At 50.5% G+C, this 71,370-nt stretch overlaps 1 protein-coding gene across 1 annotated transcript; it reads right to left on the bottom strand.

Moving 5' to 3' along the window:
- Nucleotides 1–17,993: 17,993 nt before the first annotated feature.
- Nucleotides 17,994–50,500, bottom strand: LOC123381365 (vegetative cell wall protein gp1-like). Its single transcript, XM_045042060.1, is given in 6 exon segments — nucleotides 17,994–18,084; nucleotides 18,845–19,080; nucleotides 21,327–21,393; nucleotides 47,687–48,443; nucleotides 48,446–48,661; nucleotides 50,491–50,500. Coding segments are annotated over 6 exon segments (1,377 nt in total).
- Nucleotides 50,501–71,370: the final 20,870 nt, after the last annotated feature.

Genomic DNA, 71,370 nt, shown 5'->3' with positions numbered 1-71,370 from the left:
AACACATCCGGAGAAAAGTAAACCTGGGTGATTAATACAAAACGCATCTACGGGGGCTCGGAGTTAGAGCTCAACAAATAGTAATTGGTCGGCTGCCCGATAATGGAAATAAAAAAATAATAATAAATGGACTGTAACTTGAAAGGAGTTAATGGGAACTCACACACCTCTGCTGGAAACCCTCCGAGGGAGCACTTAGGAACTCCCCAAAATAGCACACTTAATCCTTTACGCCTGACTCAGGCAAGGGAAGGCAATAGCCTGCGTGATTCAGCCTTTTGCTCCCGTTCAAACCATTCGTTTTGTCATGCAACCACTTGGATGGCGCGGAAGTCTGGCCTTTGCTCGGCTCTTCGGCACCCGGGTCAAAAGAGCTCAGATTAGCTCTGTGACTCACGAGTTTACCCCGCCACTGACATGCGTTATTCCAGAACAGAACCCAGGCTGGCTGCACCACGTGTGAAATTCCTCAGCGCTCCCCAGCCCCAGCCCTCGGGCCCAAAGTAACCTCCCCATATGGATCCTGAAGCTTGCAGCTCAGTTCCCGTGTGGACGCTGGCTGGCCTGAGTCACGGTGATGCAACCCCACTCCCTCCCCGCGTGCCCTCCTTCCTTGTGAGTCCCACTAGGCAGGTTCCTCAATCCGGAGTTAGTTGACAGGGGACCGGAGTCAACCCGGAGAACCGTAGGCAGCACCTTGCTCCCAAGCCCGGCGACGTGCAGGGCCTCTCGCGGAAAGAAGGAGGCGGAACGCGGCCTCTGGCAACTTCGAAATCTCTCCAAGGTTGTACCGCAGCGAGATGATTTTATGGGGCACATGCATCAGGCTGAAAGTTGCAGACCAGACATGTTTAACTTTTCTTTCCAGTTCACGAATCCATTTATTCCCGCCGGAACACAGACTCCGACCGGCGTATGGAAGGAAACCTTTACCGGTTTGCTCACCAGGATATTCCCCAGGGTTTATGCCAAGGTCTGGCACAGAGTAGGTGCTCAACAAATATTAGTCGAATGAATTCAACTCACGAGTTGGTAGACTGAGGAGGTGCACACACTGCTGGGCCCTCCTCCCAGGAGGGGGTCACGTCTTTGCTCCTCCCCCTGGATCCGAGCTCAGCAACCGATCAAGAGAATGTGATAGCTGGACCGCGTACATGGTGGCAGAGGGGTCCGAGAAACCCAGAAAAAAGGCAGCAAGGAGTCTTCTGCTCTGGCCCTGGAAATCCTAGGACATCATCCCCACCGTTTAGTTGATCAGCAAGTCACTGGGGTGGTTCCAGATTCAAGGGGTGGGGAAAGCGATACCACCCGTCAATGATGCAAATAGGATGAATCCGTCCCCTGGGGATTAGACTAGCTCCTTGCTGGCAGGAGAAACAAAGGACTTGTTACTGTCTTTAATCTACCTTTCAGAGTTGTTAAGAGGATTAAATACGATGACTTATACAAAGTGCCTAGTGTAGTTTTGCACATCACGAAAGAGCTCCCTTCCTGTGGGTAGATGCGGCCACTTGGCTAGCAGAGATGAGGCTGGGACTTAGCAGCCCTGCGTTGTCTCAGCCAAATGGCCTTGAGCAGGGCACGGACCGCACAACTGTACGCAGCAGCCCTGTAACACGTGGAAAGACCCAGCAGCAAATGTTATCTACTGTGGAGAGACAGCTGATACCGTCACTGCAGGGGGCATCAGCTGTTTGGGACCAATCTGGGGTCTCTTTCCTTCCCTTCTCATCTCAGGCCCCTGGTCTTCCCTTCTGGAAACCAACCCCGCCCACCCCCATTGCATGCGGTCTCCAAGGCCATCAATCCATCCCTGCCTTCTGCCAAGAGGCCACGTGACCCAAGCCGAGCTAATCAGACATTTCCTCCCCAGGATCTGAATCTTCAGCAGAGTTATTCACGGGCCGGATCCTAATGGTGCTCGTTTACTTTCAAAGCCGCTCCCGGGAGGGCCCGGCCATCGCTTCCCGCTACTCAGATCCTGCCCTTGACAAGTTCCCTGTCCCTTCCGACATCTGGTTCTGTTCCTTTGGGCAAGACTTGCTTCTCTGGGGGCACCTGGGTGGCGCAGTCGGTTAAGCGTCCGACTTCAGCCAGGTCACGATCTCGCGGTCCGTGAGTTCGAGCCCCGCGTCGGGCTCTGGGCTGATGGCTCAGAGCCTGGAGCCTGTTTCCGATTCTGTGTCTCCCTCTCTCTCTTCCCCTCCCCCGTTCATGCTCTGTCTCTCTCTGTCCCAAAAATAAATAAACGTTGAAAAAAAAAAAAAATTAAAAAAAAAAAAAAAAAAAAAAAAAAAAAAAAAAAGACTTGCTTCTCTGAACAATAAAACCTTGTGTGTGCACAGGGCAGCCAGAATGGGTTTCTGTTGCTTTGCAATCTCACATAACCCGATGAAGATTTTTATCACTGGTGTCTTTGTCCCCATCAGAGGGGTCAAAGCATCAGCAGGTGTGTCCGTGTAAAAGAACAATCAGGGGAGGTGGTGGGGTCCGTCAGTTCAAATCAGTTCTAAATTCAAGCCGTGTGCCCTCGTTAAGCTCACCAGTCATTCAAGTCTCCATAGTTTATCTTCAAAATGAGAATAATACCGGATTCCCAGTACCTGCTGGTTTCCTTCCATCCACCGTGAGGGTCTCCTGTCTGCCGAGCCCTGAGCTTGGCATTGAGGGCGTTATGGAAGTGTGGAAGGCAAATGGGGGACCTAGGCAGCTCAGGTAACCGTCTGACTCTTGATTTCGGCTCAAGTCGTGATCTCGTGGTCCGTGAGAGCGAGCCCCGCATCGGGCTCCACGCCGACAGCGCGGAGCCTGCTCGGGATTCTCTTTCTCCCTCTCTCTCTCTGCCCCCCACCCCACCCTGCTCACGCTCTCTCTCCCTCTCTCAAAATAAATAAATACACGTTAAAAAAAAAAAAGAGAAGTAGGTAAGACAGAAACCCCAGCCTCGTGGAGCTTTGAATTGGAAAGACGGCCAAAGACGCACGAGGATGTCTACAAGCATGACGTGGCAGGTGGCACTGGGAGCGGAGCGGCGATCCCGTGCATCTCATGACGAGTGTCTCCACCTGCCCGCTCAGTGCTGAATGTGTTACACACGCACTTTGTCCTCCCCGTAGCCCTGCCACAGAGACACATTTATCCACACCACGCAGATGTGGCAACCGCACCCTAGGATTTGTCTGACTCCAGACCCGAGCTCCTCGCGGGCATCCCACACCGTTCTGTGCCGCCTTCGTTCTCTCCCTCTTGCCCCGAGGGGATGCCTTGGTTCCCCTAGGGTATTTCAGCGTGAGAACGGGCCCGGGAGTCCTTGTGACGGCAAGTGACCCTCCTCTCGTGGCTCACCTCTACATAATCGACAGGTATGGACCACGGGTGGGAATCGTGGTGGGGAGGAGAAGGCACCCCAAGTGGGGTGATTTGAGCAGAGGTAAGTAAAGGGTTAATGACAGGGGGGGTAAGAAACGCTGAGGGGCTCACAAGGGAAGGCGCAGTCCCACAAGGCTAGCGAAGCGGGGCGCTGTTGCCACCCCGGGGCCAGAGAGAGGTGGTCAGAAGGCAGAAAGAGTGCGGCTCTGGGAAGGGACAGTGAATAGCAGCCCTGATCCCCACCCCACCGCAATCCTGCCACGGGAGGGTCAGCGGAACAAACACCCTAACGTTGTACTCCCTTTCTGATTTCCCACCAATGTTCTCCTTTGGTTGAGCCCACCCGGAACCCACAGGGCACGGGAGCCATCGGGACAGGCAATGCAGGTCAATGTCCCCGAGCGCAGAGCACAGTGGAGACACGTGGGACCCAGTAATCGCCCAGCACACCATGCGGCCACCGCTTCTGCTGTCGGAGAAGGAAAGCCATGGCGGAGTGAGAGTCCGGTCAAGTGGAGTCTGCCCCCCTCCAGACAGCTGCAGAGGGGGAGGGCACCCTCCAGGTCATGGAGCCAACAAGTGGCAAGTTGTCGTTCCAGAACGTTCCGAGGCCCAGGCGTTCTGACCCCGAACTCCCTGCATTTGCCACTGCACCCCAGCGTCATTCTTTACCCAGACAGGAGGTGGGCTGAGACCAGGGGTGAAGGATTTGTGTCCCGGCTGGGAAAGAGGAAAGCCCACCAAAAGGGCCTTTCACGCAGAATGACGCGTTTCAACCCATCGATTTAGTCAACACTTACTGAGTACCTGCCAAGTCTGGGTGCCCACAGCACCAGTCCCATCCCCTAGGATTTGACTCTGGTGGGTGTGGGGAGAGCTCAACGCTGCCAGAACGGAAGGTTCTAGGTGGAGAGAACGCCAGCGAAAGAAGGGAGGCTGGAAACTTCAGACAGGGTCAGATCCTGAAGAGGCTTCGAGTCACGTTAAGGAGTTTGGGCTTTATCCTAAAAGTGACGAGGGGGCTGGCAGGTGCGGGTCATGACCCACCCCACACCCCCGGGATCCTGCCTCTGCACCCCACATCCACCTTGCGTCGCCTTGCCTGTGCTGTGCATCCTCCAAAGCTGCGAAAGACTTGCTCAGCCAGACACAGGCACAACCCAGAAGGGCAGAGGAGGGAACACCCTCGGAGGCGACTCGAAACAAATCAAGGATGGGAAAATTCTGTGGCCAGAGGCGTGTCCTACACAGAAGGCCTGAGCTTCCCCGGGGGACTGAGCCCCAGGGGCCGACAGTATTAACCAGCTCTAACTCTCCTCCCTCCTCTGCCTCACCGTCCCGACCCTCCCTCCGCTCTCCTGCTCGAATCTCTCAGATAAAGTACCTGCATCCAAATCCCTGTCCCTAGATCTGCTTAGGAGGGACTCAGAGACGGAAGGACACTAGGAGGTGTGAAGGCAGGAACTGGAAATAGTGATTAGCATTGTACCACGGTCAGACCAGAGGCTCAGAAAAGTCATTCCAGGGCCGGCTGGTGTGGAAGAGAGATCAGAGGGAACAGGGCTGTACAGATCCTACTAGCATTATCTTGAAGAACAGCCCAGGCCAGAGCCGGGGCAGTGGGGATGGGTATAGAACGGAGGATGTTAAGGATGTCACAGTGTCTGTCCCCAACGCAAAACCATAGAACATGCCTCCGGCCCTGAACTGAGCCGGTGCATCTCTGGGGTCCCTGGAGCCACAGTAAATCTCCAGCCTACAATGCTTTTCCAAGCCCCTGACTCCAGAGGCTTTAAATCCCTCTAAGAGAGTGTTTAGAATTGGTGGGTGGAACAGAAGCTTTTACAAGGCTTAAAAAAATAAAAAAATAAATAAGCAAAGCACACACACGCTCATACATATACCCTCAGCTCTGCCCACGGGGGAAAAACACAGCAATTACTATTTACTCCAAAAATCTGGAGTGATTTGTGGGTTGGGGAGGGATCAAGGTTATTTATGGTGGGGGGAGGAACCTTCAGCCCCCGAGTCTCCCCAGTAAGTGACGACACCACCCCCACCCCCGCAACCCCAGCTCCGGGAGGGAGTTTTCTCTCCCAGCTTCCACCGAAGCAGGGTGCGTGGTGAAAGCAAACGCCACGGGCCCGAGAGAAAGGGGAAAAAAATAAATAAATAACTAGAAAGAAGAGGCTCCGGGAAGCGGCCGCTGATGGTTCTGTGCTGTGTGTTTTCAAGTCAGAACTGGAAGGTCATAAATTTTCTGGTGGGAGAGATGGAGATAATAAATGCGCTCTTAACCGTGGGGTGTTTCTGCTCACGTGGCATCCATTAACACCCAGGAAGCTCCCTCCTGGCCCCCCGGCCCCCCCCCCGCCCCGCCCCGCCAACTCCAACCTCCGCCTATGTCCAGAGCGAGATATTCCTTGCCATACTTGGCCGGTGGCCCAGGAATAGGTTTGCCCTCCTCTCTTTGCCCTGTGATGTTCTTACCGTCGCTGTGGCCACACACGTCCAGGGACGTTTGGAGGGGGTGCACTGGGTGGGAGTCATCTGAGCTCTGTGACTCAGGGCTGCAACTCAACGTCTCTGAGTCTCGATGGCCTCATCCGGGCAACAGAAATGACGGTAATGCCCAGACATTGTAGAGATTAAGTCAGTTCAGTGGCAGGTGGGAAAGGGGCTGGTACGCAGTAAGTGCCTAATACATGCTGTTAGCCTTCTTACTCGCTCAAAGGAAGTTCAAGGCGGCCCGATGTTTCCCTGCTTGCCGGTCCAAACACTGCACCTGCCTTCTAAAGCCGTGATTCCTCACTTTCTCTGTGAATCAGAATCGACTGGGGAAACTTGCAAGGATGCCGATGCCCGGGCCCCACCCACCTCCCCTGGGGAAACGGGTTTGCTTGATCCGGATGCGGGTCTGGCCACTGGGATTTCTCTAGAGCATCCCAGGTAGTTCTAAGGTGCAGCCAGGGCTGAGAAAGACTATCTTAGGAGGCCAGCTGGCCTAGAGGTTGCCAAACCTGACTGTCCGCTCCCCTGGGGACGGTTCCCTTCTCCCCACCCTCCACGTACTGAATCAGAGTCCCTAAAGAAAGTACCTCTGAGCCTGCGTTTTAAGATGATCTTTGAGCCCTTCTCATTTCTAATCGAGGGGCCCTTCTGGGAAAGCTGGGCTGGGGTTCTGAGCCGGGGAGCCTTTCCTCTGCTCCCACATCCCGCCCCATGTGGCCTCCCATCAGTTCATCCCTCACTCTGTGTCGTGACTGTTTGTACCTCCCTCTGCACGTCGGCGACGTTCAGCGTTGTTTCCTTGGCCCTTAGCCCAGGGCCCCACATACAGTAAGGCCTCCGTCTGCACTGTCGGAATGAGTCGGTGCTTACGACGCCTTTATGATCTGACTGCTGCTTCCTACGTTGACCACGCGCACCTCCTTCGAATTGACTTGCAAACTTCCGCAAACACAGCACCCTCTGTGTGAGGTCTCCCCGGGTTGGCTGACGGTGCTCATCTCGGGGTGACAGATGATGTAAGGAGGCCTCGAGTCACCCACAGTTCGCGCAGACCCTGGGAGCCTTCGTGCCTTTCATCCGAGAGCCGTGTGCTTCCCCGACCCCGAGGTGAATAATTGTGAAGTGTGCTCTCAGGGAGGGAGCATGGGTTTGGGACGCAGAGGGCCCAGAGTTCAAACTTTGTCACTTGCTGGCTGTGTGATCTTGGGGAAGTCGCTTAACGTCTCTGGGCCTCTGTCTCTACCTCCTCAGCGTGGGGATGACCACGTTCTAAGGGCCGGGCTGCTGTTAGGACCGACTGGGGTAATAAAATACATTCTACAGGTTTCACGGGAGTAAACGGAAGTTCCCAAAGGTCACTTGTCTGAGGTCATCTGGCAGTTAGAAAAAAATTTTTTTTAAGTTTATTTATTTCGAGAGAGAGAGCAAGTGTGCCAGTGGGGTGGGGAGGGGAAGAGAGAGAGAGAGAGAGAGAGAGGGAGGGAGAGAGAATCCCAAGCAGGCTCCGTGCACAGAGCCCGACACAGGCTCGAACGCACCAAACCGTGAGATCACGACCTGAGCCAAAATCAAGAGATAGACGCTTAACCAACTGAGCCACATCGGTGCCCCAGCCATCTGGCAGTTATTGGTGGTGCTAACCTTACACTGCCTCCTGAGTGTTTGCAAAGAGTCTGGCGCTGACACCTGGGACATAGAGCGAGTGCTCAGTAAATGCTCATTTCACTCCCTCCTCTCCAAGGCTTCTTCACTCATAACTCCCGCCACAGCGGGGGAAAGAGGTTTCTAAGGGAAAATGACATTTCCCGGGCGCTGCTGACTAAGGCATCTCCCCTCTCAGGATGCGGACCTTCTCCTCTGCTTCCCCTGACCACCACCGCCTCTGCGTTTGCATCCCTAAGCCCAGCCGGGAAAGACCCAGAAGAGTTTTGCTGGTCGAGTGGGGAGCAGCTAATGGAGAAGGGGTTGTCTCTCCCCCTCCCTCATCGCCCCGGTCGATTTGCATTGATCCCGGTTCGGCGGAGCGAGAGCCGTCTTTCAAAGTTTATTCTGGTGTCAATTTTTATAGTTTCCCCCCGCAGATCGATACCATGCAAAAACATTAAGGCCAACTTTGTGAAAGCCGATCGTTCAATAGGAGTTTTATGAATGGCTCCGGCCCCAGCTCTAAGCATTTGGAAGTAAGTGGTACCTTTAATCAGATGAGTGATAGAAGCCAGTCAATAAGAGATTCTTTTTTCTCGGCCCTTGGAGGAAGAAGGTTGCTGCCTCTGACTCCCTTTATCAAACGCATTTGTTTTTCTCCATTGGAGAAGCCGGCCGGTGGAGCGGCCAAGAGCTCGGACCTAATGATACATGAAGTCAGCTGCTTTTTAAATACGGAACGAGGGTAAGAACAAGCATTTCCCAGCAAAAGGAAATCCAAAAAGCCAATAAAAATCAGCGAAGGTGTCCACTCTCACTAACAACCAAGCAGGTGTTAATTATAGACAAAAGAAGAGAATTACTTCCCTCCAGGTCTTCCCCCGCCCCCGCCCCAGATCCACCTGCTTGACAGAAATTGAAAGACAAGTGTGGTTGAGGGACAGATAGTCTGCTACTGGGAGAGTAGGTTGGTTTCCACCCAAGGTGAAGGGCAATCTAGATTAAGCCTGCAAAGCTAAAGTGTGGATTGAATGACTCAGCAATCATACTCCTAAGCATACGGGCAGGTATTGGTGGACACATAGGAAGATGTCCACGGTGGCACTGGTTGCATTAGAAACGGGCGAGCAAGGTGGGTGTCCCTCAGGAAGAGAACGAACCGTTACACCCACAGTTACGGCGTCCTATAATTAAATACTCTACCCAGTGGAACCAAAAAGCTACATGCATTGGCCTGGATGATTGCAGAACAAAATAGTGAGCGAAACCTACAAAGCAACGCTACAAGGCATTAATGAATAAATGCGAGAGAAGCCTGTGGGTTCATCATTGCAACCGTTGGGGTCGTTTTTATGTCCCAGCTGGGTGGGAGGGAAACAGGAGAAGGAAGGGCTAACGGGGAGCTTTGTGTTATGTTAGTAATGACGTCGTTCTCGGGGGTGGGGGGGTGGGGGGAGAAAAATCCAAAGCAAATATGGAAGTTCCACGAAGCCAGCGCTATTTGGCCCATCTACTGCCCTGTGGGTCTACACAGAGCAAGTGCTTAATAAATATTTGTTGATTGAATGCATAATGAACTGGAAAACTCTGAATGTTGGAAACATAGTGCCCTTTACATGTTTCTCTATGATTTTATTTGCTTGTAATACTTGGTTGGGGAAGGAAGGGAAGAGAAGGGGAGGGGATGGGAGGGGATGGGAGGGAAGGGGAGAGGGGGGAGAGAGCCAGACAGGCCTGGGTTTCAGATCCCAGCTCTAATTAACATGTTCTTGTGCTGAATCTGTCCTTCACTAACGTGTCTTGGGTGCAGGAATTTGGGGGGTGGCGGAGGAGGAGCGAAATGCTGGTGAAACAAATAATAACGACATCGTGTATTTTTCCTAAGCATTTTGCACGTATTGGCTATTGCTCCATGATCCTAAATGCCGATGCACCACAGAACCACCTGGGCCTTTAAAAAAATGCACTTGACAGGCACCTGAGTGGCTCAGTCGGTTAAGCATCTGGTCACAGCTCAGGTCAGGATCTCGCCGTTCATGGGATGGAGCCCTGAGTCGGGCTCTATGCTGGCAGCACAGAACTTGGGATTCTCTCTCTTTCTGCTCCTCCCCTGTTTTCTCTCTCTCTCTCTCTCTCTCTCAAAATAAATAAACATTTTTAAAAAATGCCCCTGAGAGTATCCTGGTGTCTGTTGGCCAATTACTTCAGACTTTTGGTGGGGGAGGGGGGTTGTGGGGGGGATTATCAGCATTTTACCTCATCTCTCAGGGTGATTCTGATGCCCACTGAGGCTTAGGACACACGGCCCTGATTGCTGTATTCTCTACAGGGAGACGACACATCTTTTTGTTCAGCCTTGTGTCCCTTGTGCCCGGATCACAGCAAGTGGTGCAGCAAACGTTTGCCGACTAAAAGAAAGGAAAGAAAACTCCTAGGTGAGTCTCAAGGCATTCCTGTGAAGCGAATGTGTCTACACCCCTCCAGCAGACAAGGAGACTGAGATGCTGTAACTTGTCGCCGTCCAGCCACAAACTGGGGCAGAACTCAGAGGGGAAACCAGGCAGGGCCGGAGTGTTAGACCACTCTGCCCGAATACCTCCTGGTTTCCTCTCCACCTGCTTTCCTGAGGCAGGTGTCATCCAGAAGAGTCTGAGAGGATGCCAGTTCCCTTCTTGTGGTCATCGCAGCCTCGTGATGAAAGAAGGTGCCCGCTGGCCCAGGGAGCCACTCAGGTAGGCGGGAGGACCCAGAGATGCCTTACCCCTCCCTTAGTTTGTCCTGGGCACGTTCTTTATTTTGATTACCCATGATGAGCCAAAGACAGCAAATAAAACAGTCCCTGTTCTGTCTGCCGGGGTAGCCCTGCTGGAAAACAGACGATTCCCATCCAGTGTGCGTGTCCTGGTTATGTCTGAGAACCTCGCGGGGCACCTTCTGGTAAGATCAAGAGAGTACTAGCATCCAAACTTGCAAATGAGTGGCAGCACCTTGAAAGAAAATTCCAGAACTAACAGAGAAGCGCGTCTCTCTTTCTCCCTCTCAAAGATAAACATTGAACAGAGACAAGAAAATAAAAAATTAAAAAAAATTAAAAAGCGATCTGAAAATCTTGGACTCCGTTAGAAACGTGTAAGGAAATCCACAATCGATCTGTTTTGCTTAGGTGTCTCTTTTGAAGCATGCACCAGCGTGGTAGGCGATGAAAATACATATCTACATAAATCTCAAAGGGCTCTTTCAATGCATATAAACGAAAAATGCCAAGTGACGAAGGAAACGCATTTTTAAACTGAACGACAGCGTTGCCGCCCGTTCCCGGGTGAGATACAAAATAGTGGCAGATCCGTCTGCAGGGGAAAGTTCGAGTCCAGGAAATAGGGTAGTTTGCCATCCACCGGAAGGTGCTGGTTGGCCGGCTTGCTTGATGAAGGCTTGATGAACGTCTTGAGACCGATCATACATGCTCGTCCACTGAAGCATCAAAACAGCAGTGGTTTGGATTTGCTTTTATCAAGCGCCCGCAGGTACCGGGGATCGGACAGCCCAGCCCCAGGGAAAAGGAAACAATTTAAACATGTCTTCTGCCCTCTGGGAGCCCAGTCTCCAGAAGACTCTGACACAGGGCAAAGGTGTTGGCCTTTATTTATTTATTTATTTATTTATTGATGTTTATTTATTTTCGAGAGAGAACGAGAGGGACAGAGACCAAGTGGGGGAGGGGCAGAGAGAGAGAAGGAGACACAGAATCCGAAGCAGGCTCCAGGCTCCGAGCTGTCAGCACTGAGCCCAAGGCGGGGCTCGAACCCACGGACTGTGAGATCGTGACCTGAGCCGAAGTCGGACGCTTGACGGACTGAGCCACCCGGGCGCCCCGAAAAGTGTTGGCACAGATATAAATAATGGGCAGTGTAAGGACAGAGAGGGAGAGAGAATTTCTGGGTAGGAGATGAAAAGCCCTGGGAGGAGGCGTGATAATGCCTGCAAAGAAATAAAGCATTTATCAGTCTCACTGAGGCCGCCGAATGGATGCCGGCAACATCCAGAGCTCACCCAGCCTTGGCCCCATGGGACCTCCAGTGGATACGCCAGGGCACCCTGCATGCCTCCAAAGAGCATCCAGTGTCTTCCCAAAATGAAGTGCGTCGTGATAGGACATTTCGCTAGGATATTCCAAGCAGCAAATGAGAGTTTCCGCAGACGCTGTGATGTGCAGAGAGGATCAGGTCCAGAAAGATCTTGAGTTATGTGGGGGAAGGGGGGGGTATGTGTGTACATATGGCATATGGGTACACACAGGTGTGCAAGTGTCTGTATGTTGGGGTTCGTGTTGGCAGAAATGCGTACCTTTTACCCTTGACTCAGTACGTGGGGGCTGTGCCCATGTGGATTCCTGTATATGACGTATGCGTGTCTGCACGCACGGGACCAATGGGCACGTGTCTAAGGATAGATGTCTGCGAATGTGCGTGTATGTGGATACACGTGTGCGTGTCTGCCTATTTGGGGCATATGGAGGTTTCCAGATGCGTATTGTACAAGTGTAGACGTATGGGGGTATTTCTACACGTGTGGACATATGTCTGTGTGGAGAGTGTGCGTGTGACTTTGCACAAGTGTGGGACTGCCCTGTTACCTGTGCAAGCGTGTTTGCGCGGGAGCGTGCGTTCGGTAGGAACATGCACCTGCTGCGTGGGTGTGCAGGCCCACCTTAAGCTGTGTCGTGTGGGAGGGCGTAGGTGGGCAGATGTCCACGCAGGTGTATTACGCGGGGCTATGGGGGAAGTATGTAAATCTCCAGGTCTGTTTGTGTATCGCATTCATGTCATGGGGTGGCGGAGAGAATAATTTTGCACAAGCACGCACGTACGTGTGTGTGTGTGTGTGTGTGTGTGTGTGTGTGTGTCTGTGGGCGATTTTCCACAGCCTGTTTATTCAGAGACAGAAGGTCTGGCCTCGAGACGCCTGGAGGGGCCTGACCTCAGGACCCGGAGGGACCCGTGAACTGGAAACAAGTTACCAGTCGGCCCTCCCAGGGCTTTGGCCCAGCTGAGAGCTGACCTTCCATTTGGCGAGTGGACGTTCCCCTGCAAGAGATACACCGCTCACCCGCGGGGGGCAGAGCCCGGGGCTGGGTGGCCAACCTTTCAGATAGGCCTGATGGGACTTCAGTTGTCATCTGCCTGGATGCAGGTGGCCCATGTCCTCTGGATATGGACCCCGAGGGTGCTGACTCGGGCTCTTTCTGAGGGGCGGAGAGGCCTGGAGGGTGATGCCCAGAGCACCGGGCAGGGTAGGAGCCATCCATTAGTTGGAAACATATGGGGCACACTAGAAAGTGGGGAGGCCGGGAGGAATGGAGAGTCAAACCAGGGTCCAGATTCTGACTCTGCCACTCACAGGCTATGTGGCCTTGGGGAGGATGCTCCATCCCTCCTGCACCTGCAGACCTCACCCCCAACATGGGGACAGTAGGTGTATCTCTTGGGCCACTGGGAGGGTAGCCAGCAGAACACCTTCGCCAACACAATGCCAGCCGCTCAAATGATGGCAGCGATAAAAGTCTACTCTCTCACTTCACCCCCCGCCCCCCGAATAATCTCCGCCCACTGGAGACCATGAATTCCCTAAAGATATCACAGTCAGGCCTCGGTTTTAGACACCGCTGGGTGCAAAGTTCAGCTCTCTCACTGGTGAGCTGTGGATTTGGAGCAGGTGTCTTCCCCTGTCTGTGCCTCCGTTTCCTCGTTGGTAAAACGGGTCAACAGTGGGACTTCTTCCATGGCGTCTGGAGGGGGAAGACATGGAAGAAAGTACGTAAAGTAAAAGCCAGTCACTGATGTCTGTGTGATTCCTTCTCTTATCGGCACATGTAAATACCTAAAGCAGTCAATGATTGAACTTCAACTGGTTGCTGTTGTTAACATCAATTTTTCTCCCTTTCCAGACCCTCTCAGCGCTGGACAGGGTTTGGGGGGAAGGGAGCCGTTTAGGCAAAGGTCCTGAGATGCAGAGGAAAAGAAAACCAATACACATTCTAACACGGGTGGATTCCACGAGGGGAAGGGAGGACGGCTGCGAGACACAACAGGACAAGGGTGAAGATCGAGGTCGTAAAACCCTAGCGGCAGGTTCAGGAGTCTGGGCTGCGAGGTGGAAGAGATGGGAGTCCGAGGAAGGTTTTCAGCTGGGGTGAGCGCCCTTTGTATCCTGGATTTGGAGACTCGGGAGCGCTGGGTGAAAGGGCCACGGCCTGGGGCAAGAGATGTCTCCTCCTCCCGGGAGAATGTGTTGGAAAAGTCTAGGAGAGACACCTCGTCTTCTGGAGCTGAGGATAATCCCACAGGCGCTGAGGAACGCCAGCCCGGAGGGGCCCATCTTGTCACCCTACAAAATTAGCAGGTGCCTGTTGTGCACCAAGCAGAATGTGCAGACACAGCGACGAGCCAGGAGGACATGTCCCTGCTCTCCGGGGGGGGGGGGGGGGGCTCGGAATCCAGTGGGGAGAAGCAGACATATGCACACATACCCAGAGAAAAGTACATCGGAGTCAGTGCTTTGCAGAGAGCCAAACACGGGGCGGTGTCAGCGTTGACGCGGATGTGGAGTGACGGAGACCGTCGGCAGAACTGAGGTTCACGCTCAGGCTCAGGTTGGCATCCCCTTCTCTGGCCCGGAGTCCGGGGGGGGGGTTTCCTTGGCTCCAAACAGGCTTTTCTTCCTCAGGCAAGATGCTTCACATCCTGAATCTCTAACCCACCGGTCACTTGCCCGCTTCCCCCTGGCCAGGGACCTTCTAGTCCTGCTCTCTCTAATAAATGTTTCAGTGCCCACGGAGATCAATGGTGCATCACCAATGGGAAATTGAATGTAAATCATCTCGGCTTTGCTGTCACCCCAGAAATCAATGTTCACACATTAGGGCTATCATCTCATTAGGAGGCCGTTGATGGATGGTAAGGGCTGGGACTTCGCACCTGGAGTCCCCCTTCCTCTTCTCCCTTCCCTGACGGAGCCAGCCCAGGGGCAGATGCCGGGAAAGGGATCACGTTCCCGGAGACCTACTCTGTCCCCGACGTCAGCAGCAAGGGGTCCTCCGTGGGGTGTTCCTCTCCTGGTCTCTTTTCCTATCCCCACGAGTTCATCTGGGATTTTGAGAGCCAGAGGAGATGGGCTCTGAGTGAGGCCGTCTGTCTCTCTAGAGCTGGGCTAATGCGATTGCCAGTTGGTTCATTCAAAAATGATTCATTGTGGGTACCTGCAGGTTCAGTCACTTAAGCATCTGACCTTGGCTCGGATTATGAACTCGCAGGTCGCAGGTTCGAGCCCCGCGTCGGGCTCTGTGCGGACAGCTCGGAGCCCGGAGCCGGCTTCGGATGCTGTGTCTCCCCCTCTCTCTCTGCCCTTCCCCTGCTCATGCTCTGTCTCTCTCTCTCTCTCTCTCAAAAATAAATAAACATTAAAATTTTTGTTTTAAAGATAAAAAATAGAGTATAGAACTGTTTGCTAATCGTGGCTCTACTTGGATAAATTATATACTGTGAACATTTATAAAACCACTCTGGTAAATTTACTTTGGGTACATTCTGAAATATATTCAAACATGCGTTCACGTGCGATACATATTGATGTAAACTTTTCATCATAGTCAATCATGATAAAATATCAGCATATATTATATATACAAGTGATTTCTACATACGTATTTGTGTGTATGTGTGTGTATTTGCAAGTATATATAGAGTGTGTATATATACCTATGTATGTATCTATATAGTATTTGCTGCACTGTATATAAAGTATACAGTGGTGACTAATACTAACACCATTCTTGCTGTCACGGAGCTTACACTTTAGGACATCTCTGTGAACAGGAAGAGACAAAGAAATATATATACAATGCATGAACGCATCGGGTGAATTACAAATTTACAGATAAGGAGAGTGCGGGGCTCAGTCCCTGAAGCCTCTGTCTTCAGCTCAGGTCACGATCTCACCAGTGTGGGTTCCAGCCCCCGCGTCGGGCTCTGTGCTGACAGCTCGGGGCGGGGAGCCCGCTTGGGATTCTGCGTCTCCCTCCCTCTCTGCCGCTCTCGCAGAGAGCTGTCTCGCAGAGACAGAATGCTGTCTCTCGCAAATAGGTAAAACGTATCAAAATGTACAGACGAGGGCCTCTGGAATGTCATGCCGACAGACGCCCCAGCACCAGGGACGCACGCGTACAGATCAACAGATTCAGGCTCACGGCTTGGAAGATGCACACACGCGCCAGGCCCGCCCACGCCAACGCACGGCCTTGGGTCCCTGCAAGGACAGATCTTCAAATACACGGACACACGGACGCGTGCAACCCTAAGGCCTCGGCCCCGGGGCTCCTCTGAGTCAGACAGAGCGGGGCTCTCCTGCTGCCACCTGTCACTTGTCTCCGTGTGGAAAGGGAGAGGGGATGTGGTGGGGATTCGGTGTCAGTTTGCACATAAACGAGCTCCGTGTCTGCAGGCTTCTCTGAGCGCTGGTTGCTGATTGCGTCGGAGGCCGTGGCCCCCAGCGGCGGGGCTTTGCTGGGAAAGGGCCATCCTGCCCTCCCGTCCGCACATGTCGGGGCCCCGGGGCGGCCCCTCCGAACCTCTCCCTGCCCTCGGAGCCGGCTGGGAGGCCCAGGGGAACAGGCTCGCCGAGATTTCGAGAGCTTCCTATTTGCCGAAACCCGCCTGTTCCCACAAATCCCAAAATAGAGTCCCTGGCAGAGATGTGAACTCTGAAATGCAGAGACAGCTGCAAAGAAAAATAGTGGCGAGGAACGGGCAGGAGAGCGGGCTGCTTTCTCCGCGAGTCTCGCAAGGATCCCCGGCGCAGGCAAGGGCACGGAGGGGTCACCGATCTCGGTCCCGCCCCCGAGTCTCTAAATAGACTGAAAATTATGCCTGGTTGAGAGCGTCCAGAGCTGCTCAGAGAGCTCCAGGCGGGACACGTCCTTCGCAAGAAGCCAAAGCAGACCAAGACCACAGCAACACCAAAAAAGCCCATGGCTTCTCTCCCCTCCCGGGAAGTTCTTATCGGAGTCTAACTTAAAGCCCTCACACGAAGCTGTGTCTCATCGTTCTCCCCCATGTGCTCTTGGCCACCTCCTCTTCTGAGGGCACTAAGTTCATGCTTCATTTTCCAGCGAAAGGAGTTAAAATAGCTTTTTAGGGGGCGCCTGGGTGGCGCAGTCGGTTAAGCGTCCGACTTCGGCCAGGTCACGATCTCGCGGTCCGTGAGTTCGAGCCCGCATCGGGCTCTGGGCTGATGGCCCAGAGCCTGGAGCCTGTTTCCGATTCTGTGTCTCCCTCTCTCTCTGCCCCTCCCCCGTTCATGCTCTGTCTCTCTCTGTCCCAAAAATAAAAAAAAAATAAAAATAAAATAAAATAAAATAAAATAAAATAAAATAGCTTTTTAGTATGTATTTGTGGAAGCCGACAGTCTGGGCAAGGCACCGTGGTGGGGGGACCCAGAGTAGTTAGACCTGGACGCAGGGTTTCAAGGAGACTACACCTCCATGGGAGATGACAGGTCTAAAAATATCAGCTTCTCAGACCTCAAGAAAAGGGAACAGGAAGAGAAACAGAACGTCTAACGTTTTTGCTGGGCATCAACCATGAGTTCAGCTCAGTCTCATCTCAGCAGGTTGTAGTGCTCTCGGTATGGCAACTCCATAACCATGATAACTGTCATCACGTTTGCTTCATAGATTAGGAGACTGAGGCACAAAAAGTAAAAGAAACTTGCCCTGAGTCACATCACCAGAAAGGGAAGCCAGGATCAGACTCCCCGGATAGGTATGGAGCCACTTTCTAGGGCCACTGGCTTGGAGAAGGGGCAAGCTCCCTAAGCCTCAGTGTCCTCATCTTGAAAATGGGACTCGTGCCCAGTTCAGGTGAGGACCAATCACGTAACGTTTATAGAGTATTCCCTAGGGTTTTCTGACACACAGGAAGTGCTTAGTGGTGATGATTGTATCCGTTAGCTATTGCTGCGTAACAAAGCATCCCAAGATTTAATCACTTATGATTACTCGTGAGTCTTGGGGTCAGCTGGATATTTCTTCTGGTCTTGACTGGGCACGCTCTGTGCTTCTTCCGACCTCAGCCGGGGCTCACCCACATGTCTTGTAGTTGGCTCACTGTTGGCGGATAGGGGATGGCCTTGGCTGGAATAACACGCTCCTCTCCTTAGAAAGGAGACAAAGAACTGCTTATCCTCTAGCCAGGCTAGCCCAAGTGATCGCAGGGGTCCTGGAGAGTCCGTGGAAAGAAATGCTTGCGTGCGTTTTCGGGCTCCTGCTCATATCGAATTTGCTACTATTCTGTCAGTCAAAGTCAGTCACATGACTGAGTCTAGAATCGGAGGGGAGGACAGAGCGGCAGGGCAAAGAACATGGCGCCGGGGAGTCCGTTGGCACAACTAAGCGGTGCCTTAATCATGACGAACACTTAAGGGCGCTCATCACGCAGCAGGCACGTGCCCCTGCTCTTCCTGCTGTCCTCGCCGTCTTGATTATTCTTCTTCGGTACTTTGAAGGGGCTAGGAAGACCACAGAGGGGACAGAACCAAAGGAAGCTCCTCAAAAGAAAAACCATTTCATCGGGGCCTTGAAGGCTAGGCAAAGATTTTGCATTCCGGTCATCAGGCAGCAATTAGGACAGGGAAGCATTCCGGGGGAACCACCGCCAGGGAAGGGGAGGATTGAGAGTGGCAGGTGGAGGCCAAACAAAGGAGCATAGGATTCTCTTCAGAGACACTTAGCCGCGAACAGAACGCCCCCAGCATGCCCATTTCACAGGTGCCGAGACTGAGGCTTGGGGGCACTAAGCCCCCCACGGAGCAAAGCGGCCGAGCTGCAGTTCAACCCTTACCCCCTCCGTATCGTCTCACACTCACCGATCGCCTCTCTTTTGAAAGGGACTTGGGAGCATGAAGTCAGAGCATCTCACCTGGGAAGGAGTAGAGGGAGGCACACGTGGAAGGGGGAGGGGAGGAGAGAACCGCCGGGGATGTCACGGTCGTACCTGCAGACCCTGACAGAGCCATAGGCTGTCCGGGGCTTGGAGCCACTGACCTTGGCTCAGCAGGCCCAAAGGCAGGGCTCTCCCCACACTCAGAGGTTTCTTGGCAGAATCTTCTCTGGGAACATCCCTCCCCCTCCCCGCCACACACACACACACACACACACACACACACACACACACACAGTCTGAGCCTCAGTCCCCCGCCCACAGCCTCCTTCTTGGCTCCACATCTATCGGATTTCTTCTAAGACAGTATGTAAGCCCAGAAGCCTCGCCTGGGTGGGGTCTGCCCTTTTAGCTGAAGACCCCCGGAAGTCTGGCAGGTGTCCGGGAACAAGGAGGGTCTCAGCACCGCCTCCTTCAAGCCGCGGCTGATCCAGACTGCCATTACTGTGGCCGAAAACCCAGCTCTCAGCGGGGCCGTGGTTTGCTGATGGGGTCCTGAATGCTGGGGGATATCTGCGGGCAGTTTGGTCCGCTTGGGGTTCTGGTCCAAGAAGGGCTTGGCTTCCTGAGCACAGGAATGGGGGTGGGGATGGGGATCCCGAGGGCATGCCGAGGAACAGAGTATGGGTCGGTGCGAAAGTGCCACAGCAGGGACATAATATATGCGCAGTGTGGGGTATACAGTAGGCAACAAATAAGCGTGTGCTGGCTTAATGAACAGAGGAAGAGATGTGGTTTCTATAAGGCAGGATCCCTGGGTCTGGAGCCAGACTCGCACCGCTAAGCACCCTCGTGCGACCTCAGAATCTTACGGTTACATTTGGAATCTAAATAATCGAGTTAAGAAAGCATAGTCCTTAGGGGCGCCTGGGTGGCTCAGTCGGTTAAGCATCCGACTCTCGATTTCGGCTCCGGTCATGATCGCACAGTCCGTGAGTTCGAGCCCCGCCTCGGGCTCTGCGCTACGTTAGGGTGGAGCCTGCTTGGGATTCTCTCTCCAATCTCCCTCTGCCCCTACCCCATTCACTCACTCTCTCTCTCTCTCTCTCTCTCTTTCGTTCAAAATAAAGAAATGAACTTAAAAATGAAAAAGAAAAGAAAGCACAGCCGTTAAACATTTAAACAGTCAACAACACACGCACAAATCTTGAAAATAACATATCCCCCCCACACTAGAGTATAAACTGCCTTGCATCGCATCCTGGATCTGCCCCCTACTAGCTGTGTGGCCCTGGGCAAGTTGCAAAGTGCCTCTGCGCCTCTGTCTTTTCACGTGTAACATGTTGATCGTGATCACGCCTACAAGCGGGTTGTTGTGAGGCTTAAATTATTTAATATTTGTAAAGTGCTCAGCACAGAGCCTGGCACGAAGCCGGGGTTCGATGAGCGTTAGCGATGGTGATTATCCGAGAGGGGAAGTCACTTGTCCAAAGCCACACAGCGAGAAACTGGCAGAGGCAGGTCTCCTGACCCCAGCCCGTCTGGTACCCCAAGCGACACTTATCGCAAGCACGGCCCAAAATGCAGCGAAAGAACAAAGTACTTCCTTTTGCTGCCTTTCCCCGCCCCCCCCCTTCTCCCCAGTTGCCCCCAGGCACAAATGCCCTTGCATGCCACCTCCCTGGTCAGGGCTGAGAAGCCTTGCACTGCTCTGTTCCCAGCCCGGCGTGTTCTCTCTTCGGTCCCCGTCCTTGAAAAGGGCCAGAGCCTCGCGGTGGAGGAGAAAGAGGGTCTGCGGGCAGGCGTGGCCGCCCAGCCTCCTACCGCTCTGCGGGTTCCTTCCTCCCGGCTTTTCTCTGCGTGTCAGGGTGACAGAGACCAGCTCAGGCCTGCTGTGCCTGGACACTGTCTGCCCCAGCCTTGCCCAGAAGGCCCCCTCAGGGCAGTCCTCCAACACCAGAGGCGGAGATCACAGGCTGTAATGAGTGAACGGGCTGGCGGCCGCTGGGAGGGCAGCTAAGAGTAATAATAATGGGTCGTATTGTTTCCTGCACTTCCCGAGCTGTGCTCTCTACAGAGGGTACCTCGTTTAATCCGCACCGCCGCCCGGTGAGGGCTTTCCCATTGGCTCCTTTTTTTCGCAGATAAGGAAACTGAGGCTCGGAGAAGTCAAGGTCCTTCACTCAGGGCGCACAGTTTGAAGGGGGCTGAGCCAAGACTCCAAGCCAGTTCTGGTTGGTTCTGAAGTCTAGCCGCTATCCCACGCTACAAAGTTTTACCTGGCTGGTTGCTCCAACCACCTTTTTTCTTCCTATTGGTTTCCTAGAAATGGGTGCAGTGGAAACCTTACAAGGGTATTAAGTCTTAACTGAGTCTTACGATCTTCCGGAAGAGCTGAGTGGGAGGGCTTCTCTCTCGTGCTCGCTAATTTGTGTGTGTGTATGTGTGTGTGTGTGTGTGTGTGTGTGTGTGTGTGTGTAAATAAAAAGGGGAGTGTTAATTATCACAAATTTAATCACTTAAAACAACATATTATAGTACACATGTGCAGGTCAGAAGTCCCACTGGAGCAGGACTACGTTCCCTTCTAGAAGCCCCGGGGAGCATCCTTTCTTTGCCCGTTAGGGTGCTGGCGAAATTCAGTTCCGTGCAGTTATAGGACCAAAGTTATAGGACTCTATTTCCATGCTGGCTGTCAGCTGGGGACTGCTTTTACCTCCAGGAGGCCTCTCTCCTGCCCCAACATATGTCACCCTTACTTCTGGGGACCAGCCACAGGGTCACCGGAGACTTCTCACACTCCCTGGTTCTCTGCAGCCAAGGCAGATTCTTGGATTTCAAGGACTGCTGTGACTAGAGCGGTCCCCCCACCTGGATAATCCAGGAAAATCGCTCCTTCTCAAGGACCTTAACCTTAATCACACCTGCAAAGTCTTTTCTGCCAGGTAAGGGAACATAGTCACAAGTGTGGAGAGCTTTTAGGGTCGTTATTCTGTCTCCTGCAGCACCCTAGCTCCAAACAGAGACTTCTTGGTAGAATCAGAAAGAGAGAGAGGGAGGGAGGAAGGGAGGGAGGGAAGAAGGAAGGAAGCTATTCACCGAGTAGTTCTATATAATTTAAAGTCCTGTCTGTAGGCGACTTAACATAATGCCCCGGACAATGACTTAACTTGATCCTAAGTCTTGGCCTGACATTATCACAGTTGATAAGCTTTGGAAGTGCTCTGTAAGGGTCAGTTACTCTCACCCTGTTCTCCAAGTCTGGGTCTAGCCACGGGGGACTCCACCCGAAACAAGAAACGTCTTGGGCTACCTAAAGATCCCCCAAAGCTCACCAGGCTCAGAGCTGGCTTCTTCTGGGCGCACTTCCTGCCTGACACCAAAGGAGCCCCTTCCAACACCCCGCACCCCGCAACGCGCCCTTTCCTGGCCCTCTAAGGAGGCATTAGCAGCGGGCCTGGGGACGAGGGGCGGTGTGTGCGGAAGGCGTGGGGTGGCTGGCTTCTTTCTCTAACAGGCCTGGTCTCTCGCCCTTTGCTAATTACTTTGATCCTTTGCACTTTGTAAAAAAGCCCCACAACACCAATCGGTCCCCTCTGACTTTAACCTTGCAACCCAGTTGGCCCTTGTAAAAGCGGGGGGCGGGTGCCAGAGGGAGGCCGGGCAGGCACGCACACAGGCACACACTCTCCCAGACCTGCGCTGCCGGCCTGGGCTCTGCTCCTTTAATGACCGCTTCCCAGGACTCTCACAAAAAAAAGGACAAATAAAACCCTTTTTACAAGACGGCAGGGCTGCGTGCAACAGCCACTCCATCAACAACCAGTTCATTGGTACGTTCCTTGGCCTGTTAACATACGTCCCTTCCAGATCTCACTTTCTGCAACTGGCCGGCTCGGGGTTGCCCGCTCCAGCGCCGCACGGCCCTGGAAAACCTCTCTTCCCACCCTCAGCCCCTGTCCCAGCCCCAGCCCCAGCCCCTGGCCCTGGCCCAGCCCCTGGCCCCCGGCCCCAGCCCCAGCCCCAGTCCCTCCCTGCCTCTGCTCTAGCAAACCCTCACTTTCCCCGCCTTCCACGCAACCACAGACAAAGCAAAGTGCATCTCCCATCCGGGCAGACAGAGTAAGGTTTGTAGTTCTCCGTGAAGCCGGAAGCAGAAAAGAAGCCTGTTGAATGAGATGAGATTTGGGAAGACAGCCTTATGGGCAGTTGTGCGGAGGCAGCAGGACTTTTTTTCTCCTTGAGAAAGCAAAGATGCGGCCCAAACCCCACGTTGGTGCGGTTCTCCAACCCAGCCTGGTTGACATACACCTGTGTATTAGAATCCTTATTCCTTACGAATAATAAAGTCCGAAAAGTTGCAGATCAGTAACGTTTTAAAAAATATACACTTAATTCAAGGCGATCCCTGTTATAGACACACACACGCGCACACACACAGACGCCAGCTCTCGCTGAGTGACAGGCTCCTCCCGAATTTAGTGGCGATCAAAACCGCCACCTCTGCAGCTGCTGAGCCGAGGTCAGCTGGGCAGTTCTTCCGGTCCAAGCCGGACGCACAAATGTGCTTGCGGTCAGCTGGGGGGTTGGCTGGGCGCTGGCTGGTCCAGGGGACCCTCCGCTCAGAACCCTCGCCCACCCTCCCAGTGGTCTCTCCTCTTGCAGCGGGATAGCTGGGGCTCACTCCCGTGGTGGTGGCCGCGTCCGTTCTAAGAGGAAGCGAAAGTGTGCAAGGCTTCTTGAAGCCTCGGCCCAGAACTGCCACCTGTCACTTCTGTTATATTCTAGTGGCTAAAGCAGGTCGAAAGGCCTGCCTAGATTCACGGACGGGGACACTCTCCAGTGCTTGATGGGACATGCTGCAGCCACACCACAAAGCGCGTGGATACCGGGGAAGGGGAAAGACTGTGGCCATTTTGTAGTCGAACACAGTTTATTTCCCATGGCTCTTTCCTGGGACTCCAGTCCCATGGAAGGAGCATAGGGATGCCAGGAGATAAAGGGGCGTGTGATCAAAGAAATCTGTGAAAGGTTGGGCTCGACAAAGTAAATACGCTTCCGTGCAGGACTTGTCAGGGCCTTTAATCCCCAATGTGCCTGGTGAGCCTTCAAGAGTGGAAAACAGCAGGCAGTCCAGGTGATTCCCAAATGCTGGTGCGGATTGCCCTTTCGGAGGCAAACATCTCCCAGAGTTCATGTTCTGTGAGATGCGTAGTGGGAAGCACTCCTGGGATTAAGGAATTTATGCTAGTTTGCATCAGGGACGCCTTTCTGTGGGAAAGAGAAAAGGGAGCCGCCGCAGACAGTTCCTTCTTACCTGGACGGCTCCCGAAGGGCTGCGATCTGTCCTGATATGTTGCTAAGACTTAGAGTGATTCCATCATTGCCGGGATTTACTCCCAGAATGTTTCTGCCGAGAGAAGGGCTGGGCCTCCTTCACGGAATGGGTGATAAATAAAGCGGTCGCAAAGACTCATCCCACCCAAAGGCAAACGTTCTGGAGTGATGGTTTGGGGGTATTTCCTTCTGGTCATTTCCCCCCATCTGTATTTATTTTCCTTATGTGGTTGAGCTCACCCAAGTTTCTGCTTTTTTTTTTTTTTTTAAAAAAACTTCACATTGTACTGGAAACATTTTTAATGATCGGTTCAGTAGTAGCTCAATAATCTGCCGTATGGATGTACTCTTTGAATTCATGACAGCCCATCCCTGAGCTGTGTGTTTATTTTTGCCCCAAATTTCATTATTTGGAAGGAGAGCTTCTGGGTCATCATAGAGTTGAGTTGGGGAGGGGGAGTGTCTCCTTTTTTTCTTTCCTTTTCTTTCTTTCTTTCTTTCTTTCTTTCTTTCTTTCTTTCTTTCTTTCTCCCTTCCTTCCTTCCTTTCTCTTTCTCTTTCTTCCTTCCCTCCTTCCTTTTTCTTTCTTTCTTTCTTTCTTTCTTTCTTTCTTTCTTTCTTTCTCTCTTGCTTCCTTCCCTCCTTCCTCTTTCTTTCTTTCTTTCTTTCTTTCTTTCTTTCTTTCTTTCTCTTTCTTTCTCCCTTCCTTCCCTTTTCTCTTTCTTTCTTTCTTTCTCTTTCTTTCTTTCTTTCTTTCTTTCTTTCTCTCTTGCTTCCTTCCCTCCTTCCTCTTTCTTTCTTTCTTTCTTTCTTTCTTTCTTTCTTTCTCTTTCTTTCTTTCTTTCTTTCTTTCTTTCTCTTTCTCCCTTCCTTCCCTTTTCTCTTTCTTTCTTTCTCTTTCTTTCTTTCTTTCTTTCTCCCTCCCTTCCTTCCTTCCTCATTCTTTCTTTCTTTCTTTCTTTCTCTTTCTTTCTCCCTTCCTTCCTTCCTTCCTCATTCTTTCTTTCTTTCTTTCTTTCTTTCTTTCTTTCTTTCTCTTTCTTTCTCCCTTCCTTCCCTTTTCTCTTTCTTTCTTTCTTTCTTTCTTTCTTTCTTTCTCTTTGTTTCTCCCTTCCTTCCTTTTTCTCTTTCTTTCTTTCTTTCTCTTTCTTTCTTTCTTTCTTTCTTTCTTTCTCTCTTGCTTCCTTCCCTCCTTCCTCTTTCTTTCTTTCTTTCTTTCTTTCTTTCTTTCTTTCTCTTTCTTTCTTTCTTTCTCTTTCTCCCTTCCTTCCCTTTTCTCTTTCTTTCTTTCTTTCTTTCTCTTTCTTTCTTTCTTTCTTTCTCCCTTCCTTCCTCCCTCTTTCTTTCTTTCTTTCTTTCCTTTCTTTCTCTTTCTTTCTCCCTTCCTTCCTTCCTTCCTCGTTCTTTCTTTCTTTCTTTCTCTCTTTCTTTCTCCTTTCCTTCCTTCTTTCTTTCTGTTATTCTCCTCCTTCTCCTTCTCCATCTTCTTCCTTCGAGCAGACAGGGTCACAGGAGAATAGAAGACTCTGGACCCTCTGCTTGTCTGTTTGCTTTCCTGTGGCCCAGTAGGCGCGAGTGGAAGTGTGGGAGAGGAGGCCAGCTCTCCGTATTTCCACTGCTGGGGTCCCAGCTGGCAGTGGGGAGAGGAGGCGTCTGCCCATGTTTCCAGATCAATTGCACTTGTGGTCTTGCCAGACTGCACGCGGGATTCAGGTTTGGCTGGGCTCTGAGGTCTCCCTCACAGCTGTGAAACCCTCTCCAAACCGCAGGCCAAATGATTGCGTTTGGGGACTCTGAATCATTTATCTCTCTCCGATTTCCTACCTGCCTTGAATCCAGAAATCATACAAGAAGACCTATTATTAGTAAATGGGGTTTCTGGTTTTTCAGAGTTGAGAGAGCTCAGAAGGAGGGGGGAAGAAAACTAGAAGAAAAACCCCATAGCCGGTGTTGAATTTAGCCTGTGTGTAGTTAGTTTGTCCCTCTTGGGCCAGATTGGACTTTTTCCACAGTTCCTGACGACTGTGCCCCGGGGCAGCTCCCGCAGGTCTGGGCTGAGGCAGCGAGAGGTTGGGGCACAATCCGCGAGCCTAAGAAAGCTCCCGGGCCTGGAGCCTGCAGGGCGGGGCACGGAGCTCTATTTCTCAGTCCTCCCCATGTTCTTCGCTGCCTTCAGAGCCCAAGGCCGACAGCTGAAGGCCTCGGAGCCTCAGTTTCTGCATCTGCAAAATGGGGGTGTGTAAATACGCCCCGTGAGCTCACACGTTCACATGCCAGCGCGCTTCTGAGTGCTTTCGCGACGAAGGCCCTAAAAGTCCTTGTGAGTTTAGCTCTGTGAGATAAGTCCCGTGGCACTCCCCTTTCACGGGAGAGAAGACTCAAGTCGGCACAATCGTAACACGATTGTGCACAAGGCCGGGCGCCCAGTGGGGCACTCGGTGTAACAGCCAAGCTCTAAGACCTCGGGCCAGCCCGCTTGTCGCGATGTGTCGTCATTGCTCCCTGAACTGTCTGCCTTCCCCCACAGACAGCCGTCACAGCTGTGACGGGACAGGGGCTGGGCCCCCAGGACAGCGTCCAGGTCCTGGCCCCGGGGCGGATGCTCCATCGACGTTTGCCGTAGGAGTAGCTGAAGGTGTAATAAGCCGGTTCCCACCAGCAGCCTCGCCAAAGTGGCACCTCATCCGGGCCAATCCCTCACCTGGTCAGGTTCCCAGGGCTTTGCAGAAAAAGGACTCACATAAAGCACCAAAAAACAAAAAAACACAAACACAAACACAAACAAAACAACAAAAAACCAGGAGGGGGTTGGTGAAAGCAGAACCTCTCAAAGGTGTTGTTGGAAACCTACACAGAGGCGCAGTGTTCATTTTTTTTTTTTATGATTTTTTCTTAACATGTATTTATTACTGAGAGAGACAGACAGAGTATGAGCAGGGGAGGGGCAGAGAGAGAGGGAGACACAGAATCAGAAGCAGGCTCCAGGCTCCGAGCCATCAGCCCAGAGCCCGACGCGGGGCTCGAACTCACGGACCGCGAGATCGTGACCTGAGCTGAAGTCGGACGCTCAACCGACTGAGCCACCCAGGCGCCCCAAGAGAAGACCAGAGTTTCAAAGGAGAAAACACCGACATAAGTTGGTGACGGAACAAGTTGAATGTATTCAATTGAACAAATGCGGAATGAGTCCCAACTATGTACATGACAATCGTCGTGTGACAGGCTGAGTTCAGGAAAGTAAACAGGACACAGAATCTCCCTTGCTCTTGGGAGCCTACATCACGTGGAGAAATCTGGAGGAATCCGGACCTTGAATAACCCTATAGAAAATCCAGGCGGGTACAGATTGACGTGGTCAGTGAAAAAAAATGTAGCCACCGGCTTCAAAGCCAAAGAGAAAGTATAGAGAGAATTCTGAGAGCAATCAGTTATTCATTCAACAAATACATGGGTTAAGTCTCAGCCCTGCCACGAGATGGGAGAAGTCTGTCCTTGGAGCTTTTCCGTATCCTCTTTCGCTACATGTGCATCGCTTTATGATTTCTCTCCCTCTCTCATCACCAGCTTCTCAATTCTCTCTTGCCAGGCCTCCTCCTACCACGGATTTAAAAGCAGAGTCTTAGCTACTTGTCAGGGTAAGTAGGAATGGAGAAACGAGTCCACACGAGGGTACAGTGACTAAATAGAACTTGACGCGCTTTGCAAAATCAGTAATCAAGCGTAAACCCGCATTTGCATTTAATCCCATATGTACTTCTCTTAGGGAAACACATCTTGAACTGCGGAGTTTCCAGAACAGAGGTCGTGCTGTGGGGAGACGCAGGAAATGTGACCTTTTATAGCCACAGATTTCTTGTAAGACATTTCTTTCAGAGTCAGAAGCTTCGGCAAGCCATTTTATTAAGCTGTTAATACATGCCAGGGGCCAGGCTAAGTGCCATTTTCCTTACTCCTCACAGCAATCCCGGAACTGGGCTTGGCAAGTATGGAAGGGTCTGCAGAATGGGACGAGGCGTTCTATGAGAAGCCTACGGTTCCTGGGTAGGAATGGGGTCATGGGGAGAAAGGCTTCTGCGATGGGGGTGGGGGTGGGGGCTGGTGCGGCAAAGCAAAGAAGAGAAGAACACAGTATGGAACATGAAAGGAAACGGATGGTGGAGAATGGCAATTATCACGGCCGATACGTGTGAATCAGGGAAGGGGCCCTGGCGTGCGGCCTCTCTCTTAACATTGAGAGCAGGCATGGGGATGCAGGTACGATCGTCATCATCATGCCTGTTGCAGAGTTGTAGAAACAGACTCTGAGACGTAAGTGACCTGATCGACGCTGCATGGTCAGCGGGCAGCATAACCTCGGGCCACAGGACCCTGGTGTGAGCGGCAAGGGTGCCATTTTGGCTTTCTTCTTTGGGGGACGCAATGAGAAACTCCCCAATGCTACTGAAAAGGCAGAAGGCATCCGAGGTCAGTCTTCTGGAGCAAGAACGGGTCCGGGCGGGTGGTGAGAACGATGTCTCATCCCTAAAGGTCAAATGAACAGCATCATCATTTTTGAACTTACGAAAGAATCACTCTGGAATTTTCTCCCATAGACCTACCCAAACACCACAAATGGTGCCAAGTGGGAAACGAGAAGAAGATAAAGGTCTGGACCAAAGTCTTCCGGAAGATCTGAGGAACACCCGTGGCCCCATTGGTAATCTGCCTCCCGAGTGTTTGTTTTTACCCACTGAAGTTCAGACAGGGCAGGAGGACAGTGGTGGGGGACCCGTGCCCGGCCGGAAGGCCTTTCACTCAGTGTTGCCATGCCTTTATGCTCCACTCCTCATAAACCAGCTTTGCAGCTAAGTCTTTGTGGACCTTCAGCCCTCTCGGAAGTTCACCAGCCTGCGGGACTCCATATTGAAATGGTGTTACACGCACACAGCTTAGCTTCTCTCCGACCACGAATGTATGTCAGCAGATATCTTCCGATGCCTTTAATTCCGAACAGTGACACCATCCTCTTTCTCAAGACGGAATCAAGCCCTCAGTGGGAAAGTGACTCCAGAGAAACCTCGATGGATTTGGGTAATATTCAAGCTGTTTGCTTGGCCCCCAAGCTGAAGGCAGACTAATCAGGGAGGGCGGATAATCTCTGGTATTGTCGGAGATTCCAATCTCTTGACTGAGATGAAAAGACCAGACCGGTCTCCATTTCCCTGCCTCAGTGGTCAGTAAGAATGCATCTCATCTCCCAGGGAACATGGGAGCCCCAGGCCTTGGACGAACTCCAATGCACTGTGTCCTCCCTAACGAGGCCCCTGATGGTATCGCAGACTCACAACAGAATGTCAGAGGCCCTTTGAAATCAAATTGTACTCATTCTACGTCTTCGAACCCTTCGGCTCGGGGAAGTTAAGAGCAATCTACTAGGTCAAAGAGTCACTCGTTCAGTTAACAAATATTTCTTGAGTTCCCGCTGGGCTCCAGGTCTACGGTGGGCATTGGCCATGAGGTGTTGGACAAGCTGGACCCTGGACCCGCCACTTGGAACTTACCAGCTGCCAGGAAACGTAGACATTAACCCAACCACTGCCAACAATGAAGTCAATCAATGTCAATGTACAAGCGTAGCGAAGGAGAGGTCGTAGGGGTGAGAGGGCCTTGTCTGGATCGCCGGTGAGGAGCCTTCAAAGAAAGCCTTCCTGGGGCACCGGGGTGGCTCAGTCGGTTAAGCGTCCAACTCTGGCTCAGGTCACGACCTCGCAGTTTGTGAGTTCGAGCCCCGCGTCGGGCTCTGTGTTGACAGTTCGGAGCCTGGAGCCTGCTTTGGATTCTGGGTCTCTCCTTCTCTCTCTCTTTCTCTCTCTCTCTGCTTGCTTTCTGTCTCTTTCTCTCTCTCTCTCTCGAAAATAAATAAATATTTAAAGAAGGCCTTCCTGAGGAGGAGATGAATGAACATTATGAACCTGCCAACGTACAAGGTGCGGAAGTTTGCCTTGAAGGTGTCCCCACGTCCTCTCTCCCAGACGGAAGGTGGTGACGGGCACATGGTGTTAAGGGGGTAGCAAGTAATGACACTTCAGGCCGCTGAATATTCCAGGGGCCATTTTATGCAGGAGACTGCCCCTCCCCAGCCTGAGCGGGGAGGGTCCACAGTGAAGTCTCGCCCCGACTTGCCACGATCACCGCGCAAAGCGGCCATGACTGTGCTTGCGAGGTCACAATTCCCAATCGCCTTGGAAGTCAGCTGGAGGAACAGACCCCCACCCTGGGGTCTGTGCTCCTCCCCGTGTGACAGGGCTAGGACTAGGGTGAGGCAAGTGAGGCATGCCTCTTGGGTGTGAGATTGAAGGGGGTCACCAAAAAAACTCCATAACTGGCATAAATAACATTTGAAGGCATTATTTCAAAAATCCTCCCCCGCAAGTATGCAAAGCATCCATGAGGAAAAAAATGTCAGAAGTTTAAAAAAACGACAAGATTCAGCCCCGCATTGGGACCACTCAGCTTCCCCTGACTGCCCTGAATCCCCGCCTCGGACCCGAAAAACCTGGGTTTACAAAATCAGGTGGTTGGCGTGTGGGACATCATTCGGCACTTTGATTTTTTTTTTAATTTCTTAAATGTCTCTTTATTTATTTTGAGAGCGAGAGCGAGCAAGCAGGGGAGGCGCAGAGAGAGGGAGAGAGAGGGAATCCCAAGCGGGCTCCGTGCTGTCAGGGCAGAGCCTGACGTGGGGCTCGAACCCACGAACCGTGAGATCATGACCTGAACCGAAACCGAGAGTCAGACCCGTCACCGACTGAGCCACCCAGGCGCCCCTGATTTATTAATTTATTTTTTAATATTGGCATTAAAACTGGGTTTATGTGGATCACGAGGGGTTTCGGCACATCTTCGATTTTGCATCTAAAGATGAGAAGCCTGGCTTTTCTGTCATCCCAGGCTTGCTGTGTGAGCTCACAAAAATGACGTCAGCCTCTGAGCCTAGGTGTGGCTTCTGGTAATAAAAAGTGCTACACCAGTGGTCTCCTACACCGTAGGCGGTCACCCTACCCACTGGGCGGTAGTGAGGACCGTGCACGTAAAATGCTTTTGCATAGTTACTAGCCCTCGATAAATGGTGATTGCTTGTGTGGCTATAGTAAATACCGTCGGTGTCGCTGTGGCTTTTACGGGCGTCCTCTCCAACCAGCACTCACCCAGGGCCCTCACGGCTCTCGGCCTTCTCTAAGGATGTGGTCACCTTCTCGCTTAGAAACAAGCCTCGCTCTGGCTACTCGGGGCAACTTGGAGCGGCCTGAGAAGCGATCGTTCGGCCCAGCCCAGCCCCAAGCGCCTCGCGGGCTCCCAGAGTTCAAAACCCCCTCGCGGGGTGGCCCAGACTCTTGCTATGAATTTGAACTTGTCCTGCAAAACTGAAGTGTTTCAGGACCCAGGCACGCAGTGTTGTAAAAAGGGGCAATTAAACCCATAAAACCTGGGTTTACAGGAGAATTTATAGTGTCAGGGGCTTTTTATAGCTTTTTTTTTTTTTTTTAAGATTAGTTTAAATAGAGGAAAACAGAACAGGGGAACGAGAAAGAGAGAACTTGAAACCTGAGAAGACTTAAAAGTCCAGAAAGAAGCTTTTAGGAAGCACAGAGGGGGTCATAATCAGAGGCACATTTTCCCGCCTTGCTGTCTTGCAAAGTGGAGCAAAAAAGAGTCGAGAATTGTGGTCTTCGTCCGTTCCTCTCTTTCCTCGTCCTTGGCCGTCTGGAAAGACCTGTGGAGGCCGGAAACGTCCCGAGGAGGAGAAAGAAGGCAGGCTTTGGAGGAAACCAGCGGTTAGCCTTGGTCACACAAATGCACTTCTCCGGGTCGGGGGAGGCAAGCAGTGTCCCTGCATTAGGTAGGGCCAACCGGTGAGGAGCTGATCTTCAGCGGTGGACATTTGTCATCGGAGGTGGGACGTGTGCCCATGAGCCATAGGGTGACTCTGGACCCCAGGGTGCAGGCCACATGGAGAACATAAGGGTGGGTTCAAAGTCCGAGAGTCACTGTTCCACCTGCCACGATCCTCCTCCTCTTCTCTTCACCAACAGTGGCCTCCATCCTCCTGGTCTCTGGCTCAGGATGTTCCCTCTGCCAGCAATGCCTCTCCACCATTTCGTCAGACTCATCTTGAAGGGTCATTCCTTTTTTTTTAATGTTACTTATTTTTTTTTTGAGAGAGAGAGAGAAAGACAGAGAGACAGAGCCAAGGGGCAGAGGGAGAGGGAGACGCAGAATCGGAAGCAGGCTCCAGGCTCCGAGCCGTCAGCACAGAGCCCGACGCGGGGCTCGAACTCACAGACCGCGAGATCGTGACCTGAGCCGAAGTCAGATGCTTAACTGACTGAGCCACCCAGGCGCCCCGAAAGGTCACTTCTTATCGAAAGATGTTAAGTACAACAAGCAGGATGCATAATTGTGGATACGGTATGATCTCACAGGTATGGAGGGAAATTACACACACACACACACACACACACACACACACACACACACACTATACATACACAAGACACACAGGTATCATGTTTGTACATTTGTCAAATATTTGAGAAAGGATCTATAAGAAAATTATAACAATATTGGACTCCAGGGAGTGTGAGGGACAGAGAATAAGGGAGACTCACTTTCCCCTTGTCTCCTCCTTTGCAAAAATTAACCCTCATTCCAAGTGCATGGACAACCTGTTCAAAACTCAGATTACTAAATTTTCTTGTAAATACATTTCAGCTCCCTGGTTGTGAGCTGTACTCTCGTTTTGCAAGATATTACCATTGTTGGTGGGGGGCGGGGGGGGATCCTGGGTGAAGGATACACAGGATCTCCCTGCCTTATTTCCGACAGTGATATGTGACTCCATGATTCTCTCAAAACGAAAGGTTTCATTTCATTGTTTTAACGTCGATTTACTTTGGAGAGAGATCGAGAGACAGAGTGCGAGCAGGGGAGGGGCAGAGAGAGACAGGGAGACAGAATCCAAAGCGCAGAGCCTGACGCGGCTCTCGAACTCACAAACGCGAGCTCATGACCTGAGCCAAAGCTGGACGCTGACTGAGCCACCCAGGTGCCCCGTAAAAGGTTTCATTTAAAAATAATTAACTCACTTCCTCAACAGAACTCTCCCTGTCCCCCGCTGCCTAGATTAGTCTCACCCAGAACGGACCTACCCTGGATGGGTTTACGGGTTGCTAAGTTATTTGAATATCACCTCTAGATAGTTATACTTTTATGGCCACCTAGCCTCCTCCTCCAAATGCTCTTGTCTGAAATTTAATTGCATCGTTGAAAAAGCTTTCAAATTAGGTCTCTCCCACTGGAGAGAGGGTAGGAACCAAGATAGTCTGGCTCACTACCGTCTCCTCTGTCCCTAGCCCATGCCTGGTATTTGGCAGGCCCCAGTAAATAGTTATTAAATACACAAAAGAGCCACTACCTGGAAGAAAAAGTAACTCAGCGTTGACAGCAACAAAGATTGCAGCTCAGTTAAGCGGGGGTTTTTTTTTTTATATATATACACTTTAGGCTTTCCAGGTAAAGTTCTACAAATTATAACTGGATTGGCTGGATTTGCCTCGGTTAGTACGCAGCACTCCTATTGGACCGTTTTTTTGTTTGTTTGTTTGTTTTTTGTTTTTGCCACCATCCAATATGGAGCATTCCTATTGCCCGCAGTGACAGATAAGCGTCTAAGGCTCGGCAGGTGCCTCCAACCCGCCCATCCATCGTGGCTTCCCAGGCTGTGGCACCTTCTCATTTTCCACCCTTCTGCTCCCGAGAATGGCCATTGTGTGATGTCTGCAACCTTTTATCTGTAGATAAAGGGCTTCCTTGGCCAGAATCTGTCACGGACAGGGAGTAAAGCTCATGGTTAAGTGCAGGCACGTGGGTCCCCCACCCCCACCCCGCTCTGCCGCTGACTTAAGTGTGTGGTCTCGGGCACGTAACTGAGGGTGTCCTCATCTGGAAAATGGGACTGAGAACTGTACCCACCTCATCGGGCTCCTGTGAGCCTTAACCAGACTTCATTCGCATCAAGAGCTTGAAACAATGCCTGCTACACGTTGAGCCCTTCACAAATGTTAGCGAAGAGCATTTGTGAAGTCCTCACAGCATGATGACTGGTTGATTTTCTTCCCAAAGCTGATCTAACCCGGTTTGAAATTTTGGTGCTGCCACAAAAGTCAAATTCAGTTTTCTTGGCGAAGGAGCTTAAACTCTGCTATTTCCTGTCCTAATTATAGGCTTGTTTCAACTGATGTAAGCCTTGTTTTCCATTAGATGTACTCAAGACTGTCTGGGTTGATTATTTCTTTGGCTACGTCCTTACAAATTACTGAATATTTATTGAGTTCCAGGAATTCTGCTAAATGCTTAAATGTATTATTTTATTTCATCATATTTAATCACAATCCTGATTCTGAAATCATCATTTTTTAGCGTATCAAGCACCAGTTATTGTGTTAAGTGTCTTAGCTAATTTAACCCTTGGAAGGGCCCTAGGAAACAGTTATTATTGCACATGAGGTGGTTTAACTTTCCTGAGATGACAGAGATAGTAATGGGGGGGGGGGGGGGACGGGGACTGTGACTTGAACCCAGGTCTGGCTGATGCCAGAGCCTGTGGTGTATTTCCAACCCTCCCACCTGCACCCTGCTTATTTAATAAGAAGAAAAAGTGTAAACAACTCGTGTGCACTAGCAATATATAAACTTTATACCCAAAGTGATCTATGATTTGTTGAAGGGTGGGAGTTTTGACGTGCACAGTTCAGGTAGGTTAGACCCAAAAGCGTGGGGGGTGTGTGTGTGTGTGTGTGTGCGCGTGTGCACGCACGTTTTTCTCACATGGATGATCTTTACATGTTTTATTGGTTTTTTTTTTTTAGTTTTTTTTTTAAAGCGTATGCATTTATTTTCAGGGAGAGCATGCACCCGAGTGGGGGAGGGGCAGAGAGAGAGGAGAGAGAGAATCCTATACAGGCTCTACACCGTCAGCACAGAGCCCCATGCAGGGCTTGGACGCACAAACCATGAGATCATGACCTCAGCTGAGGTCAAGAGTCAGAGGCTTAACCGACTGAGTCACCCGGGCGCCCGTCCATGTTTTGTTTTCTAAGCCGAAGGTCAGACTCAGTTGCTGTGCATCCCAGATACACACACACGCGAGGCAAATTTCTTTAAAAATCACGCATCATTCATTTTTGTTAAAGTAGATTAAAATTTTAAGCAGAGGGTTTGGCTATTTGCAAAAACGATATTAAGGACACCTGAGTGGCTCAGTCGGTTAAGCGTCTGACTTGGCTCAGGTCATGGGCTCAGGGTTCACGAGTTCGAGCCCCGCATTGGGCTCTGTGCTGACAGCTCGGAGCCTGGAGCCTGCTTCGGATTCTGTGTCTCCCTCTCTCTCTGCCCCTTCCCTGCCGTGCTGTGTCTCTTTCTCTCAAAAATAAATAATAAAAATTTAAAAAAAAATAAAAAATCAAAACAAACCATATTAAAAGAACACGCATCATTCATTTTGGGAAAATGCAATGAACATCTAAGCCGAGCGTTCGGCTATTTTGAGACTATAGAGAAAAAAATACATTTCTCTCATTGCTTTGCAAATGAGATACATTTTAAGTAGAGGGCTTAGCTACTTTAAAAAAAAACAGAGTGGGTTCTTGCAGGGAAAAAAAATGAATTTTTTAGAAAGTAAATAATCACTTCTGTCTGTTCCCCTCCCCCCGCCACACACCCTACATACATCTGATTTTCACATTTGGATTTTCTCATATTGGGTCCATCACCTATGCACCCCTAGTAAATGGGGGCGTTGGGGGGGGGTGGGGACTTCTTGCATATTTTTCTATAACCAGATATCCTCCGGGGCCCTCCAGATCTATGCAACACAGTTCCAAGTATTTACCCTGGTAATTCAGGCCAGCCAAATACACAGCTAGGTTTTGCTTCTTTGTGGTTTCTAATGCCTTCCCTCATCCTGCACCATTTTTTCCTGGGCAGGAAACCCGAAGGGACAGCAATCAGGAAGAGGATTCTAGCCTGGCCTTGTCCCCCCCGCGGTGGCAGTGGAATAATTCAATCAGCCCGCCTGTGCACGGCCTCGTCATCCAACAAGGCAAGGCAGTTGTGGAGCCGAGTCGATTCAGTGGATGCCTTGTTCTCGCTCTCTCTTCCTCTCCCTGTCTTCCTTCCAAGCTAAGTCTAACGGAAGTTAGATCAATCCACGGCAAGAGGAAAGAAAAAAAAAAAAATCGGGCTTATTTTCACCAATTTAGTTTTGTTTTGTTTTGTTCTCTGGATCAGAAACACAGGACTTCCCAAATCAAGTTAAGTGAGTCCCAGATGTGGATTCGTCTCAAATGAAAAACACACCCCATCATCTTAAGCAGAGCACCGCTTGAGGAAACTGGTGATTGCAGGGCCTGACACACGCGGATTTCTCCAGAGGGTTGGTCCCAGACTGCGGGGAGGAAGAGGAGTAAGGAGGATGAAGGGCGGGCAGGCTTCTCCTCCCCCAGGGGAGAGGTGAGGGGGAATTCAGGTTAATTAGGTTGGGGGGTCAGAGGGAACCAATCGGAAGAGAGGACAGCGTCTTTGCACGGGGCTGAGGTCGGTAAGGGTTAAAGCTGCCACATGTTTGGGGGCTGGCTTTATTAACGAGAAGGCACTAAAATCCATATTACACATCCCGGGCAGGTACCGCCGGGGACACAAACCAACAGCCAACGAGAAATGACAGTGATGCTCACGCTCGTGGGCATTCTGGAGAATTCTTGTTTTCCGAGGGAGAATGGGAGATGGCAGCCGGCATGCCGAGAAGCGACATGATGTGCAAATTAATGGATTTCTTTTAAGGGCCAAGAGGAGAGGAGGGCCTTTTGACAGCCTTGGATTCGGCCATTAATTTTCAAAGACCGATCAAGACACTGACATGTCACACGGACTTTCTTTTAGTGTTGGACCAAAATAAGAATGTTGAACCGTGTAACCAGAGACGTCTCTTGGTGAAAGATCCTCCTTTTAGCGACTATAATTCGCATTTTCATCAATGTCATGCTGCACATCGATGAAAACAGCCATTTAAATGTGTTTCTTCTGTCTTCTCGTAATAGGTTTGATTTTACATTTCTTGCCATCTGGTTTGTGGAACAGAAATATGGAAGTACTTTTACTCTCTGGATGCTCCTTATGGGGCCCGGTCTAAGATGTGGTCCTTTTCTTTTTACTGATCTGGACTCCAACCCAGATTTCCTCCCCAAACAGGCCATCTTGGCGAGGTTTTCCCCTTCATTCAGCCGTCCCATTGAGCCCCGCGTCGTGGCTTTGTGAGGAACCCCACAGCTGTTTCTTCCAGAACGGACGCGGTCCCCCACCTCGCTGTGCATCCCCACAGCACCGTGGCAGACTTTATGAAACTAAATTGAGCTGGGGAAGTTAATGTAGCTTTTCAATAATTACATTTCTCAGATCGGTCCCGTAATAGCAGTAATTGCTAGCAGGTCTCGAATGCCGGCACTCTGCTTAGAGCTTTGAACACACTTTTCCTCTGAGCCTCGTCTCATCCCTGTGACAGCGATGAGTGCACCCATTTTACAGGGGGGGGGAAGCAAGGCTTAGCAAGGGGCAGAGCTGGGATGAGAAACAGTCACCATTTATCAGGTCCCCTGCAGCTCGCTTGTACCCTGGCCTGTCGGTCAGGACGCCAGACCTCTAACAGAGCCCAGGCGCTGGGGTGGGAGGGTGCACGCATCGTCAGAGAAGGTTAGAAAGGACTTTGTAGTGAACAGACACCGAGTCCGCTATTAGATTTCCTGAGCACACAGTTCCGGCATCGTGCGGAGGCACATGATGTCAGAACAGGGCTGAGCGTGGGGCGGGGAGCCGCTGAGGAACTGTGCAAAGGAGGGGGGCTCTGATATTTCTGACTCGTACAGTCCGGAGTCCAAAACATACAACGTTAAAAGTGCCCTAGGTACCCACCAGGGTGTTCGTTTCCTAGGGCTTCTGTAACAAATTACTATAAATTTCATGGCTTGGAACACCAGAGATTTATTCCCTCAGAATCTGGAGGCCAGAAGTCCAAAATCAAGGTGTCAGGGCACCGTGCTTCCTCTGAAAGCTCTAGGGGAGAACCTTCATGGTCTCCTCCAGCTCCCGATGGCTGCTGGCTTCCCTGGCTCATGGCTACATGCCTCTGATCTGTCCCCAAGTTCCAGAGTCTTCCCTGGGTCCGTGTCTGCTTCTCTGACGTCCCTTGTAAGACCACTTGCCATTGGGGTTAGTTAGGGCCCACCTAGGTAAGCCAGGATGGTTCCGCCTTGAGATCTTTTCACGTAATTATACCTGCAAAGATCTCTTTCCCAAGCAAAGTCACAATCCCGGGTTCTGAGGGTTAGGATGAGGACATATCATTTTTGAAGGGCCACGATTCGGCCCCCTGCAACATGAAATAAACGAAATCACGGAGTGTCTGGGTGGCTCCGTCGTTAAGCACCTGACTTCGGGTCAGGTCACGATCTCGCAGTGCGTGAGTTCAAGTCCCACGTCGGGCGAGCTCAAGCCCCGCTTTGGGTGAGCACGAGCCTCGCTTTGGGTGACCCCCACTTCTCTCTCTCTCTCTCTCTCTTTTTCTGCCTCTTGCTCACTTGCACCCTCTCTGTCTCAAAAGAAAGAAAGAATGAAAGAAGGGAAGGAAGGAAGGAAGGAAGGAAGGAAGGAAGGAAGGAAGGGAGGAAGGAAGGAAGGGAGGAAGGAAGGGGAATCATGGAAACCTTAGAGTGGTAAATTGGGATTCTGTTGAGTTGCAGGCAAAGACCATGAACAAGAACGTGTCCGTCCCCTTAGCAGCTGACCCAAGAAGCCTCTCCAACAGCGCCCTTTGTGGGCCAGTGCTGCCCAGCAGAAACGGCGTTAAGTTTTGGCAAACTCTGCCAATCTTCTATTTCTGGCCTCACGGAAGTGGTTTTCTCTCCTCAAGCTATAATCTCCCCTGCAAAATGGGACCGATCCTAATGTGTGCCTGGCAAAGCGGATGTGCTTGTATAGCACAATAGGAGTACAGAGCCACACTGCCTGCCTTAAGTTAGCTGTAGGGGCGCCTGGGCGGCTCAGTCACCTAAGCATCTGACTCTTGATTTCAGCTCAGGTCACGATCTCACGGTTCGTGGGTTCGAGACCCGCCTCGGGCTCTGTGCTGACTGTGCAGAGCCTGCTTCGGATTCTGTGTCTCCCTCTCTCTCTCTGCCCTTTCCCCCATTTGCACTCTCTCTCTCTCTCTCTCTCTCTCTCTCTCTCAAATAAATATTTTTAAATTTTTTTAAAAAAATTTAGTTGTAGCTATTGATATGTTCCCCCATGCAGATTTAGTGAGCATGTGTTTAGTTCATATATATTTCACCCAGAGTTACTGAGCACCTACTGCGTGTTAGTCACCATCCAGGATGGCGGGGACATGGTTGTGGAGGAGATTAACGGTGCCTGGTGGGACGGCGTTTGCACTGTATCATGGGAGAACGAACAAAGACAAGAAATCAATACCGGCACATAATTCTTTTTAAAACAGTCGTTCCAGATAACGATAAGGGCTAGGGAGAACATTTTTTCCGGAGTGCTGCACGATACAAAGACTGAGGGGGAAGGGGTCACCTTAGGTAGGGTGGCTTGGGAGGCCTCCACAGGTGGTAACAGTTCCGCTGAGACCCGCATGGTGAGAAGGAGCTGGCCAAAAGCAGGTGGAATGGTGTCTGAGGCAAAGGGAACAACAAGTACGGAGGCCTTGTGGCCTTGAAGATGGATGCTCTGAATTATTGATGGCAGGGATGCCCCTGTCTAACAGAGCCTTTGCATTTATAGCGTGGTGTTTATAAAAGCCCTCCAGTACCGTGGTCACTCACTCCCTTGTTCAGCAAATATTTCTGGCTCTCTGCATCTCCTCGCCCTGATGCCCGAGTGGGGCACACGAAGGGCAGAAGTGCTGTATTGCTTCTGGGTAACAGCGTTAGATTCGCGATGTGATTAGATTAGCGCCCTCGCTCCAGGATGGAGACCAACAATTTTGAAGACGGGCGGCTCACCCATGATCCTAGGCACCCGAGCGGCCACCGTGAGGAAAGCCACCCGGCTGACCCGGGACTGATGGGACACGTGAGTAAAAACCGCGAGCGAGAATAACCTCCAGTCTCTTTACATCCCTGAGACGGGAGGGTTGTTTGTTACTGCACGTGATCTAGCCTATCCTGACCGATTCACTCCCTTCTTTTAGTTTTGTTTTTTTTTTTTAGCTTTTTAAAAAATGTTTATTTATTTTTGAGAGAGACAGAGTGTGAGCAGGGGAGGAGCAGAGAGAGAGAGAGGGAGACACAGAACCGGAAGCAGGCGCCAGGCTCCGACGCGGGGCTCGAACTCACAGACCACGAGATCGTGACCTGAGCTGGGGGCTTAACCCACGGAGCCACCCAGACGCCCCCTGATTCACTCACTTCTGCTGAGCACCCCTCACCCCTTTCCACCTCCGGGTCTCCACCTCAGGGGGCTGAGGTCACAGTGGAGAACAAACCATCAGGTTGACAAGAGCTGCTGGTTGAAGAGGCGAGTTCCCACGGCTCTTACAGACAGAGACGCTGGAAACCCAGAGGAGCTGCGTAGGCAGCGACAGCTCACATGAAATAGGAGATTCCCAGGAGAAGCAGCAGCCTGCCTGAGCCCCCACCAGCCAGGGCATCCCCTCACCAGGGGCCCGCACGCTCACATTCCCTCCCTCAACTTCACGAATCCCTTCGATATTCCCTTAGTGGGCTTCTGCAATCACCCCGCGGCCAACAAGCCTGCGTGCTACAAGCCGGCGAGCCTGATCCCTGGGCTGAGCAAGGCACTTCTGGGGCATCAGCATCACTCATCTCTGGGACGGGAACAGATTACAAGCATCTGGTGATGGAAACAAAATGCCTGGACGGGCACGGAGTCGCTGATTTTGTCCTCCTAAACCAGCAGTCCGCACGTCGAACGCTCCCGAGAGCCAGGCACCCAACCCAAAGGAGCGAGGCGGGCCAGGCGGGGCCAGCGGCGAAGGGGAGGGTGCCCGGCCGAGGCTGCTTGGCTCCAGCGGGGCAGGGTAGCCGGACATTCCGATTCCGCGCGCAGAAGCCAGATATCTAGATCGCATAAAATATCTGATTATAAAGTACTGTCAGCTAAACCACACCCGCGGTTTTCACTGGGGCTCTTTACCAAGTATTTTTAGACCTGCCCCTCCCCAGGAATAAGGTAGACGTGCATTTTCCTTCTCCTCTTGAGAATGAGCACGGCCACGTGACTTGCTTTGGCCAATGAAGTGTCAGCAGAGGTCACACACGTCGCCCCCGTGCGGACACTGTAAAAGCTAGTGCGCCATCCACCCGAGCCCTTCCGCTGGCCTCCGTCACTGTGGAGGCACGTGAAGAGCTAGGGCACTGGCTGGGTCTTTCGCTTCCGGTAAAAACAAACGAGCGGAGTAACCCGCCGGCAAAAACACCCTGCGCGTATTGCACGAGCAAGAAATAAATGTTATTTACTCTTCTAAAAATGGGGGGGATGTTTGTTACCGCGGCATAGCCTAACTTGTCATGACTGATACAAACACTCTACACGTGACACCAAACAAGTCTGTGGCCAGGTTCTGTGATGTGCAATCCAGATGAATCACTTTTCCCTTCTTTCTCTCCTTCCGTATTTCAAACATTTCCTTCCTTCATCATTTCTATTGGGCTCATTCAGCAGCCGCCAGTGGACGCTTCCTAGAGGTGTAGCAAGCAGGGAGGCAGACCTGGTTTCTGCCCTGTGATGCTTACGATGTATGGGAGAGGCAGGCCCGATTACAGAGAACAAAGAAGCATGGGGTGAGTGCTGTGATGAGTACAGATTAACCCTTTTCAGACTTTTGTTGGTAGAGGTCGTCCAGGGCAAACTAGGGCGACGGTTCCCAAGGGCTGCGTTTTGAAACCCTGGTTTAGACCAGCTGGTTGCAAATGTTTGGCAAGGATTTTGCAACCTCCAGTAAATTACCAAGAGTTTCCCATCTCCCTGCCTTCTTCCTTCCCTCCCTCCCTCCCTTTTTCCTTCCTCTCTTCCTTCCTTAAATTAATCAGACGCTAACCCCAGCGTCCCTCACTTACAACCCACTGCATTTTCCTGAGTAGGACGGATCGTGATCCAATGGTAGACGCCATGCCTAAACTAATCCTACCTCCTAACACCATTGTGTAAGTTGACTATGTAACACAGCACAACATCTGAAAGACCGAGGGCCGTAGGCAAAGGTGTTAGCTGTTATTAATGGAAGGTCTGGTATGTACATTATGAGGGTGTCACGCACGCGACCGTCGTTTTTCACGGCCGAAGATAGGGAAGCATGGCTGAGCTAAGAGTTAGCTTCCAGGGGGAAACCAACAAAGGTGAGGAACCAGCCTAGGGGTTCTAGTGGGCATCGTCACATGCGATCCTCCCCCACAAGCCTACAACGTCCTCATTATTATGTGCATTTGACAGATGAGGAAACTGAGGGTTGGGCAGGCTAAGTCCGTTGCCAGGCGGTGAGGGGCAGAGTCCGGATCCGTCCGGATCCACGTTTATCTGAGTACAAAACCACGTACTGAATCGTGACTTTTTACCTCCCCAGCATTATAATGTACTCTGAAGGCGTGCACTTGAGTCTTACCTGATCAGAAGTTGACCTCCCTGCAGTGTCCCCTTGTGGGGAAACAATGCTTCATGGCGAAGAACTCAACTTGGCCTCCTGGGGGTGTGTCTTCTCTCCCGACCACTAATCCCTAGGTTTGGAGGGGTCTTCTATCACAGGACCCAGACCCCAGAGTTGTCAGTGTGGAAAGATACAGTAGGCTTTGGGGGTCCACCAGCAGGCCCTTAGCCCAGAGGGTGCATGGAGGTGGGAAGAGGCTCAAAGCCCCTCCTTCCTGCTAGCCTCAATCAGCTGCCTCTCTGTCCCGGGAGCCTCGCCCCATCTCCCCAGCAGACAAGAGGTCATGTGCAAACAGAGAATAACGCATTCTCTACCAGACTGCGGGACTGGGTTGTCTGCTCCTCCCCGGTGCAGCCCTGGGATGCAGCGGGGGCTTCTGAGCCACGACAGCCAGGCCTCTTTAGCCTGGGTCTCAGTTTTCCCATCTGCAAAATGGGAATAACGCTGTTTCTTATCCAGAGTCGGTGAAAGAATTTAAAAAGGTGATGATGTGAGTCCCGAGCCCAACTTGAGCCCCCCTCGAGGCCAACTGCTACAACCAGACCCTAGCAACCACACCGCGGCGACAGCAACAAATAACTAGCATGACGGGGGATGCATCCTCTTCGGTGGATAGGGCGGCTCCCCTTCCTTGGTCCAACAGGTGGAGACTGTCCGGACCCCAAAGTACTCATACCCCAGAGCGCCCGCCGAACCCCAACCCACCCTAACGTCGAAATTCTGAGCCACGGGGTTCATGCTTACCCACAGATGCCAAAAAGATGCTTGGATGTCATTTTGCGTAAACGGCTTCCCTACAAGCAGGTTGGCTTGGGAATCAGGCCACCTTGATGCCATTCCCTGCTTAGCCACATCCTAGCTGTGTGTGGTGGGTGCTTAATTAATGGCAACTTCGAGGGGAGAGAGAGGAGGGCCAGGGGAAGCAAAGGGGTGTTTAGGGTCACTTTGAATCAGAAGCGATGACCCCGTGTAGAATCCTGAGGTAAGCCTGTGGCTCTGGGTGCAGACAGCCTGGGTTCGAACACCCACAGCTGTGTGACTGCAGGCGAGATCCTTCACTTTTCTGCCCATAAGACAGGAATGATACCAACAGCAGCTGATTCCTAGGGTTGCGGTGACAAATGTCAGACACGGAACAAAGCTAAAATACAGAAGACACTTGGATGTCCTTATCGAACCAAAATCTGACAACATCACCTAATTTCTTTCTTGTTTATTTTTTTTTTAATGTTTAGTTTGTCGAGAGAGAGACAGAGACAGAGCACGAGCAGGGGAGGGGCAGAGAGAGAGAGGGAGGCACAGAATCGGAAGCAGGCTCCAGGCTCCGAGCTCTCAGCACAGAACCCGACGCGGGGCCGGAACTCATGAACCCGGAGATCATGACCTGAGCCGAAGTCGGACGCTTAACCGGCTGAGCCACCCAGGCGCCCCATACGGCACCACGTAATTTCAAGCCTGGCCTGTGTTGGATGAAATCTCACTTCCGGAGACTTCCGCAGAAGGAGCGTCGTCCAGCCTGGCCTCCTGGAATCCACCTTTTGAAACCAGCAGTTGACAACGTCCGACAAAGTTGCATTGTTTTCACCTCGGCGAGGAGCGCGTGTTCCTTCCGTGGGCGCTTGCCTTTGAAACTCGTAGCTACCGTCTGGTACAGCCTTTTCTGTCTCTAAGACTCCTGGACAGCCAAGCAAAGCTGTCCTGGAAACCTGATCTCCCAGACCCTCAATTCTAATCACGGTGTTCCTTAGACTTGGGCTCACCTATAAATCATTTTTAATGACAGTTTGAGAAGAAAGAAGTCGCAAAGCAAATCTTACATGACGTTCTCATCACCAACGGCATTTAATATCCTAAATCACATGCTTTATGGTGCTGCATCGCGGGCCCGTAGGCAGAATGAAGGAGAACTATTATTATTATTTTTTTTTTTTTTTGCCTTCTGCGCACCTTTTGTGTGCTTGGGGTCACTCGCCTTAGGGAATTCTTGGCTGTTATGTTTGGGGGGTTCATGTGGGGGAAGTTAGGATGGTCAGAGGGTCCGCCAGGATTCTTGGGGGACTTTTACACAATGAGGTGGCCTATTGCAGTGGTTATCCAGAGCCAGTAATATGAGAAAGTTATGAGAATATAAGCCAGGCCTGATCTGGGGTTCCTCGCCGCTCACCTGAGGGGCCCCTTCCCTTCTAGGGAAGCCGATACAGTGAAAAATCAAACCAAAGCGACAGCAAATAAAAACAGGCCCTACCTCTCCTCTCCCCAAAGCCCAGCCAGACTTGAGAATAAACGGGAACTTCGATATTCCAATTCCCTTCCACCTGACGGATATTTTCCGAATACGATACAATTGAATCTAATTTTTAAAAATAATTTATTGTCACGTTAGCTCACGTACGGCATACGCGGTGTCGTCCCGGCTTCGGGAGTGGATTCCGGTGATTCATCGCCTACGTACCCACCGATGTTTGAGCGCCTACTGCGTGCTCGGCGCTGGGCCAGCTGCTGGCAGAGGAGGGGCTCTTTAGGGCGATTGTGTCAGCCTTCAAAGTGCCACACACACGCGTGTGCAAAAGGAGGGACTGGGGCCACTGGAAGCAGCCAGAGCAGGGCCTGGCAGAGAGTATCCGCTCCGTGAACGGTTGGCGAACGAATGATCAGGTCAAAGAACCAACAGTAGAATGAAGTCATCGAAGAGACACCAATGCGCGGGACGAGCGTTTGCTTCCTTCTGGCCCCTCTTTTCATTGCCTGCCTCGCGTGTTAGCAAGAGGATCTGGCGTCACGTCGCCTTAACTCACCGTGAGGCGTCATCTGTACTTGCAAGAGATGTTGACCATCGTCAAGAAGACATCCGGAAGACCCGGGTTCCTCTCCTGCCTTTGATTTCTTGGGAATGAGCCATGGGAGAGACCTCGTCTTGACTTGCACGTGTTCGCAATGGGCCAGGAGGAAGATGGCTTAACTCCCGGTAACAGGATGTACTCTGCCCTCCTGTTCCAGTGTGGGGGCTCCTAAGAGAGGGGTTGAAATCGTAAAGGCAACATTAGCTGGGCTTCTCCCAAGTGTGACACTGAACTCAGGCCTCTGGGTGCGTCAGCTCCCTTAGCTTTCCTTACACCCTGCAAGGACGATGCTTGGAGAGAGGGGCTGGGAACAGGAGGTCAGTGGATCGGGGCACAGGGCTTAGCGCCGTAAATGCTCCATGAATGGCAGCTCCTTTGGTATCTCCTCAGTTTACAAGTGAGGAAACCGAGGACGAGGGAAGGGAAGGGTGGAAAGAGCCTATGAATCAAGGCATCCAGATCACATGAGCTTCTTTCTTTTTTTCATTTTTTTTATGTTTATTTTTGAGAAAGAGGGAGAGATGGAGCGTGAGCAGGGGAGGGGCAGAGAGAGAGGGAGACACAGAATCCGAAGCAGGCTCTGGGCTCTGAGCGGTCAGCACAGAGCCCGACGCGGGACTGAACCCACAAACCGCGAGATCATGACCTGAGCCGAAGTTGGACGCCCAGGCGACTGAGCCACCCAGGCGCCCCTAGATCACATGAGGTTCTAATCTTGATAGGGAGTTCCTCCTGACACTGGACCTAGGTAACTTTGGGGACGTTACTTCACTAAGAACAAAAACCACAATAAATTGGATCCTGTGAAATTGCCAGTTTCCTACGTTAGCAATGTTTGAACACAGCGATGTCATAACCTCAATAAAAACAACTCAATAAAAACAACTTCCTCATAGAGTTTGTGCGAGGATTAAAAGATATGCAAAAACCGAGCACAGCACCTGGCAAATGGTAATCCCCCAATAAACACAGGGGAGTTAGCTTAGTTATCATGTCCATGGCTTTGGTGGATAAAGGAAGACGTGAGATGGACCCATATCGGCATTGGAAGCAAAGCTCCCGCGCTGTTTTCCACTCCTGGACGTGCCTGTGTCACAGGGGCCCCATCCCCTCCTCCTGGGCTTGGTGATACGGGATCAGCAATTTCCTCCACCCCGCCATCCAGGTAAATTATTTACCAACTGCTCTTAACCCCCCTTTTCCACCTCAGGGCAGAGCTTTCTGAGCCCAAGCACCCTCCTTTGAACCGGAACTCTGGAATTGTTCTTGAGGGGTCCCAGTGCCCTTTCTTTCCTTCTTGTCCGGGGGAAGGAGGTGTGCGTTACAGGTTAGAGCAAACTGAGGGAGAGGGAGGCCATGTCCCTAAGTCTATCACAACTAGAATTTGGCTTCCCTGAAGCCGGGTATCCCTCGGGAACATCTTTATCTTCATCATCATTGTAATTATGGTCATCATCACATTAACAACAATATCTATTTTTCCATTAGCTACTACTGCTCCTTTATCTATTTCTTCCTTTTCTTCCTCCTCCTTCCTGCCTTCTTCTTTTTATCCTCCTCCTCCTCCTCCTCGGCTGCCTCTTCCTCCTCCTCTTCCTCCTCCTCCTTCTCCTCCCCATCCCTCACCACCATCATTAGACAATGCCACTTCACTGCAGACTCCCTGCCACATTGTTTCCATCTTTCTTCCCAGCTCTTCATTCTACTTGGGGTTTGGGGTTCTTCCTCTCTCCCACCTCCATCATGATTCAGCAACATTCAGAACTTCAGACCTTCCCTAATCCTGCTATCCCTTCACTCTTGCCATCCCAGCACCTAAATGCCATCCCTACCTACCCTAAATCCCATGGCTCAGTGGCATCTCCTAGATCAGAACAAATTGTGGACTCATTGCAGCCCTTAGTTAGTGGGCTCAAACCTCAAAATCTAGGGCGAGGTAGGCATGGTGATAGAGCAGATTGAACCATTATTAGGCCCTTCAACAGGTCTGGACTGGATAACATTAAAACGAGGCAGAAAATAACTCCCCACTAACCTCAGCACTGTTCAACAAAACCAAACCAAGAATATTCCCAAATTTAGACAACTTTGGACGTGTCTGCCTTGCTCACGTCCTTAACTACCAGTTGCCCCAATCAACAGGAATTGGATCTAAGAAGGTTCACATCTAACATGACCATAATTAATTGGGTAAAAATTAGTCCAATATGGACCAACGTGCTTTTGTAAGGAAAGTGGAGGATGATGACAATGATGATGGTGATGGCAGTGGTGATGGTGGCCATAGTGATGATGACAGTGATGGTGAATATGGTGGTGGTGGTGGTGGTGGTGGTGATGGCGATGGTGGTAATGTTGGTGATGGCGATGGTGGTGATGTTGGTGATGTTGGTGATGGTGGTGATGGTGATGGTGGTAATGTTGGTGACGGTGGTGATGGTGATGTTGGTGATGGTGGTGACAGTGGTGATGGTGGTGATGGTGGTGCTGATGTTGGTGATGGTGATGGTGGTGGTGGTGGTGATGTTGGTGATGGCAATGGTGGTGATGTTGGTGATGGTGATCGTGGTACTGATGTTGGTGATGGTGATGGTGGTGGTGGTTGTGGTGGTGATGGTGATGGTGGTGGTGGTGGTGATGGTGGTGCTGATGTTGGTGATGGTGATATTGGTGATGGTGATGGTGGTGATGGTGATGATGGTGCTGATGTTGGTAATGGTGATGGTGGTGATGTTGGTGATAGTGATGGTGGTGCTGATGTTGGTGATGGTGATGGTGGTGATGGTGATGGCGATGGTGGTAATGTTGGTGATGGTGATCGTGGTGATGCTGGTGACGTTGGTGATGGTGGTGATGGTGATGGTGGTAATGTTGGTGATGGTGATCGTGGTGATGTTGGTGATGGTGGCGACGGTGGTGATGATGATGGTGGTGATGGTGGTGCTGATGTTGGTGATGGTGATGGTGGTGGTGGTGATGGTGATGGCGATGGTGGTGGTGGTGGTGATGGTGGTGGTGGTGGTGATGGTGATGGTGGTGGTGGTGGTGGTGGTGCGGTGATGGTGGTGCTGATGTTGGTGATGGTGATATTGGTGATAGTGATGGTGGTGATGGTGATGTTGGTAATGGTGATGGTGGTGATGTTGGTGATGGTGATGGTGATGGTGGTGCTGATGTTGGTGATGGTGGTCGTGGTGATGTTGGTGATGGTGATGGTGGTGCTGACGTTGGTGATGGTGATGGTGGTGATGATGGTGATGGCGATGGTGGTGCTGATAATCATGATGATTGTAATGGAGGTGGTGGTGCTGATGGTGGTGATGGTGGTAAAATGACAGCCAGGATGTATTGAGTGGTATTGTCTGTCAGCCACGTGGGTGGTTTACATACCTTACTTCTCACACCCCTATGAGATAAGGAGGTAAGGAAGTGAGGAACATTATTCTTCTTGTATCGATGAGAAAAGCAAGGACATTTCCCAAGTGCACAGAATTGATAACTGGTGGATCAGGGAAAGTCATTCAGCCCAGAAAGAGTCACTGAAGCAACCGTGAGAAACAAAATTCTCTCCAGGGTCTTGGCTTTCTTCACCCTGTCTGCACCCCTGTTCTTGGGTTCTATGACACACCCCATCCCCATTTTTCTTAAGCTTCAGTTGATTTCTATTAATTTAAAACAGAAGAATGTTAACAAACGCAGTCACAGAACTTCCTATACAAAAGCAGTGATGCTGCCTAACGGAGTGTATGGTGATTTTTTTAAAAAGTGACTTTGAGCCAGGGCCAGGATTAAGGGGAGACCAAGGTGGCACCTAGGGCACACAATTTAGGGACCCCCTCACGCTCAGGGTCACGTGAGTGGGGGGGGGGCTTGCACGGACCTGAGCGTGAGTGCCTCCTTAAATTGCGTGCCCTAGGCTCCTCACTTCCTTCACTCCAGACTCAGCCCTGCATAAACAATTCCTTTCCTTTTCTGTCATGGTTTTCTTGGCTATAAAATGAGAAAATTGAATCCAGGATCACAAAGAACCATCTTGGGTGTGATACTCTGATTCTGGCAAACAAATGACACACTTGTTACCAGCTCCATGTCCCATGTCTGTGCCAGACATCACTAATCAATCATGGCTGCTTCTTGCTGAGTGCGGACACGGTCTCAGAATCCAACTCTGCGCAGAGCCACGATGGTGTGCTGCCAGATGTTTAGAGTCAGCCAATGAAAGGAAACCTCTTAATGTCAGGGACAGGGTTTTACTTGTCTCCCCCTCTCTCCCCATATTTTCAAATTAAACCAAACTGGACCAAGAACGTGCACAGAGAACTACCTGCGCAGGCAATTACCGTTCATATGAATAAACACGCAGATATGGATGTGGACACACACACACACACAATCACATCCACGATGTGTCACGGCTTACATGTAAAGTGAGGCCAGATTAGCCCCCAAACAGTGTGAAGATGATGTTCTTTGCAACCTCGTTAACGTCAAAATAATGATTTAAAATCGAAATAATAAGAGTCCAGAAATCCAGAACCTTCCGGGATTTGCCACTTTAATTACCTTAAACAGATCTCAACATCATTACAAAGGGGGGAAAGGAGCTTGGTGTCTATGATTTGCTGGTGCCCAAGCATGCCTTGAGATGTTTTCCGCACTCAGATAGCACTAGAAACAACCCCACATACACACGGATGTGGACGCGTGCCCAAAGAGACATACATAACCCTCACACATGCACAAATGTTCACTGTTAAGCACCTAGACTTGCACACACCACCCCTGTGCGTTGTTCACATTCATACACATGAGCACCTACACTCTAAACATGCGTGCACATGTGTGCACGTGGCAAAGCACACAGACCCACAAACACACAAGATGGCACTCGCATCCGCCCTCATGGACACTCACAGACACAGGTACACAGTACGCCCTTGCAGGCGCCCACCTGGGTATGTCTGTGCACACCTACGCTCGTGCACCCACATTCACACCCACACAAGCATGCCCGGTGTCCGTGCACATATATATCCATTTGCACACCCGTGCGCATCCGCACACACTGGCTAGTCCCGAAGCCCTGAATTTTCACGCATACCCTGCCACATGTCCGCACTCTCACAAACACAATCAGATGCCCGCGTTCTCACACGTACGCTGCTACGTGGCTGTGCTCGCACACACATGGACACACACACGTGCGCACACACACACACGCACACACGCACACACACACAGGGTCTGCGGACCCTCCAGCCTAAGACCCCGGGGAAGGCTGCGCCTCTGCAAGCCTGTGCAGTCAGGGAGCCTGGTAAGAATCACGGGATCGGCTCGACAGTGATAACAATTTCCAGAGCCCACAGAAGGGGAGCCTAATCCACAGTGAAAAGCTGACAGGGCCGGCGCCTCCGCGTGCTTCCTGCCAGCTCCCGCTAACTCAGCCCAGCCTGGGAAAGTGGCAGAAGCCGGGCGCCCTCAAGCCATATCACCTCCGGTCTGATGATGCCAACATTTTGACAAAGCTGGGCAACACAGCCGGTAGGTGTGAGGTCGGAATTAATTTTCTGTTGGAGGGTCAAGTGCATTAGTGAGCTTTTGGCTGGCTTGCATTGTTTTACTCCTGCTCCTTTTTGCAAGAGGGAGAGAAAAACAAGGAGACCGGGCATTCCTTCCTGGAGCTGTTTTCTTCCTTCTCTTCTCCTCCCTTCGGGGAGCTTGGCCCCTTTTTCTAAAGCCCAACAGACCCCCGTGGGCAGAGGGATGGGCTCAGAGACGGACGGCCCTGGAGAGCTCAATTCTCCCGCTGCATTTGGAAAGTCTCAGGTTAGATCTGCCTTCAGGGATAGGGGATAAGTATAAAAGAATAAAACCTACACCTCAGCCTTCAGGGAGTTTCAATGGACACAAATTCAGAAAAACGAATGGGTTTCATTGCGGGCTGTGTCCCTGATCGATTAGGAGTGGCTGCCTGCTGCTGTGTGGTAGAACAACGGGCAATGGAAGCATCTTCCAGCTTATTGGTGGGGGGAGGGGGGAGGGAGTCAGGATCGATTAGTAATGTCTGCCGTGGATGTCCCACGGAGCAGTTGCAGCATAAACAGAGCTATTTAAAAAAGAGAGAAAGGAAGAAATACAATGCGAAGGGTTACAAATAAACAGGAAGCTCAGTAAATAAGTGGGTTTAAAACCTGAAAGAAAAGAAAACAAGAGCCAAAAAAAAAAAAAATGCCCCAAAGACTCAATAAGAAAATTTAAGGAAGAAGTGACATATAAGCAAGCGTCATAAGCTCAAATGCCTTTCAGAGCCAGGAAGGTGACATAATGATTAATGTGGCCCAGATGGGGCCTCCGCTGAGCTCTGGAGCATAGTTCTCATTTCAGCTGCAAACAAAAAAAAATGAACAAACAAAATAAAACAGAAACGGACTCACAGATCCTGTAAACAAAGTTGGTTTAACAGAGCGGGGAGGGGTTGGGGTTGGCGAAGTAGGTGAAGGGGGCTCAGAGGTACAAACTTCCAGTTACAAAACAAGCAAGTCACGGGCACGTAATGTGCAGGACGGCCAGTCCTAGTCAATAGTGTTGTGATAACTCTGTTTGGTGACAGATGGCAGCTGGACTTCCTGCTGGGGATCGTTTCACAACGAATCGAAATATGGCGTCACTGACGTTACCCGTGAAACTAAAAGGATGTGGTGTGTCGACCCTACTTCAGCGAAAAGCTAATACTGATGACATAAAAATACAGAGGAAGTTGCTACCTGCTTCTGTTCCCACGCTATGGAAAATGCCAGGTGTCATCACGGCTACCGATTTTTTTGTGTTTTCAAGAGAAATCAGAAACGCGGGTGAGTTGTTTTTCATGTGAAATTTTCATGATTTTTATGGCTGCCCCAAATTCTTTATTTAAAAAGAAAATCATGCTGTAGCCCCCTCCCCCCTCCTCCTCCCAAGTAGGTTGGATCTGTCCCCGAGGTGGCCAGTCTGGGCCTTTGTTTTAGGACCAACTGGGAGCGTAAGAGATGTCAGCCACGGGGATCTGGGTTTCTCTTGTGCACCAGGAGAATCGTGGGAGTGAAAGATGGCACGCCGCATCGTCGCCCTGGAACCTTGAGCCTCAGAGAAGATTGTGCCGAGAAACCGGCTCTCTGGTCACCCCATGCTAAATCAGCTCATCTGCACAAAGCGCTCAGAACGGCGCCCTGCACGCAGGGCGCACAACTTCAGCTGACGTCCTGAGAAACCCACGGTCCGGTCTCTGTGTCGCTCTCTTGCTCTCGTGTGGTGCGGCGTGATGGAAAGGTGGGTCTTGACGTTCAAGGTTCTCAGTTCTACCATCTCACCTTTGGTCCAGCACCGATTCAGAGGGAGGGGACAGCCGAGTCACACACTGAAGGGTGGCGAGGAGCTTGCTTTGCCGGGTGGCATGTGTAAAGACCGAAAAGGGGACCTTGAGGCAGAAAGAACACGTACGAAGAAAAAGTTCCGCGTCCAGTGGGTGGGCTCCTGGGTACGATCCAGTTGGAGCAGGATCCGCGATCAGGGGCTGCAGAACCAAAGGGTTCACGAGTCTGAGAAATCACGTTTGAAAATGGCGTGCACAGGCTTGGGACACATTTCTTATCTGTTACATCATCTGTGAAAGAATTTCCAGAAGAGGATTGTGCACCAAGACACCAACATAAAAACAACTCACTTTCCTGGGAAGGATCTCAAAGACCGGTGACCCAATTCCCAGATCATATTTTAAAAGGATGTTGTAAAATTCCCTTATAAAAGAAGAGGCCGGGAGACAGCCGTCGCTTCTCTCTTTTTAGTACGATGGTGACAGAATGCCGTGGGCACAGAAGGCACAATTTAAAAGGAAAAGCAAGCCCTCCACAGAAAAGGATACCTTTTTCATCTGGGAAAACGCAGGGGGATTTAAGTGAGATAAAGCTCCAGTCTCCCGGCTCAGGGACCCTCCGGCAATCGCTTTGCAAGCGTGACACTTGCTCACGTCCATCCTTTGCCTTCCCGTCATCTGTTCTTGTCTCCCAAACAGGAGGACACTTGACAGGGCAGACGCACAGCTCGCTCCCAGTTAGGAAGAGCCGGCTGTTCCCCAAAACCCCGCACCTTCAGAGCGGGAAGCCACCGGGGACTGCCTGACTTGCTTTCTTCCAACTCGTGGCTTGCTCGGAAAGACGCCAGCCCTGGATTTCCGCGACGCTTCCGGGACCCGGGATCGACATTCTTGCAAACTTCTGGAAAACCAGAAAGACATCCCCTGCCCGCTTGTCGGCCATGATTTGATCTCCCCGCTTTGCTCCAGATGAGCAAACTGGATCCCTGTAGAGCTTATGCTGTATCGTGACTCATTTCGTTTCACTCACAGGCCGTGGAAAGAAAAGTGTTTCGTGAGCGTGTTCTACGTGCCAGACGCCGTCTAGGCACTGATGATAGAGGCAGGGAACGGGCAAAGGCCCCGGCCGTGTGGGGTGGACGTTCTCTGAACCGGGTAGATTTCCCTCGTCTATTGCCTGATGGCTTCTTCTTTCCAGAACCAAAGATGCGGCTCCAAGACCTCGGCCGCCTCCCCAGCTTGTTTTCTGCCCCCACCCCTGCCCCAAAGGGACTCCCTGCCGCTCTAGTTCATGCTTCCTGGCCTCCTGCCTGCCTCCGTCCCCCTGCCCGGCCACCGAGCAGCTGCTGTGCCTTTAGCACAACGCCTGAGACAGAGCGAGGGCTCAAAACTATCAGCCGTGATTAGTTCCTTCCATGGAACAAATGTTGGGGGGAGTCCTGTGACCGACATCCCTGCTATCACCGCTGGTGGGTGCTTCTGTAGGAGACCACATCTCCCAGCCCCTTTGCCCTTAGGAAGAGCCACGTGACCCGCTGAGACCGAGGAAATGCGGACAAAAGTGGCACGTGTGTCTGCGAGGCTGAACGGGGGGGAAATCTTCTAGGCGAGGCAACATCGTCTGTCCTGCCTGGCTGCGGGAATCAGCGACCGCCACACGCTGACCCTCCTTCGGCTTGGATCCCTGAGTGACCGCATGAGGCAGGAAGGGTGCGTGAGAAATGAGTCCCTGTTCAGGGAAGAGGCGGGGACGAAGGGGGAAGTGTGCTACCACAGCAGGACCTAGCACGTTTTGACTAAGGCAGATGCCTACGATGCCGAGGCTCTGGGGGAGGCCCTCGAATTTGCCATTGGGGGTGGGGGGTGGGGCTGCACGTACGCAGGCTCGGATGGATGAAGAGTGATCGTGGCTGCTTCCACGACAGACACCTGTCAGGCTCAGGACAGACTCTTCTTTTCCTTCCCAGTAGCCCAGGATAGACGCCCGTAGGCACCTGGCGAGGTGGCCACCAGCCCCCTGGGTATCCTTGCCTCTCCACAAAGACCTTGTGCTACTTCTAGGTGCACACTAAGTGATGCATCATGTGACCCTGCCCATGTGATCATAGCTGATGGGTCCAGGGGCAGTCACCTGACTGAGCCGAGCAGAGTCTCTATTGGAAATCGGTAGCTGGTAAGGTGAGAGGCCAGGCGTCATGGCAGCGTGGTGGGCAGAGACCATGATCCTTCCGACTGACGTCCCACCGCTGCCCTTGTCCCTTCCTTTGGTGAATCTTGGTTGTCCCGCTAAATGAGGATATCCTGAGATCCTTTCCCGCCATCCAACAAATGGCTTTCTTTCGTTTTTCGTAAGCTAGCTGAAACTGATCTGTGTCGTTTGCAACCAGAAAGGTCTCAACGGTGCATTGTGGTGGGCATATAGTAGGACTTTTGTAAGTATAATGTGATGAATGAATGATGTGTGACGGAACAGAAGAAAGGGGAGGGCAAAAATCAGAGAGAGAGAGAGGAAGAAAGGGGGGGGAGGGAGAGAGGGAAAGAAAGGAAGGAGAGAATTGGTGGCGATTCATCAGATCCATCCAACGGGCACAGAACCTCAGTTTTCAGTCCCTGGCCTCAGTCTGTCCACCCGTAGAATGGGGGGAGGGTTGTAAATGAACTGGGAACTCCGCTCCAGCTCTGCTGTTCTGAATGTGGCTGGATTTGGTGGATGCTAAGAGGCCAACACTTGAGTGTGCCAAAATACCCACCCACGGTCAACTGCATTTGAGACTGGTATTGCAGTGGGAGCCTCGGGAAGGAGGAGACTCATCGCCTAACTCGGCAACACCCCAACCATGACTCAAGTTGACCACTAAAAGCCAGCACACCTGTTTTCCAAGTGACAGACATCAGAAAAGAATTAAAAAAAAACCACAAAGTCTTTTCTCCCCCAAGAAAGAGGGAAGACCTCTACAGGAAAGTGTTCAGGTCGGCGGGGTCACCGTAGCTACCGGGTTTTAATCACTTTCTCTGCACCAGGAGCCTTTGGAAAGTCCTCTACAGACATCATGTTATTTTATTCAGTTCTTACAACCCCCCTCATAAGCACCAATGTTCCCATTTTGCAGAGGTGGATGGAGTCAGGGGGCCAGAGGGCTGGGAAGTGAGGGACGGGGGCTCAAACCCAAGCTGGTCTGAGGTCCGGGCGCCTTCACCAGTGTCTCTGCTCTGGGACCAGCTCCCACAGTGAGCAGCTGAAGGAGTCCTTACAGAAACGGGTCACGGGGCACACGCAGCTCGGTGGCGGGAGGAAGGATGCCCTCGAACGATTCACCAAACATGCTCGACGCAGCTCAGTTGTTCTTATGCGGCAGGGAGAGCGGCGAAAATGTCCAGGGCAGCGCCTTCCGACCGCAAACCCCTACCCCACTGCTTCTGATTCGGTAGGTCTGGCTGGCAAAGAGCTAGGCCCGGATGATTGGGAAGAGCGCCTCTCATTAAGGCTCTGGGACCTCCAAATCCTACGTTCCGATCCTAGCACGGCCCTTGACTGGCTGTGTGACCTAGGGCAAGCAGCTTCACCTCTCTGAACCTCTTTCCACTTGGCAAAGGAGCCCGTGAAGCCATTCTTTTTCACTGTGAAGATTTCATAAGGGATGCATGGGAAGGGCACCAACCCCGGGTCCTGGCATGTATTGACCTCCAGGGAAACCCAGATTCCCTTCTCCTCCCATCAGGAAAGGGGAGGGAGACAGCACTTTGCTCCTTCCTCCCTCACTTCCCTTGACCTTCCGAAGCCCAGAAAAGGTGAGAGAGCTCCTTTGGAAAGGGTCTCCCCTTTTGGAAGCCAACTTTGAACTTCTCAGCTATCACTTGGAGCCTGGGGTTCGCCCGCTTCCATAAAAGATGCAGAAAGGTGGGCGGAAAAGGGAGCTGCACAGATCATCACCGGGAGTTACTTGACGGGCTTGAAAACTTTAATTGCTGGTAATGGCCAACCTGTTGGGTGGTATTTTATTAACACTGATGGATTTTTACAGGATTTTTCTCACGTTCCTCTCCGAGGGCCTCAGGAATGCATTAAATATTAACATATAGTGCTCTGGATTGTTCAGTTAAAGATGCCCTCCTGATGAGGTTTCCCGCAAGTTAGAGGCCCGGAGAAAGCAGGCAGCACAGGATGGATGCGTCCCGCCAGCCTTGGCAGAGGAGATAATAAAATAATAATAATCCCAAGGGTTTGCTGCGGGCTCACCACGGGCCCGGCGCTATGCTAAGCACTTTACATTTTTTAAATACACACAATAACCCTATAAAGAAGGTCCTATCAGCCTCCCTGTCCTGCAGAGGGGGGAAACAGAGGCTTCTATTTCAAAGCTAGCAAGAATGAGAAAGAACGGAACAATGCTAGCCAGGGTTCGGAGTCTGGCAGATGATGGCTCTTCCCCCCCCCCCCCCATCCTCTTATTGGCTACAGGGCCTCAAGAAAGTTAGCAAACTTTTCACAGCCTCGGTTTCTTTTATTTTTTTTACTCATTGGGGCCTATCCCCGTTTCACAGGTGAGGAAATTGAGGCTCGAGGTCACAGAGCTAACCAAAGGGGGGGGCCGGAGCACTGGACGGTCTTGGATTTGGTCCAGTTAGTTATTCCTGCATCATGAGTAACTTTGAAGCGCAGTCGTCTGAAATAGCCGCCTCCTCGCGTCCCCGATTCTACAGGTCAAGAGTTGGGGGATGGCTCAGCTGGGCAGTTTGCCTATGATCCACCCGCACTTAGCTGAGGACTTGCTTCCAAGATGCCTTTTTTACTCACCTGGGCTTCTCCTTCTCTGTATGGCACCCCCCCAAACCCCCGCCTCCAGGGCCTCTTTGGGTGTCCTGGGCTTGCTCCCAACATAGTAATGTGGAGTAGTCAGACGACTCCGTATGGTCATTGGTTTGCCCCCAGAACGAGTCTTCCGAGAGACAGGAAGCAGGAAGCATATTCCATATTCTGTTCCGCCATATTCTATTGGCCAAAGCAATCACAGACCACAGACCTCTCTTGCTTCACCTGGAGGAGGCATAGAGACCCCTCACAATGGAAAAAATGTCAAAGGATTTGTAGGCGTCTTTAATCCATCTCATGATAACAACAAAGGATTTGTAGGCGTCTTTAATCCGTTTCATGATAACAACAAGCCAATAAATGGTAGCTTTTACTTAGGAAAAAAAAAAACCATTAAATGAGGCAGCTAATACCCACCCACCTACCCGAGGCTTTTGAGAGGGGTTTATGAATATGAAGGACAATGCCGAATATTTGGCAAAAAGCAGGCGCAAAGTAAAAAGTAAGCTCTCTCCCAGCCAGGGAGGGAGCATCATCCCAAGTGTAGGGCTCCCAGTAAAATACGAGACATCCAGGTAAACAATGAATATGGTGTTTTTGTATAAGTATGTCCCATGCGATATTTGGGATATACTTGTACTAAAAAGTTATGTGTTGCTTATCTAAAATTCAAATTTAATTGGATATCCTATTTTTTTTTAATTTTTTTTCAACGTTTTTTATTTATTTTTGGGACAGAGAGGGACAGAGCATGAACGGGGGAGGGGCAGAGAGAGAGGGAGACACAGAATCGGAAACAGGCTCCAGGCTCTGAGCCATCAGCCCAGAGCCCGACGCGGGGCTCGAACTCACGGACCGCGAGATCGTGACCTGGCTGAAGTCGGACGCTTAACCGACGGCACCACCCAGGCGCCCCTCCTATTTTTTTTTTTGTTTGCTTGATTTGGCAAATAAATGGAAAAGCGGAGACCAAAAAACTTCTGATGTCAGCTTTTGACCACAGAACCAAGAAAGATTGAATTTGAAAATCTGAGGGGCGCCTGGGTGGCTCCGTTGGTTGAGCGTCTAACTTTGGCTCAGGTCACGGTCTCACAGCTCGTGAGTTCGAACCCCGCGTCGGGCTCTGTGCTGACAGCTCAGAGCCGGAAACCTGCTTCGGATTCTGTGTTTCCATCTCTCTCTGCCCACCCCCCGCCCCCCACTCATGCTCTGTCTCTCTCTCTCTCTCTCTCTCTCAAAAATAAATATTTTTTAAAAATTAAAAAAAAAAAGAATTTGAAATTTGGATTCCATACAGGTGCTGTCCACACTTCCAGCTCTCCTTCCTCTACTCATGCCAAGAAAGAAGGACAAGAGTAAGAAAGCAGAAATCTCAAGGCTTCTCAACCTTCCAACCATCTTAATCCCAATAGTAAGGGTAGGTGTCTGATATCTGGTACATTTATACAGTCATGGAAATCACTGGCAAGTCATGCAGCCCTGGAAAAGTGACTTAACTCAGTTTTCTCATCTGTAAAATGGGGGTGATAATAATAGAAGTTGTCTTTAGAGGGAGACAGAGAGCGTGAATGGGGGAGAAGGGCAGAGGGAGGGAAAGAAAATCCTCAGCAGGTTCCAGGCCCAGTGCAGATCTCGACGTGGGGCTCGATCCCACGACCCCCAGATCACGACCTGAGCCAAAATCCAAAGTCAGACGCTGAACCGACTGAGCCACCCAGGCGCCCCAGAATGATAATAGCAATTTAACCTAAAGGGATATTACGAGGGTAAATGAGGAGGTAAAATTATAAAGTGCTTAGAACAGTCCTGATCCACGGTAATCGTTCAATGTTGGCTTTTGTTAATATCAGTGGAGAGGCAGATATACAGACACACCAAACACTGCACTCACTGAACCAGTTTAAGTGCTCGAAGACACTCATCGAGGGTCTGGAAGGTGTGGAAGACAGTCATCATGGGAAAAGCTTAATGAAAGTTATAGCTAAGTAGGGCTACGATGAATGAAGGTGAGTTGGCCAAACAAACAAGGCGAAAGGCTCCCATCCGTAGGCAAAAAGCAAAAGCAAGAAAAGAAACAGCTCCAAGTAGTTCAATGCTGATGGGAGCCTGCATGTTCAATGCTGATAGGCGCAGGGTGGAGGCAGACGAGGCCAGAGAGAAAGCCCCTCAAAGCTTTGGACGCCACAGATGGTGATGCTCCTTTCTGGGACCCTAAAGTCTTGCATGGGGACCAAGTCCAAACTGTGGCAGTGGGGAAGGGGAAGGGAGGGTCAAGATTGAGACAGAGAGACTTTTACATTATTCTGGATGGCAAGACTCAGATTCAAGCCGGGAGGTGACACTACGCTCAAGAGAATAGCCAAGAGAGAAATTTCTGATATCGGGGGAGGAGAGGCTAGCGTTCCAGCTTCCAGCCGCGGCAAGAAACTTGACTTACACAATAAAACACTAGACAAGTACATTATACACAAATGTCCCCTTCCCTCACAGCTTGGGTATGAAACCAATGCCTACAATTTGAAGAAATTGGAATTTCTCTTTCCCTGGGAATCTTTGGAGGGATGACCATCCTCCCACGTTGCTCCTTTGACTTTCCAGGTGAGGGTACTATGAGCTCATCCAAAGGGAAGCAGGAAGAAGTCGCCAAGAAAGTTGTAGCCTGTAGTTGTTGCCCTAGTGGTTCCAGATCTAAGGCTGAAAAGAAAATCCAAATAACTTAACCTCTTACCATACAAAATCGAATAATAACTGCCGTGTAGTGAGCTATTGGTCTACGCCAAGTATTGAGTTAAAAGGTTTAAATGCATTCAGTTATTTTATTCCCGCAGCAATCGTGTAAGGATTAGTAAAATCACAGCCATTTTGCAAATGAGGAACATGAGGGTTTGGCTGATCACCCAGTCACTCACCTAGTGAGCGGCAGAGACCCAGAGACGCAGGGATCTGTGGCCATAACGTCTATGCTCTAAACTACTGCGCCAAATTCAACATTTCTCAAATGGCAAGCCTTCATGCACACCACCTGTACTCTGATTTTCTTAATAAGATTATTTTTAACTAAGTGCATTTTAACTCACTCGGAATAATAACATTAAAAACATCCAGAAATCCATAAACATTAACACAGAGTACAACCGTTCAAATAAGTACCGTTTCTACCATACTGCGTATGGTACAAGAAGACAGCACGGAAGAGTAGTTACCGCGGGAATCGTTTGTATGAAGTTCAAGATCAGACCACCTAGTCTGTAGCGGTAGAAATCGGAGCAGTGGTCTGCCTTTGGGAAGCAGGGTGAATGAACAGGATAGAAGAGGGCAATGGCAATGATCTACATTTTGATTGGGATGTTAGTTACGTGGGCGTACACATGAGTCAAAACTCATCAAACTGTGTGCTTAACATCTGTGAATGTTATTGGAAATAATTATACTTCCATTCTTTAAAAAGAGGCCTCGGGGCACCCGGGTGGCTCAGTCGGTCGAGCGTCCGACTTCGGCTCAGGTCGCGACCTCACGACTCATGGATTCATGGGTTCCAGCCCCGCGTCGGGCTCCGTGCTGACAGCTCAGAGCCTGGAACCTTCTTCGGATTCCGTGTCTCCCTCTCTCTCTGCTTCTCCCCTGCTTGCACTCTGTCTCTGTCTCTCAAAAAATAAGTAAATGTTAAAAAGAAAAAATTGGCATTATCTTCAAATGAGGTTCAACACAGACTCCCATTGATGCGATGACCTTCATGTAACCTTGAACAGGTATGTCTTTTCTAAGCATTTGCTCTACATGAGGTCTGATTATTTTGTATATAGCATGATTGTTTCGCGTTACACTCTCATGTAAATATTTTCATTTTTTTAGGTGTAAACATTTAAAATACACCATACTTCCTGTTGAAAAGACATGTTTTGCTAGAACAAGTTCTAGACTACCACTCAGAAGCTGTGTAGCCTTAGATAAGCCGTAAACTTTCCTTTGTCTCAGTTCCATTGTTCATAAAATGTGTGGGTGACGATGAATACATCCCAGATTGGAATGGTGTCCAGATACAAAGGTAGGTGACGGTAGGAGTGCCTTCTAGATACGGAAAGAATATAGGAACATGGTTGATGTTATAACATACAAAGTGCCTTCCTTTCTTTTTTATTTAATTTTGAGAGAGAGGGAGAGGGAGAGAGAGTCTTTTTTTATTTTATCTTGAGAGAGAGAGAGAGAGAGAGAGCAAGCGAGCAGGGGAGGGGCAGAGAGAGAGGGGGGGAGGAGAATCCCAAGCAGGCTCCGAGCTGTCAGCACAGAGCCCGATGCGGGGCTCGATCCCACGAACTGTGAGATCACGACCTGAGCCGAAATCAAGAGCCAGATGCTGAACCGACTGAGCCACCCAGGCACCCCTCACAGTGCCTTCCTTTCTTAAGAGCAAACAATCTGATTAACTGAAACCTACGACCATTCATTCATTCATCCATTCAACTAATACTTGTTGACTGCGTACTCTATGTCGGGCACTATTCTAGGTGGAAAGTTCACTGCATCATCAGTGAGGGTAAACTGATTTTCAGGTGTGGAAAATGCTGAGCACAGAGTCTGTGCTCCATAGCGCGTGGTTATGATCATTACTAGTGATCATAACTAGTTTCGTTTGTTTCGTTTGTTTAGGAACGAAACAAAATATTAAAGACAATTCGTTCCATTTCATTTTCCCCACCCATGAATCTCTGATATTTTCCTTTTTCTTAAACCCTCAGTCTACATGTGGAATCAGAGCCATAGACCTTCTGAGGCTGAGTCACCGTTTTGAACATTTATTCAAATAGATGCTTCACAAATATTTATTAAGTCCCTACTATGTCGCAGACACTGTGCTAACTGCTGGGGATACAGCCATGCCAGGGCATAATTAATTACTTAGTTTTGTGGAACTAATGACTTCCTAAACGGAATCGTGTGGGGCACAATGGAAAACAAAAACATTACTGAGATACTCAAGTCACCCTGAACTGGGAAAGTTTGGGAACCTCTGGTCTAGAAAAAAGAGCCTATTCAAAGCCAGAGGCAAACCCATGAATTAATCCGGAGAGAATTTGGAGGGCAAACGTGACTTTGCACTTCTCTGGAGTGCAGGGGAGAAAAGAAACACAAAAACACAAAACAAAGCAGGGATGCTGGTCCATTAAAAAAAAAAAAAAGTCTGCTTGAGCTTTGTTGATGCAAAGCTCTTTATCTGAGGAGCTCAAAGAGCTTTATTACAGGTAAATATCCTTGTCTCCAGCTGCTAATAGAAGAGGCCAGGCCTAGGGAGATTAGGGGAGAATGCCTATTTAAGGTCACATAACAGTCAGTGACAAAGTGGAGACTCACAGAGTGGTCTGTAATGGGATTTGTCTGCTGTCTATTGTATCAGCCTAAGACGCTGGGCGTGTGAGGCTAGGCTGCAAAGCTGGAGCCTGCAGGAGACAGGGCATCTGAGAATCTCAGTGCTACTGTGTTAGGGACCTTTGGGGGTCACGGAGTATGGCCCCTTTTGTTTTCCAGAGCCCACACTGAGGCTCTGAGAGGGCCAGGGGCTGGCCCAACTCTGCAGAGCCTGTCTGTGGCAGTGCCCGAAGGAGAAGGCTCCTAGCTTCCCCCTAATTCTCTCTTGGAGTTTTCCTGGCTCAAGTGATTTGTCTAGGAAAACCGATTAAGGAAATTCAATTTCTCTAAAGCTGGCTCGATAGGACTTGAGTTGGATCAAAGCGGGTGTGGAAGGAATTAGAAAGGATTGGTGAATGGGGAAGACCACAGACTCGGGGGCAGAACCTTGGCACTGTTGAGGAATAGTGTGGGACCTCAAGCAAGTGACCCCCCAGCCTTGGCACCTCTGTGATCTGGAAGAAACACCAAGGGGACTGGGTTCCTTAATCCCTAAAACACTCTAGCCGTGGTGTAATCCACTTCTTGGCTGTAAGACTGCCCAGACCTCTGTTTTCCATTCCACAAAATGGGCATGCCCACAGCGTCCACCTTGTGGATCTGCAGTGAGTCATAAAGCCCCTCCATTTTTAGAGCGGCAATCTTGGAACTGCTCAGTGTTAGTGATTCTTATACTAGAAGTAACCACAGGAGAAGTTTCCTCCAGTAGTCCAGCTTGAAATATTTGTGATGGGTGGACCCATCTTCTATAGCCTGCCATTCTCATGTAATTTCTTCTAAATCCACACCAGTGTTCAAGCTTTGGATCCAACTAGAGTTGCCGATAAACTACAGAACACCCAGTGAACGCTGAATTTCAGATACACAAAAATTTGACTGGTTTAGTATAAGGATATCCCAAATATGACATGGGATATACTTGCACTAAAATTTGTGTCATTGTTGATCGGCAATTACGTTTACCTAGCATCTTGTACTTTTGTTTGCTAAATCTGGAAACCGGAGCACCAAGCCAGGTTTGTGTCTCAGATTTTAGTTTGGGGAAAGTGTCCTGTCTTTCATGCTCCATCTGATGAGTTTAAGGCAGGCGGGATTTAATTTGTGGCTTTGAATTTCTTCACATAGTAAGAATGGAAGCAATAGCTTCCCCTTGGAGCTCAGCTGCCCTGTGGCTCAGTTTCCCAAATCTTACTAGCACAGTGGATCGGAACAAAGGAAGGGGGGAGTTTGCAACACACATGATTATTTTGGTTTATAGGCATGATGTTTGAGCCTTGGTTCCAGACATTGCTGGCGAGAGAACCCAGATAAAGAGCATCAAAGATGTGATGCCAGAACTACCTGAAAATTGAAAGGGCATCAGAACTCATACTGATAAGAGAGATAAAGAGGAGATCTGCAGATGTTTAAATTCCGAGGGATAAATCTAAGTCGTTGGGTCTGGAAGGCATCCTGGGTGCTGAAACCCTTCTACCTCAGTGTATTGTTCTGTTAAATGGGGTATAGTATGACCTCAAGGCTTCATCCTTATCTACCCACATCTCTCATTAACCTTTAAAATACAGGTCTCATGGGGCGCCTGGGTGGCGCAGTCGGTTAAGCGTCCGACTTCAGCCAGGTCACGATCTCGCGGTCCGTGAGTTCGAGCCCCGCGTCGGGCTCTGGGCTGATGGCTCGGAGCCTGGAGCCTGTTTCCGATTCTGTGTCTCCCTCTCTCTCTGCCCCTCCCCCGTTCATGCTCTGTCTCTCTCTGTCCCAAAAATAAATAAAAACGTTGGGAAAAAAAATTAAAATACAGGTCTCTAGGCTGGGAGTGAAAATCACTGTCTTCTGGTTCCGCAACATAGGGGGCAAATGATCCCTTTTCGCTAGGATTATACCCAGGTTAGCCACCTGCAGAGAATTTTCTGGAAGTGCCCCAAAGTCACATGGTTTGTTGGCACATGTGGCTTATTGAACAAGGCACCACGACTTCCTGGGAAAGTCACTTGCTCCCCATCCAAGCCCAGAATCTGATTGTATTTACCCAACTCTCCCTACCGTCTGTCATTTTAGAGAAGATGAGACTGACATTCTGAGGGGGCTGCAATATACACCCAAGGCAGACAGTATTATACCCACAGATGGGAAAATAGAGAGGCAGAGAGGGTTAGTGGGAAAATCTCCTCTCTGAGCCTCAGTTTCCTCATCTGTAGAAGGGGCTAACTCGATCCCTTTTGCAAAGCTGTTCTTGGCCGTCGGATGAGATGCTACATAGATAGCCCTGGGTGCAGCGCCTAACGGATTTAATTAACAGTAACTAGTGTAGTACATGTAAGAGATCGATATAACTAAGTAGTCATATAACCCATAACTTTCCGAGATCTTTTTAGAAACTAACCCTTAAAGGGGGCGCCTGGGTGGCGCAGTCGGTTAAGCGTCCGACTTCAGCCAGGTCACCATCTCGCGGTCCGTGAGTTCGAGCCCCACGTCAGGCTCTGGGCTGATGGCTCGGAGCCTGGAGCCTGTTTCCCATTCTGTGTCTCCCTCTCTCTCTGCCCCTCCCCCGTTCATGCTCTGTCTCTCTCTGTCCCAAAAATAAAAAAAATAAAAAAAAAAAAAGTTGAAAAAAAACTAACCCTTAAAGAGTCTGTCCCATAAAATAAAATAAACTGAAACTGTCATGTACTATTTATTTGAACCAATGTACTATGCACCGGCTTGTAGGGTAGATGGGGATGTGTATACGTACATATGCATATATATGCAGTATTGTCATTTGTCCTCTTGGGTACATTGAATAAATTTCGTATCTTAAATCCACGTATGGTTAAACGCATTGGATCTGCTAAGCGTATTATGCAGGTTAAAATGAAAGGCACTGTGCTGATGAACTGTGGGTTCATTCCTTTGGCCCCTCTGACTCTTCCACCGTTACCGAGCCCAATTGGGCATCAAACAGTTACAGTTACTGATCCTTGGTGATTCTTGCCTCCCCCCGACTCCCCACGCTGTCCCTTCTACCGTTGCTTGTCCCAGCCTCCCCCTTCTTGGCGATCGGAACCTGTTTTCCCAGCTTGACCCCTGCGGGCTTTCTTATGCTCTCTGTCCGGTTTTGTCTTTATCTTCCCTCATGCACTCATGCCAAAGGTAAAAGGACTTCATCCGGGTTCAGGAAGCGGCTTGGCTTCAGCACCTGACACGTAGTAGGTGCTCTGCACACGTTTGCTGAACGAAGCAGTGCATGTAAAGAGCGTGACGAGACACCTGCTACGATCGCTGCCATCAGTCTCCCTCTTCAGGAAGACCCTTAAGGCCAAGACGGAGACTTATCCATCCCTGATTCTCCACCGTCTACACTCGTGCCTGTCGTTCAAAGGGCCATCAACCCACTAGGGAATGGATGGATGTTGGGTGCATTCTGGGGACCAGAATTTCTTCCTTCTATGGCTCGTCTTGGAGCCTTGTCTCGAGCTGCCTAGGTGTGCTGAGTTGGGGTCGGATAAATGTGCGATCTTAATGAGTATTTAAGTGCTTCTGCTCTCTCTTTTGTAATTTGAGGGGATTCCTTTTTATCTTCTTCTTCCAGGAAGTCAAGGGCGAGAAGCCTTGAATATGCGTTGGACTAGATGAATTCTGTGAAATATTAATTAGCACTATACAAATATCGGGGATTAGCAATCTACCAAGAAGCTAGCTCCCTTGGTTCCAGACTTCCTGGAATAGCAAAGAAGTCCCCCACCCGAAGCTTATGGATTTAGAAGACCCCCTTCTGACTCCAGAGTGAGCTAGAAACTTTTCCATATAACAGAATAATGATCTTGGGGCCACATGTTCATGGCATCTGTAGTTAAAGAACATTCTCTTTTAGCTCAGTCATACCCCCTAATAAGAATGACCACTGGCAAGACTGGGCTGCAATCAACCCATTTGTGGGATGAGAAAACTGAGGCCTGAGTATATAAAGTGCTTCGTTTTCTTTTTCTTATTTTTTAAAAGAATTGTTTAACGTTTATTCGTTTTTGAGAGACAGAGACAGACACAGTGTGAGTGGGAGAGGCACAGATAGAAGGAGAGACACAGAATCGGAAGCAGGCTCCAGGCTCTGAGCTGTCAGCACAGCGCCCGACACGGGGCTCCAACGCACCAACCGTGAGATCGCGACCCGAGCTGGAGTCAGACCCTTAACCGACTGAGCCACCCAGGTGCCCCCTAAAGTGCCTCTTTTTCTAAGAGTCTCCTTCCTGGATCAAGATCAGAAGAGACAGAAAATCGTATCGTAATAATGTTATGACCGATGGACCTATTGCCACCAATAAGACACTGGACACTCTTCTCTTCAGGCATGAACTCCTATCGTCCTCACAACAACTAAAGGAGGGTTGGACTAGAAGTTGCAGATGGAGGAACCAAGGGGCAGGGAGATGAGGCAATTTGACTAAGGTAGGATCGGTCACGGCAAGGATTCCAACTCAGGTGTGCCCAACCCTAGAACAGCATGTTTGAGCACTTCTGTGTTCTGAGTGATGGCGGCTGGGCTCGCAGGGGTCTTTAACTTGAATCCGTGGACCCCCAACAAGCCCAGGGATGGACTTCGGAGGCTCTGTGAGCCCTTTGAAATCACACTCACTAATTTCCCTGTTTGTGTGCCTTTTTTGTTTGTTTGTTTGTTTGTTTGTTTGTTTTGAGGGAGAGTCCTCAGTAGATTATCAAGGGGGTCTGTGACGTGCAGATTAGGAACCGCAAGCAGGACCAGAATTGGCACCCGGGGAGAAGAAGCATTTGCCAACATCAGAACCACCCAGATGGTCCACCCAATTCATACTCTGCCACCAGATAGAGTTCTTTTCATTTTCGAAATCCGGTCCCTGCCTCTTAGCAATTTCTTCTGGATGAAACTGAATTAAGTCAAGGAGCCATTGGAAGCTGTATTGAGCAAGGCCAGTGGGGCCCAGCATTCCTCAGGCCTGGAAGAGCTGGAAATGCCCAGCTTGCCCCAGGATCAAAGAGACGAGGCAACCCCTTCATCACCAGGTTTCCACATCAGCACTGTTGAGGGCAGGAAGATGTCAAGGGGGAAAGCTTTCTTTGAAGTGTCAAGATAAGAATCATCTCCACCTCCCTTCAGTGTGAAAGTCATTCCTCTAGGAGCCAGGGGAGGGTGTGAGGCATTCGGCTGTCTGTATGAAAGCTGGGAGGAACTTATCAACTGAGGCAGACACCTTCCTGACTCCAGACTGTGTCTGGACCCGGCCTACAATCTCCAGCGAACATCAGTCCTCACAAACATATGAAACGTGGAGCCGTGTTAACCACTTTTCCAATGCTATCCCACCTAGAGCTGTACCGGCATGGGCTTTACTGCTGGATCGTTGACTACAGACAGCCTAGCACTCGGGGGGACCAGTGAGAGCTTGCACCTTGGGCCGGGTGAGCTGGGGTAAGTTACTTAACCTCTCTGAACCTCGGGTTCAATGGGAGTTACAATAAGAGCCCCTCTCCCTAGGGTTAATTGGAGAACTAAATGAGACGGTCCAAAGTAACCATTTCCTTTTGCAGTAGCTGGTGCAGAGGCACATTGAAAAAATTTTAGTTGATATGTTTCCTTACTGTCTGGCTCAAGACAGCTGATCCAGGTGGGCTTCAGAGTCCAAATATCTGATTATACAAGACTTGCCCACAAATATTTTGCCCAATATTTTCAGTGCTTGGAGTTGAAGGATAAGACCTCATTTTATCTTACTCTTTCAATATGGCCGGCAGGATGCAGTAGGTCAGAGCAGACGTCCAGCATTTAAAGCCTGGCTTCACAATCTAACGACCGTGAACAATAGGAAGTTACTTGGCTTCCCTGTCACCTGGCTTCCTGATCTGTGAAATGGGGACATTTGATAGACGGTCATTATTTGGGTTGAATGAATTCTCATATTAGCAATTAGGACGGCGGTTGGTATCTCACAAGCGCTCCGTAAGCGTTGGTTTCAACGTGTGCCTCCCCCTTCCGCTGGCTCCCTTTGATAACCAAGAGCTGTTGGCTAAATGGAATTTATTGAAAACCTCAAGTGTCCCCCACATGGGGTTCTAGGCTTCCAAAGCATCTATTGGCCTTGCTCCTAGGATGCTTAAATTTTAACTGAAGAATTAATATATCCTCATCAAGTCGCTCATTCAAGGAATTTGAGGTCCAAATCCAGGCTAGGTGGTTAGTCCTTCTATTACATAGAGAGCTTTGCGCTCTGACTTTCATACGGGTTCCTTTCTCTGCCCCGAACGCCCTGGGACACCACCACTGCCCTTCCTTTACAGCCTGCTAACATTTTCAATTCCTTTAGGTGTCAGCTTAAATGTCACCTCTTCTCGGAAGCCATCCTTGACTCTGGATTAAGTTAGATCCCTCTATCTTGTGCCCCCCACACCCTACTTCTTCTACCCTGTTTTGAATGACAGAGTTAATCTCTGACTTCAACATTCTCCAGATCCATAAAGGGAAGCTCCACATTTGCCCTTCTTTTCCCATATCCCCAGTATCAAATGCAGTGCCAGGCACCCCCAAGTACGCCAAAAATATTTGCGGACGGATGAATAAAAGGGAATTTCTGTGTGTGGATTTCCCCTGTTGGAAGGTATTATATTCTCACAGCATCTCGATGGTAAATGGCACCTCCACCTTGCAAAGTGTAGCAACAGTGAGTGATGCCACGTTTAGAGCTTACAAAGCCCTAGTTGCCTTTCAGATGGAGAAACTGAGTCAGAAGAGGTATAGCCATTCATCCAACTGCACTTAACGGGCAGAGGGGGGACAAGAACTCTGAGAATCTTCCAAAAGACAAAAAAAAGTTGAATTCTCTCACTAAAGGCAACTACTCATTTAGCACGGAATAATTAGGACTCCCCTACTGGAGACAGAGGACACCGAGGTGGTGAATTGTGACAAAGTAGCTTTCTCATTAGAGGCAGGCCCTGGGCTATAGCAAGAAAAAACTTAAAACACGGGCTACAAAAAAATACGGGCTCAAATCCTGTGGATCCTAAGATAACCGCAATGTCTTCATTTTTAAGCGGGTGACATGATCATTTCTTTTAGGAATTTTGTATGTTATACGCACGAACGCATGCGTTGTAGAATAAAGAACTTGGCTGACCTCTCTCCCTGATTCCTGAGTGGTGGACTCTAAATCTTTGGAATTTCCTGAGTCAGAGGAATGTCTTTGTAATTCATGAGCCCCTTGGATCACACCTGAATTTATGCTAAGAGTTGAGGTGACTCAGGATGGGGACCGGTCAACCGGAAAGACCAACCGCGTGATTAGAGGGTTGCCTCACCTGGTATAAGAGGAGGGCAGCTGGAGACTGAGCTCGGACACGTGTCCAGTGATTCAATCATTCATGCCTATGTAATGAAACCCCAATAAAGACTCTGGACACCAAAGCTTGGTGGAAGTTTCTGTTTGGGGAACAAAGTGATATCCAATGAGGGTGATGCACCCCGCTTCCAAGGGGAGAGGGCATCAAAGTTCTGCCTTTGGAATCCTCCCCAGCTTCCCCCCCAGGTCTCTTTGTTCGGCTCCTCTTGATCTGTACCCTTTATAAGAAAAATGCCATCAGGCGTATAGCACTTTCTTAGCTACAGCACTCTGCCAATCATTCTTATGAATTATCAAATATGAGGAAGGCATGGGAACCATCCCTTATTTTTAGCCAGCTTGTCAGAAGTGTGGGTGGCCTGGGGATCCCCAAGCTTGTGGCTGGCAACTGAAGGGAGGACAGCCCTGTTGGGGAATGCACCTTCCACTCGTGGGGTCTGCACTAACTCAAGGTGGTTAGCATCAGAATTACATCAGCACAGCAGCAGATGGGGTGCCCATAAGAGACTGTGGCCACAGTGGTTTTGCCTTTGTGGCCTGTCTTCCCCCATTTCCCTCCTCTCGTGGTCTCAGAACCCCTCTTCTCTGCTGGCCACCCATTTCATGGGGTTTGGTCAGGGTTGACAATCTTCTCTCCCCATCACCACATTAGTGGGCACTTAACTGAGACCAAAGAATTCAAACTCTTCCTGGTCTTTTCTCCAAGAAAGAGGGTGGCTCTCAGCTGAAGAATGTGAACTGAGAGCCTCCACTGGCCACCAAGTAGGCTATATGGAGGGAGTCTGTCTCAGGGTCGGAGAGAAGGACAGCCTGACGAATCCAGGAGTCCTGGGTCAAGTGGTACTTTGGGGCAGTTTCCAGTTATATGAACCAATAAATTCACCTCTGCCATTTCTTTCTTTCTTTCTTTCTTTCTTTCTTTCTTTCTTTCTTTCTTTCCTTCTTTCTTTCTTTCTTTCTTTCTTTCTTTCTTTCTTTCTTTCTTTCTTTCTTTCTCTTTCCTGCTGAAAGTAATTGGACTTGGGTTTCTATCAGCTCCAAACAGGATTCCTGACTGTTACGGTATCTGACATCATG

Source organism: Felis catus, chromosome D3 (assembly GCF_018350175.1).
Source record: "Felis catus isolate Fca126 chromosome D3, F.catus_Fca126_mat1.0, whole genome shotgun sequence".
Taxonomy (NCBI): domain Eukaryota; kingdom Metazoa; phylum Chordata; class Mammalia; order Carnivora; family Felidae; genus Felis; species Felis catus.
The sequence above is the reverse complement of the archived record's forward strand: the minus strand, read 5'-3'. Positions and strand labels throughout refer to the sequence as shown.